Below are 72,089 nucleotides of genomic sequence, written 5' to 3' on the forward strand. Positions count from 1 at the left end.
TCTAATGAACTCAATTGGATCGAGTTTAACTATAGGCATTATCCAATGGTTGGTAGATAGGTCAAAATCACGTTTATATTAACTCTTGGGCGTATTAGCCAAAGCTAACTCGAGTTTTAATATAAATGCGGATTTTGATCCTATAAACAAGAGTTGCATAGAGATGTAATTGGTAATCGTTACCTACCGATCATACTAAGTCTTGGGCGTATTAGCCAAAGCTAACTCAAGGGTTAGTATGATGTGGATCTTGTCCCACATGAATTATAGAATTCAGTGGGAGCATCATTTAGTTAAAGGCCTAATTAAATGATTAAGAATATGATACTTATTTCTGCATTTATTTCTGTTGTAGATTACCATGACGTCGAATACGAACACCTTCTCCCTGCGATCTGTCCTCGAGAAGGACAAGCTCAACGGAGCAAACTTCCTGGACTGGTACAAGAACCTGAGAATAGTTCTCACCCAAAAACGTAAACTGTACGTTCTGGAGCAGCCCATTCTGGAGGCTCCTCCTGCCACTGCCCCGCGAGCTGACCGAGATGCTTTCAAGAAGCATCAAGATGACGCATTAGATGTGTCTGTTGGATCGTGAAACGTCGATAGAGGGGGGGTGAATATCGATTCGAAAAACCAGCGTTAATAAGAGTTAAGTGCAGCGGAATAATAAAGACTGAGACAAACTGAACACGGTGTTTTTTACTTCGTTCGGAGTCTGTGACGACTCCTACTCGAAGGCCCGTACTCCGTGAGTACTTTCGTTGGGCAATCACTAGCAGTTCGAAAATGATTACAATTTAATAGTACAAAAATGCTAGAAAAATAAAGACAAGTATCGACAAGAATAAACGAAAAGGAAAGGAGCGTATTGTCGGATCTTTGTTAGCGTCGTTGGAGCGCAGAGCAGTAGAGCAAGCAGTAGAAGACTTTCTTTCTGATGATGTTCTGAAGCTCCCCTCTGACCCTCCTTTTATATGAGGCTCGGGGCGCCCTGGATCCCTTCCGGGCACCCTGGTGGGACGTGGCAGGTCCAACCAGCAAGCTCCACGTGGCGACGCGCGAGTTTGGATAAAACTTACCTCCGGGCACTCGGATCCCTTCCGGGCGTCCGGACCTCCTATTTCCAGGAACTCCTTCTCCTGCAAAATAAAGTTAGTCCGAGGCAAATATATATCCTGTAAAACAGATTGTTAGCACAATTAAAGTTCAACAAAGTAATAGCAAAGAGTATGACTTAGATTCCGTCTTTCCGAGACCGGAATCTAGTCACGATCTCGACTTAGATATCCGAAATGGATCTAAGCCGGATCGACGCCTAATGTCCCCTTCCCGGGAACGCATCCTCGCAGTCACTCCTCTCCAGTGACTTACCTCACTTACCTGCCAGACGTCCGGTCAGTCCGTCGACCCGTCTGGACTTCGTGCCAGCTATCCGGTCAGCCCGTCGACCTAGCTGGACTTCTTGCCTAAGCGTCCGGTCAGCCCGTCGACTCACTTGGACTTCGTCCCAGCTATCCGGTCAGCCCGTCGACCTAGCTGGGCTTCTCCTGTACACTCGACCAGAGTGTTAGACAACAACATACTAACTTAACTTGATTTGTCATTCATCAAAACCTACGTTAAATCGTTAGTGCTAACCGCACCAACAATCTCCCCCATTTTGATGGAATGGCAACCTGGTTAAGTTAGTGAAAACATATGCAAGTAGCAACATGCATTTATGTGGTTTTTAACGTTTAGTTTATATTTTCAAATGGGTTTAGCTAACTTAACCACCTAACCCTCCCCCTTTGGCATTCATCAAAAATAAGCATTGATTAAGCATAGATTTTTGAAATGTCAAGATAAGCAGATAAAGAAAAAGAATGTCAAGATAATCTGGGGGAGTTTAAACTTTTGAAAAACTTGTTTAAAGCATTTAGCTTTTATATTTTAGAAAAATAGCTAAGTCTAAATAGACAAAATCTCAAACACAAGTGTATAAGTTCTAAATTTCAAGACCAAATTTTAAATTTTCAAAACTAGTTTCAATTTTGAAATGCTTTTCAAATAAGTTTTTGAAACTCAATTTGTAAACTTAATTTGAAATGCTAAGAAATTTATTTTTCAACACTAAGTTTGTAAAAGATTCAATTAAGAAAATTGATTTTGAGAAACTTAGGTTTTGAAAAACTCTAATATCCACAATTTTCAAAGCAATTTTGAAAACTAAAATTTAACTTTCAAATTGTCAAAATTAAGTAAAATCAAATTTTGAGAACTAGATTTTTGACTTTAATTTTTAAAACTAAGTTAAATCTAATATTCAAAATCAATTTTCAATAAAAAGTGAAACCCAAAATAATTTGATTGTATAAGAGTTAGTTTGCAAACATAGTTTTAAAATATACAAAGTAGACAAAGGAGTTTTCAAAATAACTTTGTAAAATTATTTTTCAGAATAAACTTTTAAAAAAAATTTGCACATTTTTAATCAAGTTGAGTCAAAAATAATTTTAAAGTTTAATTTGAAAAACTGAAGTAGTTTTATTTCTCCTCCTGAACCTGACATTAAATCAAATGTCTAACCAGTTTGTTACTGACTGACTTATCAGAAAATAACAGCTTTCACTTGGTTAGTCAAGTTAAATTCAACCTTAACTTGATTAATATATATTTTGTATTTAATGCCCAGACTTATGTCGATGCACTGAAATAAGCATCTTAAGTCTTAGGCAAGTGGCCTATGCATCTCACCCCTTTCTATGTTCGTCAAACACAGGCAAGGTAAGCCTAGGGTTTTGGTGAGATGCTCAAAACTAGTCCTATGGGTACATGTTCTCTAAGGATTTTGAACTAGTCTAAGGCTAAAAATATTTTGAGCAAAAAGGCTAAAAAATAGGAAGGTTTTAAAAATGACACATGTTTGAACCTATTAGTTGAAAACAATCATTTTTGAAAATATTTTTGAAATTCGAAACTCCTAGTCTATTAGACGCATTCCTAGTTTTCTACGTAAATGGCTAAATTCATTTTCAGGGAGTGGTTTAGTGAATATGTCAGCTAAGTTTGACTTGGACTCAACGTATTTGAGCTCAATGTCACCCTTAGTAACATGATCCCTGATAAAGTGGTGCCTGATTTCAATGTGTTTGGTTCTTGAATGATGCACTGGATTTTTTGTTAAATTTATTGAGCTAATATTGTCAATTAAAACTTTTACATTTGTGATTTTTAAATTGAAATCTTTTAAGGTGTGCATCATCCATAATAATTGGGCTACACATTCTCCTATGGTTATGTATTCTGACTCAGTTGTAGATAGTGCAACACAATGTTGCTTTCTACTAAACCAGCTAACAAGTGATGGGCCTAGTAGTTGACATCCACCACTTGTGCTTTTGCGGTCTAATTTGCATCCAGCATAATCTGAATCAGAATATCCTATTAATTCAAAGTCACTGGTCCTAGGATACTAAATTCCTACGTTTGTTGTTCCCTTAAGATATCTAAAAATCCTTTTGACTTGAGTCAAATGAGATTCTTTAGCACAGGTTTGGTATCTAGCACACATACTAACTGCAAATAAGATATCAGGTCGGCTTACAGTTAAGTAGAGTAGACTGCCTATTGCACTTCTATAATACTTTAGATCTACTGGTTTTCCATTTGGGTCATTGTCTAAGATTGTGTTTACTGTCATGGATGTTTTTATTTCTTTTGTATTTTCCATTCCGAATTTTTTAAGTAATTCTTTAGTGTATTTATGTTGATAAATGTAATTTCCTTCATTTGTTTGTTTAATTTGTAATCCTAGAAAATATGTCAATTTTCCTACTAAACTCATTTCAAATTCTTGTTCCATTAGGTTGATAAATTATTCTAAAAAGTCTGAGTTAGTTGAACCAAATATTATATCATCTACATATATTTGTGCTATAAATATGTCATTTTTTAGTAATTTAACAAACAAGGTTGGGTCAATTTGACCTTGATTGAATCCTTTGGATGTTAAGTAAGATGTTAGCCTTTCATACCATGCCCTAGGTGCTTGTTTAAGTCCATATAATGCTTTCTTTAACTTAAAAACATAATCAAGATGTTCTAGATTTTCAAATCCAAGAGGCTGACCTACATAAACTTCTTCTTTTATCAGTCCATTGAGAAAGGCTGACTTAACATCCATTTGATATAGTTTGAATCCCTTATGGGCTGCATAACTTAGTAACATTCTAATGGATTCTAATCTGGCTACTGGGGCATAGGTTTCATCATAGTCAAGTCCTTCAACTTGACTGAACCCTTTGGCAACTAGTCTAGCCTTATTCCTAGTAATTTCTCCAGTTTCACTTAATTTGTTTCTAAATACCCATTTTGTTTCTATTATTTTCTTATCTTTAGGTGGTGGTACTAGATCCCAAACTTCATTACGTTCAAATTGACCTAGTTCCTCTTGCATAGCGATGATCCAATATGGATCAAGTGTTGGGTTGCAAGGTTGCAAACATAGTCCCATATTGGAAACACATGGGAAAGATCATGGGTTTATAAGATAAAATATATCTCCATTGGCATGAGGCCTTTTGGGGAGAGCCCAAGAGCAAAACCATGAGGGCTTAGGACCAAAGTGGACAATATCATGCTATTGTGGAGATATCTAAATTCTTTTCGATCCAACAATTGGTATCAGAGCCCGGACTGCCAGAAGGTTTAACCGCCGACTGTGCACAAGAGCTATGGTCTGATTGAACCATGTGAGTGCAATATTGACCTCGAATAAAGAAAGTGGGGGCTCCTATGTTCGGATCAAGAGGACCAGACACTAGGCAGGAAGTCCTAGTAGGTCGGGTGGACCGAGGGGCAGGAAGTCCTAGTTGCGGCTAGGCAAGGAAGTCCTAGTAGGTCAGGTAGACCGAGGGGCAGGAAGTCCTAGTAGGTCGGGTAGACCGAGGGGCAGGAAGTCCTAGTAGGTCGAGTAGACCGAGGGGCAGGAAGACCTGGTGGGTTGAGGATCGGACGTGGGAAGCCCATGGTCCTTTGTTTGAGGGGGGGATTGTTGGGGTTGCAAGGTTGCAAACATAGTCCCATATTGAAAACACATGGAAAAGATCATGGGTTTATAAGAAAAAGATATCTCTATTGGCATGAGGCCTTTTGGGTAGAGCCCAAGAGCAAAACCATGAGGGCTTAGGCCCAAAGTGGACAATATCATGTCATTGTGGAGATATCTAAATTCTTTTCGATCCTACAATTGGTATCAGAGCCCGGACTGCCAGAAGGTTTAACCGCCGACTGTGCACAAGAGCTATGGTCTGATTGAACCATGTGAGTGCAATATTGACCTCGAATAAAGAAAGTGGGGGCTCCTATGTTCGGATCAAGAGGACCAGACACTAGGCAGGAAGTCCTAGTAGGTCGGGTGGACCGAGGGGCAGGAAGTCCTAGTTGCGGCTAGGCAAGGAAGTCCTAGTAGGTCGGGTAGACCGAGGGGCAGGAAGTCCTAGTAGGTCGGGTAGACCGAGGGGCAGGAAGTCCTAGTAGGTCGAGTAGACCGAAGGGCAGGAAGACCTGGTGGGTTGAGGATTGGACGTGGGAAGCCCATGGTCCTTTGTTTGAGGGGGGGATTGTTGGGGTTGCAAGGTTGCAAACATAGTCCCATATTGAAAACACATGGAAAAGATCATAGGTTTATAAGAAAAAGATATCTCTATTGGCATGAGGCCTTTTGGGTAGAGCCCAAGAGCAAAACCATGAGGGCTTAAGGCCCAAAGTGGACAATATCATGTCATTGTGGAGATATCTAAATTCTTTTCGATCCTACATCAAGTAGGGATTCAGCTACAGTTTTGGGTTCAATTTTTGAAATCAGGGAAATTTGACTTAGGTTCCTAAAGGATGATCTGGTCTGAACCCTTAGGTCTGGGTCACCAATTATTTGATCAGTTGGATGGTTAGGGTTGATTCTTATAGTTCTAGGAGGTTGATTTGCTTGAGTGTGTTCATCTTCTTCATGATCTATGGATTGATTGGTTTCTTCAGAATTATTATTTTCAACGGGTTGAAGTTGAGTTTGTTCTTGGGTTTCTTCAAATTTTACATTTGTGGTTTCCTCGATTTTTAGCGTAATTTTATTATATATTCTGTAACCCCTACTGTTTAGAGAATATCTTACAAAAATTTCATTTTCTACTTTGGAGGTAAATTTTCCTAAGTGTTCTCTAGTAGTTAAGATGTAGGTTGGACACCCAAATACTTTAAAATATTTTATGTTGGGTTGTTTGTTATAAAATATTTCAAAGAAAGTTTTATTATATCTTTTATTTAATGTTGTTCTATTTTGCACATAACAGGCTGTACTTATAGCTTCTGCCCAAAAATATTTAGGTAAGTTATATTCATTTAACATAGTTCTAGAGGCTTCTAGTAAAGTTCTATATTTTCTTTCTACAATTCTATTTTGTTGGGGGGTTTTAGGACACAAAAATTCGTGATGGTAGCCATTCTCAAGACAGAACTTGTTGAAATTATGATTTTTAAATTCTCCCCTGTTGTCACTCCTAATTCTTTTAATTTTAATATCTTTTTCGTTTTCAATTTGTTTGCAAAAGTTTGCAAAGATTTCAAAAGTTTCGTCTTTATGTTTTAAGAATTTAACCCAAGTAAACCTAGAATAGTCATCTATTATTACTAAGCAGTATAAGTTTCCATTTATGGATTTGACCCCATGGGAGTCAAAAGGGTCTAAATGTAGAAGTTCTAATATTGAGTTGGTTTGTGGTTGATTGGTTGGTTTGTGAGTGGATTTTGTTTGTTTACCTTGTTGACAAGCATTACATATGATTGAATCTAGGTTAGGTAATTTCGGTAAGCCTCTCACTAGTCCATTTAATTTGCTTATATTTCTAAAGTTGGTGTGAGACATTCTCCTATGTCATAACCAAGTCTCTTCTTTTTGTGTTAAATAACACTTAATTGAAGAGGTGGTTAAGTTGATAGCATAGATGTTGTCTTTTCTAAAACCTTTTAGGCTTATAGTAGGATTATCTAGATGTTTGATTAAACACTTTGTGGATAGAAATTTAACCTTATACCTAGTATCACACAATTGACTTATACTCAGGAGATTGTATTTAAAATTCTCGACAAGTAGAACATTTGTAATTATGAAATCTATTTTTAGTTCAATATTACCTATTCCGATCACCTTGAGTTTGTCGTTGTTTCCAAAGGCAACTGTTCCTAAGCTTTTGTAGGTGAGTTGAGTGAACTTGGTGTGATCTCCAGTCATGTGTTTGGAGCAACCATTGTCCAAAATCCACTTGGTTTCCTACAATGAGTAGGATTTAAGGTTAGTCTTAAAACTATTTTAAAAGTTATTTTAAATTTTTAATTTAAAATAATTTTAAAAATTATTTTTAAGGTTAATTTAAAATAATTTTTTAAAATAGTTTTTAAAGTTAATTTAAAATAATTTTTAAGATAGTTTTTAAGGTTAATTTAAAATAATTTTTAAAATAGTTTTTTTTTAAAGTTAGTTTAATTTTAAGATTAAAAAAAATTTAATCGTAATTCATTTTAGTTATTTAATTCAAAATTTGATTAGTTCAAAATTTAACTTAACTAATTCAATTCGAAATTTAATTTGATTAATTTAATTTAATTAACTTAATTTGAAAATTAATTTATTTAATTTGAAATTTAATTTAATTTGAATTTTAATTTAATTCGAAATTTAGTTTTGATCCTTAGTCATCTCACCCGATCTAAGTTTTCAATCAGGGAATCCTATAATTTTGTGAGATGGGTTGGATTTTAATTGTGGAGTTTGGTTTAACTTGTGTTAGATTCAGGTTTAGCTTTGGTCTCTACAAATAGGCATTCTTCGGATAAACTTCTAAGCTTGGTGAGTCACATGGATGTCATTAGAAGTAACCAACCTTTCGAGGTTTTCCGAATAGTCCTATCCACGGAGCTTAGTACTAAACCTTGGTCTAACTAGTTAGGATTCATTTAAGGGTAGCTTCGGTCAGTTCCACTTGGCCAAATGCACCAGATCGAAACCATATCTTTCTAGACATGCGATGCCCAAGCTTCCCTAACGTACTATCATCCAAAAACTTCACCAGTACCATGATTCAAGTTAAACTTGGTCTCTTTTTAACTAATCCTAATTACCCTGCCGGGTTAGTTTGTTTAGGTTACCCTGTCGGGTAAGTTAGTTTTGGAGGTGCCAGCTATTCTGGAGCCTCCCCCTGAATTATTGGCCTTTAATTTAAATTTTCGTTTTAGGTTTGTGTTGATTCCTTTTATAGTTATAATTAACTTGGTGATAATTTATATTTTGTTGAGTTTTAATATTTTTAAATTTTGATTTCTTTGATTTGTGTTTTGGTTTTTGATTTAGTTTATTCGAGTTTATATAATATATTTTTTCTTTAGGTATGTAATATTGATTAATTCCTACTTGCGTGGTCAAACACGCTTTCGGAACCCAAGCTTGATTAGTTGATTTGTATTGGGCTATTAATGACTTAAAGGTTTTATATAAGTTCGACTTGTATCCAAGTCCGGTTTTATTATAACATGCTTTTTGATTGTTCAGGATTAAGTCTAGATTTTTTTGATCTTGTAGTGAATTTCTCTAGTATTTCTTTTAAGTTATTAATTTCTGATTTTAATGATGAATTCTCTTCAAGTATTAGATCTTGAGTTGGATTTAAATTTTTTATTTGTTCCTTGAGGTCTTGATTTTCCTCAAGGAGTGATTTGTTTTCATTTTCTATTTTAATTAACTTACTATTTAAGCAGGAAATAATTTTAAAAAACTTTTTGTTTAAATTAAAATGTATCTCATCCGGGCCTTCGGAAACGAGTCCGGACTCGTGGCTTGATTCGGGTTCAGACCCGTCTTCATCTTCCGACTCGTCTTCCGTTTCAGCAGATGGCTCTGGTGTTTCTGCTCTTCTGCCTCCGATTCGTCCGAGGAGTCGTCCCACGTTGCTTTGAGGGCCTTCTTTTTGGTTGGCTTCGGTTTGTCGAACTTCAGTCTTGGGCATTCGTTCTTGTAGTGCTCCTTTTTATTGCATCCGAAGCACGTTACGTTCTTTTGTTCCGAGGGAGAACTGATCTTTTGAAGGTCCTTCTTGCTGAAGCTTCTTTTTCTCCTGGTGAACATTTTTCTTACCAGGTTCACCAGGTGTTCTTCGTCTTCGGTATCTTGATCAGAATTTTCTTCAGATTCAGGCTTGTTCTTCTTTTCTTTGGATGAGCCTGCAAATAACTCGGCTCCAGCATTAGTTTGTTCATGTAATTCTAACTCACATAAAAGCTCGTCTAATTTTAACTTAGATAAATTTTTTGAAATTTTGTAGGCATCTACGATTGATGCCCACAAGCTATTACGAGGAAAGGCATTTAGTGCGTACCTTATTAAATCTCTGTTTTTCATCTGGTGGCCTATCGCGTGGAGTCCGTTGAGGACGCCCTTGATTCTTGCATGCAGTTGACTTGCCGTTTCCCCTTCCTGCAATTTTATATTAAATATTTTATTTAAAAGTAGGTCTCTTTTTGTTACCTTCGCGTCACTTGTTCCTTCGTGCAACTCGATCAGTTTGTCCCACAATTCTTTAGCATTCTGATGTGGTCCGACGCGATTCAGCTCTTCTCGTGTTAGGCCGCAATGTAGCGTGTTGATTGCCTTGTTTTCTGTTGATGCTTTTTTTCTCATGTTCGGAGTCCACTGTTCCGGGTCTAGTGGATTTCTGGAGTTGTCGACTGGAGTTCGGTACGCCTTTATATCGCTGAACCATTGATCGTAGTCTGTCTTTAGGTACACCTCCATTCTTTTCTTCCAGTACGAGAAGTCATCCCCGTTGAATAGGGGAGGACGTACTGTGCTAAAGCCTTCTAGTTGAGACATCCTGCACACAAGTAAACAAGGAAAAAATATTCCAAGGCTTGGTCTTGGATTAATAGTGCGGGAAAAAATAATAGTTGTATCTAAATTGGTGTTGCACCAATTTAGACTTAATTGCAACGAGAAAAAAAAAATCTAAATTAATAATAATATCAACTTAGAATTAAGCGTAAAGCACAAAAGGAAAAAAAATTTTCACCCTCTGTCTGATTGGTGGTTGCACCAAATCAGAGCGTAACCTCGCTCTGATACCACTTGTTGGATCGTGAAACGTCAATAGAGGGGGGGGTGAATATCAATTCGAAAAACCAACGTTAATAAGAGTTAAGTGCAGCGGAATAATAAAGACTGAGATAAACTGAACATGGTGTTTTTTACTTCGTTCGAAGCCTGTGACGACTCCTACTCGAAGGCCCGTACTCCGTGAGTACTTTCGTTGGGCAATCACTAGCAGTTCGAAAATGATTACAATTTAATAGTACAGAAATGCTAGAAAAATAAAGACAAGTACCGACAAGAATAAACGAAAAGGAAAGGAGCGTATTGTCGGATCTTTATTAGCGTCGTTGGAGCGCAGAGTAGTAGAGCAAGCAGTAGAAGACTTTCTTTCTGATGATGTTCTGAAGCTCCCCTCTGATCCTCCTTTTATATGAGGCTCGGGGCGCCCTGGATCCCTTCCGGGCACCCTGGTGGGACGTGGCAGGTCCAACCAGCAAGCTCCACGTGGCGACGCGCGAGTTTGGATAAAACTTACCTCCTGGCGCCTGGACCTCCGGGCGCCTGGATGCCTTCCGGGTGCCCGGACCTCCTATTTCCAGGAACTCCTTCTCTTGCAAAATAGAGTTAGTAGAGGCAAATATATATCCTGTAAAATAGATTGTTAGCACAATTAAAGTTCAACAAAGTAATAGCAAAGAGTATGACTTAGATTCTGTCTTTCCGAGACCGGAATCTAGTCACGATCTCGACTTAGATATCCGAAATGGATCTAAGCCGGATCGACGCCTAATGTTCTCTTCCCGAGAACGCGTCCTCGCAGTCACTCCCCTCTAGTGACTTACCTCACTTACCTGCTAGACGTCCGGTCAGCCCGTCGACCCGTCTGGACTTCGTGCCAGCTATCCGGTCAGCCCGTCGACCCGCTTGGACTTCGTGCCAGCTATCCGGTCAGCCCGTCGACCTAGCTGGGCTTCTCTTGTACACTCGACCAGAGTGTTAGACAACAACAAACTAACTTAACCTGATTTGTCATTCATCAAAACTTAGGTTAAATCGTTAGTGTTAACCGCACCAACAGTGTCTTGTCTAATGCTCGCGACCATGAACTCTGAGCTTCAGAAGCAACACGAGTTAATGGGCGCTTTAGTTGAACATCTTCGTCAACTGTATCAAGGTCAAACGAGGCATGAGAGATTTGAGATCTCAAGGGCACTGTTTCAGTGCAAGATGTCAAACGGGGCACCTGTAGGCCCATATGTACTCAAAATGATTGGGTACATAGAGAACCTACAAAGGTTGGGGTTCCCACTTGGCCAAGAGCTGGCCACTTGTAACATCCCAAAATTTCACTATTTGAAGTTCTAAAAGTCCTTATAAAAATATGGAAATGCTTTTAAAATATTCTAGAGTTGAACATCTTCGTCAACTGTATCAAGGTCAAACGAGGCATGAGAGATTTGAGATCTCAAGGGCACTATTTCAGTGCAAGATGTCAAACGGGGCACCTGTAGGCCCATATGTACTCAAAATGATTGGGTACATAGAGAACCTACAAAGGTTGGGGTTCCCACTTGGCCAAGAGCTGGCCACTTGTAACATCCCAAAATTTCACTATTTGAAGTTCTAAAAGTCCTTATAAAAATCTGGAAATGCTTTTAAAATATTCTAGAGATTTTTAGGAATTTTTAGAGTATTTTTATGCAATTTTTGGAGTTCGTTTGGCATTTACCCAGAGGAAGAAGTTTTAAAAATAAAATAAAAAGAAAAGAAAAAAAATAAAGTTTGTAGAAGCTGGGGTTCGAACCCAGCTCCTCGGCCCAAGCAGAAATCGGCCCAACCAGCTGAGCTACACGATTTTTGTTAACCTTATATGGAGCGAAATATATATAAGCAGTATTTAGGAATGTTTAAATAAATTGAAAATAAAAGTGCGCGGATGAGGAATCGAAGCTGCGACCTGGGATTTTGGTTAAAACTGGGTTAACCAATTGTGCTAGCAGTCATTTGTTATTATAGAAGGAGAAAAATTCTATTTAAGCAGTAGTTAGGAAACAGAGAATAATAGGAAATAAAATGGTTGCAGCTGGGATTCGAACACGCGAGTCGCGCCCGAAGCAGAATGCAGCCAACCAAAAGACCAGCCGCGGGTTTGTTAATAAAACCCGAATCAAGTTGTATTTAAGCAATAGTTAGTTAACAGAATATTAAAGTTATAAGAAGAGAACTTAGGTTTTCCCCGTGACAAAATCTTCTCCTCTCCTCCTCTCGTGACGGCGTTTTTTCCTCTCGGGCGAAAACAGAGACGAAGCTAGGGCTTCGTCTCCGGCGGCCGGCGAGCACCCTTCTCCGCGAGTTCTTCATACCTTTGTGATCCTCTCGTCGAGGAGAGCAAGAAGATACCAAGAGATCGTCGAGGAAGCATATATCCGAAGCCCTAGAAGCCTCCTTCTTCTCGGTTGTAAGTCCAAGAACAGCGAGGTGAGTTGCTTCTCACCTGCAGTAGGAGTTGTTTCGAGCTTTGATTCGTTTTCATGGCTTTCGGATTCTTGTTTTCTTTTGGATTTCGAAGCAAGTTTGAGGGGTTTTGTTTTTGATGCTTACTGCCATGAACCCTAAAGAAAGAAGATTGGGAATTCATGTTTTCTGCCATGTACCTCATTCCAGTTGGTTAGATTGGGGAAAAAGAATGATGGGTTTAATTTGGATGATACTTGTCATGTTTCTTCTCTTGTTTTTGGTAGATAAGGACATTACCAGTGGATTAATCTGTGAGGAACTTGTTATATCTTCTTTTAGGATTTTCTAGAAATTTACTGGTAGTCATCAGTAGATTAGGATTAAATGACAGATGATTATGTTTCCTCATGTTAGCTTTTAGGTTCACAGATAGCTATCTGGTAGGGCAAAAATGGGATTAATCTGAGAATTAGTGATGCTGTTAAGGAATCAAAGGCTTCTAACGTTTTAGATGGAAAGGAATGAATTTGGATTGTTTCATTAAGTATTTGGTTTAGGTATATTTGACTTCCCTATAGGCTTAAAAATGCTGAAAAAGGTAGCAGAGATTTGATTACAGTTCTATAATTAAAGAGGTATGTTTGAAGTTTTAATAGGCACGAAATTTCAAGAGGTATATGAACAGTTGGCTTCACATAAGGTGTGAAATAAGCTTTAGAGCAATTCTCACGACAAGAACAGCCACAAGGTGCATGAACAAGTTTATAGTGCAGTTTTAGTTTTAGTTTAAGCTTGTACGCAGAACTTCAATCATAGAGCAGATTTTGTAAGCTTATAGTGTAGTTTTATTAAGTATTAGTGTGCAGGTCTGATTAAGGATTAGTGCAGATTTCATTGTGTTATTAGCTGGACATAAGCAGTTTCCTTTGCAGAATTTAAAGTGCAGATTTCATTGTGATGTTAGCTGGACATAAGCAGTTTCCTTTGCAGAATATTAAGTGTAGATTTAGTTTAGTTCTTTAGCAAATGCAGATTTCATTTATGCTATTAGTAGAGCACGAGCAGTATTTCTCATTGGCTATTGGAATGACATGAGCAGTCCTATTTTTATAGCATGCAGATTTTTATAAGTATGTAGATTTTTGATAGGCTTAATATGCAGATTTTTGTTAAGCTTTGCATGCAGATTTAGGTTGAGCTTTGTATACAGATTTTCAGTACGCAGGGTGTGTTCTAGTGCACACCAACTGCTTGATAAAATGCTTAGCTCAATATAATGCTACAGTAGGCATTTTAATAGCTCAGTTAATGCAGTAGAAGCATTTAAAATAACTTATTTAGTCTTGCTTCAGCTTATATGGGACTATGGTCCAATGGGTGGGCTCCCACAGTCGCCTCTAGGTTCAGATAACCTAGTTCTAGGTTCAGATAACCTAGTTAAAGCAAGGTAAGAAAATTAGCTATGAAATCAGTATTTTATTTTCAGCAGTGGCACTGTACTAGATTAGATATCCATTGGGTTGGACTCCCACAGTCGTCCCTAGGTTTAGATAACCTAGTAAACCCTACTAGACTCGGAACTTGCAATCCCGGGTTTAGTTAGGGATGCGCGCACAGCAAGTACAGTTGCCGGGCCCATCAGCAGCATGATTATTATTTTAATCTATTATGTAAATAGTTTTCAAAACTTCACAAATTAGTTATGTGAATACAAGTTAGACTCAGTTTAGCATTAATTAGTTTAGCTTAGGTATCAATTCAGTTTCTTATTGATACACATGATAGTTCTATGATTAGTTTTACATGTTTAGTATTTCAGTTAGTTAGATTTCTTTGCTATTTATGAGCATGATTAGCTATACATGTTTAGTATTTCAGTTAGTATGATTCCTTTATTGGTTTATGAGCATGATTTGCTATACATGTTTAGTATTTCAGTTAGTTAGATTCCTTTGCTATTTATGAGCATGATTAGCTTTACATGTTAGCTTTTCAGTTAGTTCCTTTGCTATTTATGAGCATGAGTAGCTTTACATGTTAACATTCAGTTTTAGCATATTTTTATTCATATACATGCATATCGAGTTTTTGTGAGTAGATAGCGCTCACTAAGCTTTATGCTTATAGACTGCATTTCCTCCTACTGCAGATAAAGGAAAAGCTAAAGTATGAAAGGAAGGCGACAAGGAGATGCTGTGACGGTGTGTGATGCCAGGACTATGGAGAGATCATGAGTTTGCTAAGGAAACTGTAAAGACTCCTTTTGAGTTTTCTTTCAGTTATTAAGTTGATAGAGATTGTATTAGTTGTTTCCTTTGTCTATGTTGATTAATTGAGTCTATTCCGCATTGTTAGTTGAGTTATTTCCTATTGTTGGAGCTATATAGTTTCCTATTGCTAGAATAGTTTCTTTTTAGTGTCGTGTTATTATTTCTGCGTGGTTGTGAAAAATATGTTCCAGCCGCCTGTGGCTGTGTATATAGTGTTTGTATCCCAGTTTGGGGTCACCGGTACAGGGGAGACTTTGCCGAAATTTTTCGGTAGGGATTTCTCGAAGTTAAGTAGCGTACATGTTAAGTAGAGTTAGTAGTCAAGTAACGGTCACCTTTAGAGAGTAGTAGTAGTGTAGAAAGGTGGGTCGTTACACCACTGACCTGATCTTGCAATCCTTGCCGGATAGCTATAGTCAGTTCGTTCTAAGCTACAATATGAACGAGATTGACAAGCCACTGCCCGAGCTGCTTAGTATGTTGCGAACTGCTGAGCTGAACCTTAAGAAGGCTAAGCCCAACACTGTTCTGATGGTTCAGAAACATAAGGGCAAGGGCAAGCCTAAAGGCAAGGGAAAGTCCCAAGCCAAAGGCAAAGGCAAGACAATGAAGCCTAAAGGAGGGGTCGCCAAGGATGCTACCTGCTTCCACTGCGGTCAGACCAGGCACTGGAAGAGGAACTGCAAGGTATACTTGGAGGATCTTAAGAAGAAGCGAAGTAAGACTTCCACTTCAGGTATATATGTTATAGAAGTCAATCTATCTATTTCTACATCATAGGTATTAGATACTGGATGTGCTTCTCACATTTGTACTGATGTGCAGGCGCTGAGAAATAGCAGGGCATTGACAAAGGGCGAGGTGAACCTACGAGTAGGCAATGGAGCACGGGTTCATTCTTGTAGGGACTTACTTTCTATCTCGCCTGGGCTTGTACTAGAGTTAGTCGATTGTTGTTATGTGCCGCATTAACTAAGAACATTATATCGGTTTCTTGTTTGGACAAGAAAGTTCTCGTTACAATAAAGAACAAATGTTGTTCCGCCTATTTAAACGATATGTTATTGTAGTGCACCTCGATAAACGGACTCTATATTCTAGACCTTGAGAGCCCTATCTATAACATAAATACCAAGAGGTTCAAGTCAAATGACATGAACCAAACCTACCTGCATTGCCGCTAGGTCATATAAATGACAAGTGTTTATCCTACTCCATAAGGATAGTTTACTGGACTCATTTGATTTTGAATCATATGAGATATGCGAGTCATGCCTACGAGGCAAGATGACCAAGACTCCCTTTAGTGGGCATGGCGAAAGAGCGATGTTAGGACTCATACATAGTGATGTATGTGGCCCTTTTAATGTCATGCTAGAGGCGGTTATAGATACTTCATCACATTTACTCTTCAGGATATGGTTATGTGTACTTGATGACACTAAGTCCGAATCCTTTGAAAAGTTCAAAGAATTCAAGAATAGAACCACTTGCAAGAGTATTAAGATACTTCGATCCGATCGAGGTGGAGAATACCTTAGCCATGAGTTCCGTGACTATCTAGCTGAGTGTGGGATTCTATCCCAACTCACTCCTCCTGGAACACCACAGTGGAATGGTGTATCCGAAAGGAGGAATCGTACCTTATTAGATATGGTACAATCTATGATGAGTCACACAGATATTCCGACATACCTTTGGGGTTATGCTCTAGACACGGTAGCTTTTATACTCAACCGAGTTCCATCCAAGGCCGTGATAAAGACACCATATAGGATATGGACTGGGAGAGTTGCCCAGGTGTCTTTCATGAGGATTTGGGGTTGTGAGGCTTACGTTCGATGTCAAGTCTCAGACAAGTTAGGACCCAAATCCGACAAGTGCTACTTTATTGGATATCCCAAGGAAACTAAGGGATATTACTTCTACATTCCCAGTCAGCACAAGGTAGTTGTGGCAAAGACTGGGATCTTTCTAAAAAGGGACTTTGTTTCTAGAAAGACTAGTGGGAGCGCGTTCAATCTTGAAGAAGTTCAAGATGCGAACAATAGCACTGAAGCATCGATGGAAGTTGAACTGGAACCACAAAATATTATGGATGATGTTGTTCCACAAAGAGTTGAGGAACAACAACCAGTTCAAGTAGACATACCTCTTCGCAGGTCTGATAGGGTACTCATTTCTCTTGTCTGACCATGATGACGTTGTGCTCATAGAGGATGAGCCTATCACCTATCAGGAAGCTGTGATGAGACCAGATTCCGAGAAATGGCTAGAAGCCATGAGATCCGAGATGGAATCCATGTACACCAACCAAGTATGGACTTTGGTTAATCCATCTGAAAGGGTAAAACCCATTAGGTGTAAGTGGGTCTTTAAGAGAAAGACTGACATGGATGGACTTATTTATAAGGGTCGCTTGGTATCTAAAGGTTTCAAGCAGATTCATGGTATTGACTATGATGAAACCTTTTCTCCAGTAGCGATGTTTAAGTTCATTCGGATCATGCTTGCTATTGCAGCCTACCATGACTATGAGATATGACAGATGGATGTCAAAACCGTGTTTCTGAATGGAAACCTACTCGAGGATGTGTACATGACACAACCTGAGGGTTTTGTAGATCCACAACATACTAGCAGAGTATGCAAGCTGCATAGGTCCATTTATGGACTAAAGCAAGCTTCTCGGAGCTGGAATCTTCGATTCGATGATGCAATCAAATAGTTTGGTTTCATCAAGAACGAAGATGAGCCTTGTGTCTACAAGAAGGTTGTAGGGGATATAGTTGTCTTCCTCATATTGTATGTGGATGACATACTACTCATTGGGAAGGACATCCCTATGCTTCATCAAGACCGGCTAGGGAGTTGCTTCTCAATGAAGGACTTAGGTGAGGCATCCGCATTCTAGGGATACGGATCTATAGAGATAGATCTAAGAGATTGCTGGCCTAAGTCAGAGTACATTGACAAGGTACTCTACGGTTTGCCATACAGAACTCCAAGAAGAGATTTATGCCGATGTCGTGAGTCTTTCAAGACTCAAGATCCCTCTTATAGAGAGGAGAGACCACATGGATCGGATCCCTTACGCCTCAGCCATAGGATCGATCATATACGCCATACTATGTACTCGACCCGATGTCTCGTATGCTTTGAGCATGACGAGCAGATACCAGTCATCCATGTGAAAGTCAATGGATAGTGGTCAAGAATATTCTTAAGTACATAAGAAGGAATAAAGAATATTTCTTGATATATGGAGGCGATGATGAGCTAGGCGTAAAGGGTTCTGATGATGCTAGCTTCGAATCCACCGTGATGACTATAGATCGCAATCGTGGTTAGATTTTGCATTAATGGTGGTGTCGGGAAGAGTTCAAGCAGGACATGAGTCGATTCTACAATGAGGTCGAGTATATTCGCATCGAGGCGAAAGGAGGCGATTTGTGATCCCAAGTTCATCGAACTTGGGGTGGTTCCTAGCATTCCTGACCCTATTGAGCTCTATGGAGCTATAGCACAGGCGAAGGAACCTCGCTCACACCAGCGGACCAAACACATACTACGGCGCTTCCATCTCATTCGAGAGATCATCGAGAGATCATCGAGAGAGGAGATGTGAAGATTTGCAGAGTACCTACAGAGACTAACATCGCAGATCCCTTGACCAAGGCTTTGGCACAGAGGAAGCATGATGGTCACACTAGGTCATTGGGGCTTAGAGCCTACACTGATTGGCACTAGTGCTAGTGGGAGATTGTTAGCTAGAGCTCTAGAGCCAATCATTTGATGATTATATTTTGGACTTGTTGTATCATATTCTATATAAATAAAGGCATTTAGTTTTTGGTTATTATACTTACTTGTATTGGTGTCAAATAAACTAAGTATAATAACGTCCTTGAGTAGAAGGTTCTTACCTATATCAATCGATTGGTTGAATCGATAGTGAGATGATATAGGGAACACTACTCTTAATCATTCCTAGTCGAGTATTAACATTCAGGGGCAATGTTAATGCAATAAGACTAGCATGTAGGTCAACTCGATGACTTGGTCTCACAAGTCATGGATATAGAGATATCAAGTTGACACATGGGTATGCATTAGAGAATGTATACTGAATGACCCGCCATGAGAAAGTATCATGGATCGTTATATGAGTGTCATATACTTTCTCATGTGACTATTAGTATGACTACTAGTCCTTAGACCTGAAGTCACCATGGATCCCTACATAAGGAGTTATGTACTTTGGTTTCGTCAAACGTCACCCGTAACTGGGTGGACTATAAAGGCGATTACTGGGTATGTAACGAATTATGCAGAGGGATGTGAGTGATGTAGATGGGATCTATCTCTCCTATATGACGGGAGTGACATCGATATTCTTGATAGAGTGAGACCACGAAGTGCATGACCATGCCCAAATGAGTCAATATGAGATATTGATCTCATTTGATTGAGTGAGTCTATTTGGAGTTCAAGATTTAGATTGGTCAGAGGATGACACGGTCTATGCCTCACATTGATCAATCTAGATGTCTAGGATAGAAGGACACTTGTCATATATTGTGAGGAGTCACAATTAGTAGTCACAAGGTGATGTTGAATCTCAACATTCTTGTAACTTGGGTAGTAATGATGTGTTGCTAGATACCGCTCATTACTTATGCTCCTAAATGGGTTTAGGGGCATTGCCAACGTTACAAGAACCTATAGGGTCATACACTAAGGACAATTAGATGGAGATTAGGTTCATATGATGAACCAAGAGGATTAGATTCATTTGATGAATCAAATTGGATTAAGAGTAATCCTAATTGGGCTAATTGAGTTAGACTCAAGTTGATTCATGTGTTTAATGAGTCTAATTTGGATTATGACTCATTGAATCAATTTAATTAAATGAATTAGATTCATTATATTAAATTGGCTTGAATTAAATAGTTGGATTAGATCAACCATGAGAGAGATTAAGTCAAGTTTGACTTGACTTGAGAGGAAGATGAAGAGTCAAGTTTGACTTGACTTTATGCCACCTCATTGGTGAGTTGGCATTGAGTGGGCCAATGATGATGCTCCACATCATCATGGTTGCTTAAGTGGGATGCCACCTCATGGGAGTTATCAAGAGTTGTGACTCTTGGCATTCCATGGGAGTTACTCACCCTCTTAATGTGGGCGACCACATGAATGGAATGATGAGTTTTCATTTTGTGAATTACTCTCATTCACTTCATCTTCTTCCTGTCAAGCTCTCCCTCTTCTCCTCTCTTGTCGTCACCTATCAAGGTGCTAGCACACCTTCATTTAGGTCTTTCTCCACCTAATTAGTTCGTGTGAATACTTCTAGAGGAGTATCAATTTTGATACTCTTGAGATCCGACACCGTTTGGACGAGCGGGAACGCGAAGGGCTTCGCTTCAAAGGTATAACCCTTTTTTATGTAGATCTAGGAGTAGATCTCGGTAGAAACTCGTATTCGTAGTTTTCGAAATTTTTCTTTGTACGGATCCGTTGGCTTTGGGGCTTTCGGGGTTTTCGCAACGCGAAAACGCGGTCTTCGTGGCCCGAAAAACCCAACACGAAGAAGGTGTTGGATGGTCAACCAGAGGCTGACTGCTTCGGGCGCCCGAACAAGATGGTCTAGGCGCCCGGACCACCAAGACACATTCATAGGTGCCTCATCGTAGTATTGTTGCTGTGGATCACCTTTGGGTCCACATCAGCAATGGTCTGGGCGCCCAGACAGGGTCCACATCAACAACGGTCTGGGTGATTGAGTTAATGAACCATATTTTACGTGCTTATATTGAGAACTTTGTTGTAGTAGATTTTGATAACATCTTGATTTATAATAAAAATTTAGATGAGCATCTCAATCATTTACAAAAAGTTCTACTTATTTTGAGAAATGAAAAATTGTATGCTAACCTTCAAAAATATTCTTTTTGCACTAGTCAGATAGAGTTTCTTGGTTATATTATTAGTGCTAAGGGAATAGCAGTTGATGACGAAAAGGTTAAGGCAATTCGTGAGTTGCCAACACCAAAAATGATAACTGAGGTACATAGCTTTCACGGGTTGACAAGTTTCTATAGGAGGTTTGTTAAAAATTTTAGTTCTATAGCTGCACCCATGACTGAAGTTGTTAAAAAGAATGTTGGGTTTCATTGGGATAGTGGATAAGTTTTAGCTTTCAACTTACTTAAGGAGAAGCTAAGTTCTGCATCATTACTTGCATTACCTAACGTTGCTAAAACTTTTAAAATTGAGTGTGATGCATCAAATATAGGTATTGGAGCTGTGCTAATACAAGAAGGTTAATCCCTGGATTATTTTAGTGAGAAACTCAGTGGAGCAGTTTTGAACTATCCAACTTATGACAATGAGATATATGCATTGGTGATGACTTTAAAGACTTAGTAGCATTACTTGTGGCCCAAAGAGTTTGTCATTCACATTGATCATGAATTGTTGAAGCATTTAAAAAGCTAAAGTAAGTTGAATAGATGTTATGTAAAATGGGTGGAGTTCATTGAACCATTCCCTTATGTGATCAAGTATAAACAAGGTATGGAAAACATTGTTGCAGATGCTTTGTCTTGAAAGTATACCTTGATCTCTACTTTGAACACTAAATTGTTAGGATTTGAATACATTTAAGATTTATATTCCAATGATCCTGACTTTGGAAATATATTTGAAGTTTGTAAACATGTAGCATTTGGGAAATTTTATATGAATGAGGGATTTCCTTTTAAAGTGAATAGGTTGTTGTTGGGTTTTTCGGGCCGCGAAAACCACTTTTTCGAGTCGCGGAAACCCTGAAACCCCCTAGCCATTGGATCCGTGCGAAGAAAAATTTCGGAAAATATGAATACGAGTTTCAAACGACGATCTACAGTAGATCTACAAAGGAAAAACATTTTATACCTTTGAAGCGTGCCCTTCGCAAATCCCGCTCGTCCAAGGTACGCCGGATCTCGTGATTGTCAACGTAGACAATCCTCTAGAAGTATCCACACGAACAAGATGTGTTCTCTAACACACAAGGATGGAGAAGAGAGCACCACAAGTGTGCTAGCACTCTCTAGGGCTCTCGGGTAGGATTGGAAGAAGAAGAAAGGAAAAGAAGAGAACACACTCCTCTAAAATCTCTATGTGACTTTCACTAACCTTTCTTCTTGGATTAGATTCACTCTCCTTTCTTCTCCCTTTCTTGAAACCCACGACCAAGAGTAGAGAAGGAGCAAGAAGAGAGCTTAGGAGGAGGAAGATCACTTGAATGAGAGTTACACTTGCAAAAATGAAACTCTTTTCATCTAATTAAGTGGTTTGTAACCTCCATGGGATACCAAGAGTCACAACTCTTGGTAACTCCCATGAGGTGGCACTTCACTTAAGTAACCATGATGATGTGGAGCATCATCATTGGTCCACTTAATGCTAACTCACCAATGAGGTGGCATAAAGTCAAGTCAAACTTGACTCTTCATCTTCCTCTCAAGTCAAGTCAAACTTGACTTAATCTCTCTCATGGTTGATCTAATCCAACCATTTAATTCAAGCCAATTTAATATAATGAATCTAATTCATTTAATTAAATTGATTCAATGAGTCATAATATAAATTAGACACATTGGACACATGAATCAACTTGAGTCCAACTCAATTAGCCCAATTAGGATTACTCTTAATCCAATTTGATTCATCAAATGAATCTAATCCTCTTGGTTCATCATATAAACTTAATCTCCATCCACTTGTTCATTGTGTGTGACCCAATAGGTTCTTGTAACGTTGGCAATGCCCCTAAACTCATTTAGAAACATAAGTAATGAGCGGTATCTAGCAATACATCATTACTACCCAAGTTACAAGAATGTTGAGATCCAACATCACCTTGTGACTACTAATTGTGACTCCTCACAATATATGACAAGTGTCCTTCTATCTTAGACATCTAGATTGATCAATGTGAGGTATAGACCGTTTCATCCTCTAATCAATCTAAATCTTGAACTCTAAGTAGACTCACTCAATCAAATGAGCTCAATATCTCATATTGACTCATTTGGGCATGGCCATGCACTTCGTGGTCTCACTCTATCAAGAATACCGATGTCTCTCCCGTCATATAGGAGGGATAGATCCCATCTACATCACTCACATCCCTCCGCATAATTTGTTACATACCCAGTAATCACCTTTATAGTCCACCCAATTACGGGTGACGTTTGACGAAACCAAAGTACATAACTCCTTATGTAGGGAACCATGGTGACTTCAGGTCTAAGGACTAATAGTAATACTAATAGTCACATGAGAAAATATATGACACTCATATAACGATCCATGATACTTTCTCATGGCGGGTCATTCAGTATACATTCTCCAATGCATACCAATGTGTCAACTTGATATCTCCATATCCATGACTTGTGAGATTAAGTCATCGAGTTGACCTACATGCTAGTCTTATTGTATTAACATTGTCCCTGAATGCTAATACTCGACTAGGAATGATTTAGAGTAGTGTTCTCTATATCATCTCACTATCAATTCAACCTATCGATTGATATAGGTAAGAACCTTCTACTCAAGGACGTTATTATACTTAGTTTATTTGGCACCAATACAAGTAAGTATAATAACCAAACAAATGCCTTTATTAATATAAGAATATGATACAATAAGTCCATAATACAATCATCAAATGATTGGCTCTAGGGCTCTAGCTAACAGTTGTGTGTGCCTAATTGTTTATTGAGAGAATATTAATCCAATAAGCTCATGGTGGGGGACTAATGGGACAATTTGGAGTAAGAAAAACTCTAGAAGTTTTGGTAGAACATTTCTTTTATCCACACATGAAATGAGATGTAGTCAAGTTTTGTGAGAAGTGTATTACATGTAGGTAAGCAAAATCTAGATCTTTACCTCATTGATTGTATATATCTTTACCAATTTCTAGTGGACCTTGGGTTAATATTTCTATGGACTGTGTTGTAGGACTATCAAGGTCAAAATGAGGTATGGATTCTATTTTTGTGGTTGTGGACAAATTTTCTAAAATGACTCATTTTATTCCTTGTGGGAAAATAGATGATGCTAACCATATTGCTGATCTATTTTTTAGGAAGATTGTATGGCTTCATGGAGTACCGAGGAGTATAGTTTTAGTTTGTGATGTAAAATTCTTAAGCTACTTTTGGAAGATATTATGGGGAAAGTTGGGAACAAAACTTTTGTTTTCTATAACTTGTCATCCATAAACAGATGGACAAGTTGAGGTAGTAAATCGAACTTTATCTACTTTATTGAGAGCTATCATTCAAAAGAATTTAAAAGATTGGGAAAATTATTTACCACATGTCGAATTTTCTTATAATAGATCTGTGCATTCTGCTACTAATTTTTTACCTTTTGAAGTGGTATATGAGTTCAACCCTCTAACTCCTTTAGATTTGTCACCTTTACCTATCTTTGAGCATGACAATTTAGATGACGCTAGAAAAGTTGAGTTTGTGAGGCAACTGCATGAGAAAGTTCGATTGCAAATTGAAAAGAGGACTGAACAATATGCTACGCAAGCTAACAAGGGACGAAAGAAAGTGATCTTTAAACCCAGAGATTGGGTTTGGGTTCATATGAGGAAGGAAAGATTTCCTACTAAATGTTGTACTAAGTTGTATCCACGAGAAGATGGTCTATTTCAAGTCATTGCTCGAATCAATGATAATGCATACAAGCTTTATTTACCAGGTGAGTATAATGTGAGTGCTACATTTAATATTTTTGACCTTTCTCCCTTTTATGTAGGTGAACAAGATTCGAGGATGAATCCTTTTGGGAAGAGGGGGAATGATGGAATCAAAGAAAGAGAACAACAAGTTGCCCAATAAGCTCATGATATGGTGCATGCTCAACCCACTCTAGATATTAATGATGATCCATTATGCAACAATGGAGACCTAATTATAATGGCTAAGGCTAAAAAGATGAAGGAAACACTTAATGTGCTAATTGAAGATGTGAAGGCCAAAGCTATCATTGAAGAAGGTTTGACCAAGAGCAAGTCATCCAGTTTAGTCAACTTAATTCAAGTCTTAGATGAGCTTAATCAACACTTAAGTCTCATGTCTATGTAGTAGAGATATGTCGGCTCAATTTAGATTCAATTTCTACCTTTATTTGGGTTGTAATAATGTCATAAGCTTAAAATGACTAAGTAGTCTACATAGACCTTTACTAAATGAGTTTTCTTTTGGCCTTTTAGGATTTTTTGGTCACCCTATAGCTATAAATAAAGGGGGTGACGACCACACATGTATCTTTTGACATATTTTCAATCTAAAGCATAGTGAGACTCTCACTTGTTGGTTCTTCATTAGACTAGAACTTATCAAGGCATTCTCTTGTGGCGCTCGAAGACTTATCAACCACCATCCCAAGGTTGTGGCATCTTCCATCTTCTATACCAAGGTTCGTGCTTTCTTAAGCATTGGGTCGAGGTTCTTTTCATCAATTGTATCGATTTAGACCTTTCTTTCTTTCTTCTTCAATTCGTTGTGGGTCTTGAGATATCTTTCTTATTGGGTTCATATTATTAATACCTAGTCTTAAAAGTAGTTTTCCATTCATCTCCCTCATGCATGTGAATTTGATGATAGCCAGACTTTAAATCAATTTTAGAGAAAATATAAGAACTATGTAGTTCATCTAGCATATCATCTAATCTAGGAATAGGATGATGATATTTTATCATAATCTTATTGATAGCCCTGCAAACAACACACATTCTTTAGGTTCCATCCTTCTTAGGCACAAGCAAAACAGGAACTACACAAGGACTCAAACTTTCTCGGACATGCTTTTTCTCATCAACTCTTTAACTTGCTTTTGAAGCTCCTTCATCTCTATAGGATTACTCCTATAGGCTGGTCGATTAGAAATGGCTGCTCCTAGGATGAAGTCAATCTGGTGCTCTATTCTCCTAAGTGGTGTCAATCCATCAGGAACTTCTTCAGGAAAGACATTATCAAATTTCTACAAAAGAGATTTAACAATACTAGGGTTAAGATTGTTAGTGTTGAAATAAGCCTCCTTATACAAAAGTACAATCATAAGCTATTGAGAATAAAAAACTCTCTTAACCTCTCTTTCTTTTGCATAAAAGCTCCCTTTTTACTCTCATGCTCTAGATTTTTTTTTCTTTTTCATTCTTTTTTTCACTCCTCTCATCCTCACTTTTTCTTTTCTCACAGTTCTTTTCTTTTTCATTTTGTTTCTCGCACAATCTTTTCTTTTTCACCCTCATTTTTAATCCTCAATTGATCTTCATATACTTGCTTAGGAGTTAAGGGTACAAGAATTACAAGTTTACCATGCATCTTAAAATAATATTTATTTATGAATCCATCGTGCATGACCCTCCTATCAAATTTCCATGATCTACCTAGAAGCAAATGACTTGCATTCATTGGTACTACATCACACAGAACATCATCATGATACCTACCAATGGATAATGAAACCAACACTTGCTTAGTGACCTTAACTTTCCCACAATCATTCAACTATTGTAGTTTATAAGGTCTAGGATGTTTAGTGGTAGGTAAGCATAATTTCTCAATCAAGATAGTACTAGCTACATTAGTGCAATTTCTCCATCTATAATCATACTATATACCTTGTCTCTGATGTGTCAACGGGTATAAAATATGTTATCTCATTATTCTTCATCTTCTTCCTTCACTTGTAAATTTAGAGAATGCCTAGTGACAAGGGTTTCACCTTGAATGGGATATTCTTCTACATCACTTTCCATCAATGGTGGCAAGACACTATCATCTCTAGATTCACTCTCAGTTTCAATATCACCATTTTTTTCAAAAGCATAATTCTTTTGTTTGGACATTGTGAAGCAATATGTCCTCTTCCCAAATACTTAAAGCATTTAATATCTTTATTTCTTGAAGATTGGACAGGTTCTTTACCTTTGACCAATGGAAAATCATCATTTTTATTCTTCAAAAACTTGGTCTTACTCTTTGATGCAAATTTATCATCTCTTTTATTCCAACTAGATTTCTAAGTGGATCAATTAGAACTTTGTCCATGCTTGATTGAACACTTCCTTTTGAGTTGCCTTTCAACTTTCATGGACATATGCATCATATCTTCCAGCTCCACATAATGTTGCAACTTCACTACATTTGTAATTTCTGAATTCAAACCTTGTAAAAATCTTGCCATGGTTGCGTCTCGGTCCTCCTCTATTGTAACGACCTGGCCCTTTGGCCTCTTGGGCGACCCTTGTGGCGGCCCAACTGGCGGCCCTTATGTCGTCGGCCCATTTGGCGACCTCTCATGTCGTCGACCGACGACCCTTTGACCGTGCCGTTACTCACTAGGACTTTCCACCCCTGGCAGTGGATTTTTGCCTCCCCCGGGATTCGAACTCTAGACCTCCAGGCTTAAGTACTAGAGTTTATGAATCCTGGAAACCAAGTGAGATCAGTGGAAAGTCCTAGTGAGTAACGGCACGGCCAAAGGGTCATCGGTCGACGACATGAGAGGTCGCCAAATGGGCCGACGACATAAGGGCCGCCAGTTGGGCCGCCACAAGGGCCGCCCAAGAGGCCAAAGGGTCGGGTCGTTACAATAAAAATGCGCCTTTTTATTGTAACGACCCGGCCCTCTTGGCCCATTTGGCGGCCTCTCATGTCGTCGACCGTCAGCCCTTATGTCGTCGGCCCATTTGGCGACCTCTAATGTCGTCGACCGACGACCCTTGGTCGTGCCGTTACTCACTAGGACTTTCCACCCCTGGCTAGTGGATTTTTGCCTCCCCCAGGATTCGAACTCTAAACCTCCAGGCTTAAGTATTAGAGTTTATGAATCCTGGTAACCAAGTGCGCCTTTTTATTGTAACGACCCGGCCCTCTTGGCCCATTTGGCGACCTCTCATTGTTAAGACCTTCGGATAGCGGCTAGAGAGGGGGGGTGTGAATAGCCGACCCCAAATTATCGTTTCTTCCTACAAATTAGGTTAGCGCAGCGGAAATACAATGTAAAAATGAAAGTAGAGAAGATCAAACCTCAAACACGATGATGTAACGAGGTTCGGAGATGATACTCCTACTCCTCGGCGTGTCCGTAAGGTGGACGAAGCCTATCAATCCGTCGGTGGATGAGACCCCGGATAACCGGCTAATGTGAACTCCTTCTGGGTGGAGAAACCTAGCCACAATCTCTCTTGCAATAGCAAGAATGGAGTACAACCAGTAGAGAAAGAAAACAAGAACAATATAAATGTAAAAACACTTTGCTTGCCTTCTCGTCGACTGGAGTTCGATGAAGCAGCAACTTCACGATGTCAACAGCAGTTGATCACCCAGTCGATGGAAGCTCACACGAAGCTTCAATAATAGGGAGCTCAGCAAAGCTCAAATCGCAGTAGTGATGAAGAAGCAGCAGCACTGTAGCAGCTCGAAGTGATTTATATCTGCACCTGCGAAGAAGACAAAGAAGACACAGAGAGAAATCTAGCCGTTGTGTCTCAACGGCTAGACCTGGACCGACCAAGCCATAGCCTGATCGGTCTAGGACATCACTGATCGGTCTGTGGACCGATCAGGCCCTAGTCTGATCGGTCCCCAGACCGATCCCACCTCTTCTGGGAAGGGTTGCCGATCCCTGATCGGTCTGTGGACCGATCAGGCCCTAGGCTGATCGGTCCCCAGACCGGTCAGCCACATCTCTCTGTGAGGCTTTAAAGCCTGATCGGTCTGTGGACCGATCAGGCAACGATCAGTAGCTTACTGATCGTTTTCTGATCGATCTGTGGACCGATCAGATAACCTACAGCGAATCACTGTTTGGTTACTGATCGGTCACCAGACCGATCAGATAAACCTGAGTATCACTGGATCGGTCAGACCGATCCAATGCCCATGTGGATTTAGAGCTTCTCATCCCTAAATCCTAAGGCCTTCCTGGTCTTGAGAACGAGCTACCGAGCCCTCTCTGACCTAGTCTGGAGAACGAGCTACCGAGCCCTCTCCAACTTCCACGTCCGGTCCAGAGAACGAGCTACCGAGCCCTCTCTGACCTAGTCCGGAGAACGAGCTACCGAGCCCTCTCCGACTTCGTCCGGTCCAGAGAACGAGCTACTGAGCCCTCTCTGACCTAGTCTGGAGAACGAGCTACCGAGCCCTCTCCGACTTCCACATCCAGTCCAGAGAACGAGCTCCCGAGCCCTCTCTGACCTAGTCCGGAGAACGAGCTGCCGAGCCCTCTCCGACTTCCCATGCCAAGCTTCCATACTTGGACTTCTCCCGTGCCAAGTCTCCATACTTGGACTTTTCCCGTGCCAAGCTCCCTGCTTGGACTTTTCCGTGCCAAGTCTCCATACTTGGACTTTTCACCAGATGTCTGGTCAACCTTGACCTATCTGGATTTCCCTTGCCTGGCTTCACTCACCAGGACTTTCCAACTGCCTGGCTTCACTCACCAGGACTTTCCAACTGCCTGGCTTCACTCCCAGGACTTTCCCTTGCCTGGCTTCACTCACCAGGACTTTCCGAATCAGGTCGACTCACCTCGGGTCAACCAGGTCAACCTTGACCAAAGATTACACCCACAATCTCCCAAGTTTGTATTCTATCAAACATCAGAATACAACTTTTCTACTCTCGTCAAACATCAGAATAGAGCTTTTCTATTCTCGTCAAACATCAAAATACAACTCGAGTCAGGTCAACTCGAGTCAGGTCAACCAGGTCAACCTTGACCTAAGGTTGCACCAACACTCATGTCGTCGACCGTCAGCCCTTATGTCGTCGGCTCATTTGGCGACCTCTCATGTCGTCGACCGACGACCCTTTGGCCGTGCCGTTACTCACTAGGACTTTCCACCCCTGGCAGTGGATTTTTGTCTTCTCCAGGATTCGAACTCTAGACCTCCAGGCTAAGTAGTAGAGTTTATGAATCCTGGTAACCAAGTGAGATGATCTCACTTGGTTACCAGGATTCATAAACTCTAATACTTAAGCCTGGAGGTTTAGAGTTCGAATCCTGGGGGAGGCAAAAATCCACTGACCAGGCCAAGGGTCGTCGGTCGACGACATTAGAGGTCGCCAAATGGGCCGACGACATAAGGGCCGATGGTCGATGACATGAGAGGTCGCCAAATGGGCCACCAAATGGGCCAAGAGGGTCGGGTCGTAACGACACAATTTTCCCTATTTCGAGTTCCAAATGTCCATAAAAATATTTGGAAATGTTTTTAAAATATTCTAGAGATTTTTAGAAATTTTTAGAGTATTTTTATGCAATTTTTGGAGGTCGTTTAGTATGTTTACAAAAAGAAAGAAATTTTGACAAAAACTATTGAAGACAGGTTCGAACCTACGACCTCGGGTCGGACTGACCCAAGCAAAACCGGCCCAACCAGTTGAGCTACAAGATTTTGGTTAACCTTATAAGGAGAGAATTAAGTTTATAGCATGATTTTGATTAAACCTGAATATAAGAAAGGGAATTAGGTTTTGATTTTCCAAAAACCAAAACATTTTCTCCCGAAATTTTCTTCTCCTTCTCCCTCGCGACGACGCCTTCTCTCTCGGCGGAAACCAAGAGGAAGCTAGGTTTTGGGTCTCCGGCGCCGGCGAAGCCTTATTCCAGCCATCCTTCACCGTGGGTGGTCATCCCGACGGAGAAGAACTTGCGGGCACAAGAGGAAGCCGAAGATTTTGCAAGACCTGAGCCCTCCGAAAACCCTAAGGCCTTTCCCTTCCTTCTTCTCGGTTGTAAGTGCAAGAACAAGGGGTAAGTACTACTCACCTGTGGTAGGAGTAGCTTCAACCTTGTTTTCTTCTTGAATCTGAACCATGCTATGAAGATTTTGGTTTTTGGGTGTTCTGCCGTGGGCTTCACAGAGATTCCAAGAACTAGTTTTTGTTTGATTGAGCATGTAGTATTGTTTGTGCCGAATCTAAGCTTGCAGGAGATCAAGTTTTTGTTTCTCCTTGTTCTTGTTGAACCTGTCGTGGCCTTTAGGAAGGAAAAAGGGTGTAGTGGATTTAACCTTGATTAATGATGCCTTTGTTTCCTACCATTGGGTTTGTAACTGGATCGTGTAGCTTGACAGTATGTCGAATTTGCATCAGATGGATTTTCATTGGGTTTCATTTTAGTTTCCAACCATCTATGCTAGTTCCTAGATTAGTTCTTGCAAGCATTAGTATACAGTCTGAGCTCTATATTCTGTTATAGTTTCCTTCCTTGCTTTCAGGTCATGTTGTACAGAATCAAAGTTGATTAGGGATTTAGTTTTTGGACAGCATGTTTAAGAAGCTTAAAGTTGTATTCTTTTGCTCTATTTACAACATGTTTAGAAAGCTTAAAGTCGCATTCTTTTGCTTTTATCACAGCATGTTTAGGAAATCTAAATAAGCTCTCTTTTGGTTTATTTTACAACATGTTTAGTAAGTCCAAGTTAGCTTTCTTTTGCTCTATTTTACAGCATGTGTAGAAAGTCCAAATTAGCTCTCTTTTGCTCTATTTTACAGCATGTGTAGAAAGTCCAAATTAGCTCTCTTTTGCTCTATTTTATAGCATGGTTAGCAAGTTTGGATTAGCTTACTTTTGCTCTATTTTATATAATGATTAGTAAGATTAGATTAGCTTTCTTTGCTCTTATCACAGCATGTTTTAAAATTTCAAACTAGCTCTCTTTTGCTCTATTCTAGAGCATGATTAGTAAGTTCAGATGTGCTTCTTTTCCTTTGTTTTACAGCATGTTTAGAAAGTTCAGATTTGTTTTTCTGTTGCTTTGTTTATAACATGCTTAGAGAGAGAGTTTAGATTTGTTTCCCTTGTATTATTTTTATATAGCATGCTTAGTTAATTGTAATCCTACACTTGTTGGGTATATCTAAAGGATTCCAATAAACTCTAATTAAGGATTATGAGAAAACTGAGTAAAAAGAAAAAGATCAAGGTCTAGTTAAAAAGAGATAACAAGTAAACTAAAGTAAGAGGCTAGTACCCGACTTCCAAGGTTGTCGTTAAATAAATCCAGGTGACCAATTCCAAGGTCTTGGCCCTGGTAAGACCAAGGTCTTTACCTCATAGGACTAGAGGCTCGCTACCTCAGTCACTATTAGAGAGCGCGCAAAATAAAGATGGTACTAAGCCTAGGCCCAAAGAAGAAAAATAAGAAGAAAAGTAAGAAGAAAAAAAAAAGAAAAGAAGAATAAGAAGAAGGAAGTGAAAGAGAAATTAAAAGATTAATTTCTAGTATAAGAAAAGTAGGAAGAACAAGAAGAAGAAAGTGAAAGAGAAATTAAAAGATTAATTTCTAGTATAAGGATATAAGAAAATGAAATAAGTTTATGCTTGAATCAATAAAAGTTTAGTTTCTTTAATTCTAAGCTTACAATAGTTGTTTCATTACTTTCCTGTCAGTTAGTGAGCATGTTTAGTATTCAGTTTTATTTCTGTATACCATGAGTACATGCAGCTTTGCTTTAGCATTTCAGTTTCAGTATTATTGCATTTCTTTTATGCACTTCGAGTTTTTGTGAGATAGATTAGTACTTACTAAGCGTTTTCGCTTATAATTTTGTTTTCTTTCCTCCTACTGCAGATAAAGGAAAAGCTAAGATATGAAAGGGAGGCGACAGGATGGTGGTGGTGATGAAGGTGTGTGATGTCTAGACTGTGGAGAGATCCAGAAGTAGCTGGCAAAATTGTCAAGACTTTCTTTTAGTTCTCTGTTAATGTTATATTAAATTTGGGATTGTAGTTGAGTTTATTTCCGCATGTCTAGCTAGTCTCTTTTATTATTTGTGGAGTGCTGTAGTCATTGCTATTGCTAGAGTAGTTTCTTTGTTTTTATTGTGATTTTTATTATTGCGTGGTTGTGGAGAATATGTTCCAGCCGTCTGTGGCTGCGTATACTATGTTTGTATTATAGATTTGGTCACCGGTACAGGGGAGATTCTGCCAAAATTTTTCGGTAGAGTTTCCATGTGATATTTAATCATACCGGTTAAGTAGAGTTAGTAGTTAAGTAACGGTCATCCTTAGAGAGTAGTAGTAGTAAGAAGGGTGGTCGTTACATCTATATTGACTCGAATTATAGCAATCTCCATGTCCTTGTGATATTCCTCCATAATCTTGGATCATTGGAATAGACTTTATAGTCGTTGGTACAAATCTCGATATTAATGTGATGGAACGAACCTCTTTCTCATAATAGATTTCATCTCTTCCCAAGTGCCAATGAGTCTCTCATTATTTCTTCTCCTATTTAAAATAATTTGATCCCACCAAATAATAGCATAATCAATAATCTCAAGAGCAGCAAGTTTTACTTTCTTCTCTTTAGAGTAGTGGTGATAATCAAACACTAATTCCATTTTCTTTTTCTACTCTAAATATACGTCTAGATTACTTTTACCTTAAAATGAAGGAATCTTCATCTTGATATTTTCCAAGTGTCTATCAGCATAATAATTCATCCTTCCTCTTCTACCACCAATTCTAGCATGACCAGATCTGTCACTAGAAACTCTATCATCCTCAGAAATGTCATCATCATCATTATTGTCATCACAGTTATATTGCCTTGAACTTTGTGTAGGAACTCTACTAGCTTGGCTATTTTACAATATAAAAATTATAGCATCTTGTCTCTCTAATCTATCGAGGATTTGATTGAATCTAATTTTCATGCGTTCCAAGTGTTGTCTCAAGGCACGTTGTTGAAGTGTTTCTCTAGGTCTTGCTTCCTCTCCACTTCTTGCCATTAATGCAATCTGTTGTCACTCAACTCACTAATGTTAGCTCTTTAAAGAACTTAGAATTGTGACAATTCCTTATAAGCGTTCGTTGACTAATTGAAAATCCCAAGGGTATTAGGATAAAAGATAGGGATTGATAGAAGAATGCAAATTGTAGAATTGAAAACTTAGATTAAGGGTTGAAAAAAAATTTACTAGAATTAAATCTTGGTAAATACTTAAAAGGAAATGCGGAATTAAAAAAAATAAAGTATACTAGGTAAAACTTTAAAGGAAATGAGGAGTATACTATGCAAGACTTTAAAGGAAATGCGGAATTAGAAAATGCAAGTATTTTAGGGGGTGTATTCAATGTTAGACTTTTAATTACTTTGAATGACTTTTATAGATTTTAAAAGTCTAGATGTATTCAATCTAGACTTTTATAAACTTTATAGAAATCTAGTGGTATCCAAATTAGATTTTTATAGAGTTTTAAAAAGTTATGTGGTATTCAAACTTGACTTTTTAAAACTCTATGAAAAACTTTTGGTATCCAAAGTTTTAATAGATTTTTATGGATTCTTTTAGAAATCCTTAAATATAAATTTTAACTAATAAAAGCTCTCCAAAACACTTGTACAATTTTAAAAATAAAATAAAAAGTCTTCTCCTCATTATTGAGATTTCTATAGACTTCAAATCACTTTAATTTTTTACAAATAAGTCATTTCTCTTCTCACTCTTTGATTTTGATTATTTCTTTGATCTTAAAGGTCATGCCCTTGTTCAACCTCTTAGCGGCTTGCATCAGCCTCTCAACATGCATTTTATGCGAAGCTGAGAGTCCTCTGAAATGTCGTTCTCCAACATTATAACGACAAAAGAATGGATCGAAACGGCTGGAACAGAACAGCTGTCGCTTGCAGCCTTTTCTCTGGCGGTGGCTCACGGGTAGGTGGAGATTTTTTTCTTTTGTTGCTTGTGATGGGAAACAATGAGTGTCATCTAGTGAAGCGGTACACCGGAAAGGAGGAAAACAAACAGAAAAATTGTTTGAGGCGGTCGGTGATGCTTCCGTTGGCTACTTGCGAGCAGGTCAAAATCGATTTGAATGGCGGCGCTGTGCATAGAGGGAAGAAAAACTTGAGACATTAGGTTTTAATATAAAATATATATTAATAAATCAAATTAATTCTCAACTTAATTAATAGATAATTTAATAAAGTCTAATGAAATTCAACCTAAAAATATTCTATAAAATTTATTAAATTTTAAAAATTCCTAAATAAAATTTATATATTTATATTTATTTATTTTAATAATATTATTACTAATCAAATTAATAATAATAATATTAATTTTATTACTAATCAAATTTATCAATTCATCATTTTATTAAAAATTTGACCAAATTAAGGGTTGACCAACATTTTATATTAATTTGGATCAAAATTATAAATAAAAATATTTAAAATTATTATAATATTGTTGGATTTAAAATTATATTATTAAAGTTTTTTTTAAAAGTGAGACATTATCTTCTCTTTGTTTTTAGCCAAAATAAGATAAAAATATAAAAAGTTGAAAAAGTTTTTTATGGATAAGTACGCTATTTATTATTTTATTAAAAAATAAATTTAATTAGATATTTTAGGTTTTGTTTGAAAATAAATATCACGAGACCATGACCACCTACGCTTTTCGAAGATTGAATACACCCCTTAAATACATAAGTTTCTATGAAGTTTACAAATATATGTAAAAGTCTTACAAAAAAGTCTATAGAACTCCATGAAATTCTTTTAATAATTATATGAGTTTCTATAAAAGTCAATAAAAATCTATCAACTCCACAAAAGTCTATCATTAAAAAAAGTCAATGAAAATCATTCAATCTCTTGAATACACCCATTAGGTAAGACTTTAAAGGAAATGCGGAATTGAAAAATGCAAGTATACTAGGCAAGATTTTAAAAGAAATACGAAGTATACTAAACAAGACTTTAAAGGAAATATGAAATTGGAAAATGCAAGAATTCTAGGCAAGACTTTAAAGAAAATGCGAAATTGGAAACTATAAGAATACTAGGCAAAACTTTTAAAGGAAATGCGGAATTGAAAAATGCAAATATAGAAATAACAATTCTATACACCCCTTTTTTATTATTTTTTTTTCAAATTTTAACCTTTCTTTTGGTGAAAATAATTTCTTTTTATTTCGGCCTTCTTTTTTTTTTTGCCAAAAATATATTTTTTTAAATTTCAACCTATTTTTTTTTGCTTATTTTTTTTATAGCAACAAGACAACTAGAACTCACTAAGATTGAGATGATAACCATAAGTAGATAATGTTGAACAAAATAAATAAAGATTCAAGCACAAAAGAAAAAGGATAACCAAATCGATTTAGAAAAAAATCCAAAGCTCTGATACCAAATGATGTGAACCCAATGAGAAAGATATCTCAAGAACCCACAATGAATTGAAGAAGAAATAAAGAAAGGTCTAAATCGATAAGATTGATGAAAATAACCTTGACCCAATGCTTAAGAAAGCACGAACTTTGGTATAGAAGATGGAAGACGCCACAACCTTGGGATGATGGTTAATAAGTCTTCGAACGCCACAAGGGAATGCCTTGATAAGTTCTAGTCCAATGAAGAACCAACAAGTGAGAGTCTCACCATGCTTTAGATTGAAAATATGTCAAAAGATACATGTGTGGTCGTCACCCCCTTTATTTATAGCTATAGGGTGACCAAAAAATCCTAAAAGGCCAAAAGAAAACTCATTTAGTAAAGGTCTATATAGACTACTTAGCCATTTTAAGCTTATGACATTATTACACCCCAAAAAAGTAGAAATTAAGTTTAAATTGAGTGGACATATATCTACTACATAGACATAAGACTTAAGTGCTAATTAAACTCATCTAATGCTTGAATTAGGTTGACTAAGCTAGATAACTTACTCTTGATCAAACCTTTTTCAATGATAGCTTTGGCCTTCACATCTTCAATTAGCACATTAAATGCTTCCTTCATCTTTTTAGCCTTAGCCAGGGTCGTCTCAACCCTTTTTGAAGCCCTAGGCAGAAAAAAAATAAGGTTTTAATATTTTTTAAAAAATAAATATTATTAGAGATGTTTAATTTTATTAGTTATAGTAAAAAGTAGAAGTTGTTAGCCTAGCAGCTTAACACAGTCAATCTTATAATCATCTATGAGGAGATAAATTAGGAAGTTGTGGTTGACTACTAACTGTGGGAAGAGCATTTTTCTCGACTTTACCGAGATTCAACTCATTGGTCATTGTGCATTAGCCAACTCAACCATGTGGGGGGGGGGGGGGGGGACATTTAATTTTATTATTAAAATTTAAAAGAATAGTTTCATATATTACCAATAATAATTTATACAATTGGAAGTAGTGACAGACTATGCCACATATCAATAATTTTATCTTGTGTCAAACTTCACTTCTTTATTAGTAAAATTTAAAAAATAAAAAATATTTATGTTAACTAATTTGGAAACGAGTAATAAATTATTATAATATTATTAATATACATTTTAATTGTTATTTAAAAAAATATCAATCAATTTTAAAGTTGAGGAAAGAAAGTCTTGACACAACAATAAAATTATTGTATGTAACCTAAAGAAATAAGTTCAAGTACTAGATATAGTTATTACTTAAAATAGATTCTTTCTTGAAATCTTGTAGGGAGGGAGCTTTATAAATCAAATTATCTTTTTATCAATTTTAATTTTGATAAATTATTAAGAAAAATTATTTAACCAAAAATAGTTAACTAATAAACATTAATGGTGAATTATTAAAAAATTGAAAGAAAAATAAAATTTTTAAAAAATGATAACGAAGGAGTAGATATAAAAAAAATAAAATTTAGAAAAAAATACTCATAAATATTTTTAATTTATTAACAAAACTTAATTTTGATTAGTAAATTAAAATTTTACTAGTAAAAAGTTAAAAATTACTAATTAAACTAGTGTGATCGTGCACACGCGTTGCGTGTGTAATATAATAATATATAAATTATTTGGGTATTTGAAAATCCGAATTGTTTAAATTTTTTAGTGTCACCCTTATAAACCCAGCAACAAACTACTGTAACGGGCTTCCCTATGCAAAAAAAATATTTTATTTTAATATTATACTTGTTTTAGTAAAAAAAACTAAGAAAAGTATATTTTTTAACATCGTCAGCCAAAAATATTTATAGAAGCTTCTTTCATCATAGTATTGTCAATTCTAAGATGTGAGACTAAATAGAACTATATTTTTTTATATAAAACAACCAGAGAAAAATTCATAATAATATGTCGCAGCCGAGTCTTGAACTCTAGATCACATGTTTCGCTTGTGAAATTACTAATAAAGCTTGGAATTATTTTTAGTGTAAATAGAAAAAAGGACATTAACGTAAATGCATTTTAGGCCTCACCAAAGTTAGTTAGTAAAGGGGGAGATTTTTAATAAAATAGTAAGATTTTAATAAAAAAATAAAAATAAATTATTAACAAATCTAATTTTAATTGTAAAAAAATAAAATTATCAATTAAATTTAACAAGAGTAAAAAAATAAAAATGATCTAGACTTTAATCTATTAAAAATTATTAATTAAATTAAAAAATTAAAAATTACTGACTAAATATAATTTGACTAATAAAAAATTTAAATTATCAATGAAAATAAATCTCGACTAATTTTATTTTAATCATAATTTTAAATATTTAATATACAACTTTATATATATTTTTTAAATTAATATATATATATATATATATAGTGGGCCCCAATATAATAGGGGCCCTAGGCATAGGCCTTAATGGCCTATTCCTTGGCCCGACCCTGGCCTTAGCCCTTGTAGTTGGGTCTCCATTGATGCATAATGATCATCATTAATATCTAGAATGGGTTGAGCATGATCCACATCGTTAGCTTGTTGGGCAACTTGTTGTTCTTTTCTTTGACTTCATAAGTGCGTAAAATTATATAGCCTCGCATATGCATAGCGTACATGTACCTGTAAATGGAGACCCCCTTTTATAGTATTATTGTTTGTTTGCACATAAATCTCAAAGTATTTCTAAAAAAATAGACCATAAAATGCTTTGACATTTTTTCGATCGACTGTAGCTTGCAAGAGCAATCAGGTTGAATTTGAGGAATGTTGTTGGAGATTCATCCTTCGCTCAGCCGCTCCAGTCGAACCAAGTGTCTAGTTTGTCCGGTCGGATGATAGGTCTGATCAACAAATTACTTGGACGAAATAGTTAATCGTGTTATATATCCCCGAGTGATGAAGAGGACCTGGTGGCTCTAGATGGTACTAACTCAGCTTGAAAGTTTTATCAATACTAAGGGACTCGGTGTCCAATCAGTACAAGGATCCGATCGAATAACCTCTTGGATGAGACACTCGACTGCACTGATCCAAGTATTGACCACTTCTTAACTCTGACAGTCATATCAGTCGATCTTCTGAATTTTAACCTGATTTAAGGACCCATCTTATTCACTATATCATATATATTATAACTATTACAATTTTTCATTACAATATTATATTGATCCGTATAAAAATTATAATATATATATCAATATAATATTATAATGAAAAATTATAATAGTTATAATATATATATATATATATATATAAAAGGAAATCAATCTCTATTGTTTTCATTTAACAATTACTTTGAATGACAAATTGAACTTGTGATTTTTGTTCCATTTTCCATTTACTTAATGATTTTTTACTTCGTATCTCTTCTCCTAAACACTGGTCGAAGTCGACGATCGCATTCCAAATTAATCTATTAGAAGAATTGGATACATGGGTTAGTAAAAAAAAATAATAATCCTAACACACATGAAAATCCACATGAGCAACTCTAATAAATGCATGCATTAGACCTTCATAATTCTGAAACATCAAAACCTTTGTGATAATTGCACCACATTTATGACCTTTCACGTGCATGCATTCAATGCCTTCCCCTCATTTAAATTCCCCTCCTCCAACCCTAAAGACCACGCCATTGCCTGAAACTTCTCTGTAGCAAAACCCTCGTAGTTCCAACTGATCAAGAGAAGGAGACGATGAGAGGCTGGCAAGAGCTTGGCGTGGTGGACACCATCTACGAAGAAGACGAAGACGAAGACGACGAGAGCTTCAATTCCCTCTCCTTCACGCCTTGTGCAAGTTTGAGTCTCACGCCTTCACCTGATCCATCCCTAGAGAGGAGTGTGAAAGAATGGTATGCAGATCTTCTGTTGTTTGTTTCTCCAAGTTTATTTCCATCTCGATTACGATTTATTTAGAATTTTTCACCTTGATTTTTTAAGGACTCAGGCGACCGGAGTGAAGCCCGATGTTGTCGTCCAAGTTAACGGCGACTTGTTCCATCTTCACAGGGTACGTTATCAAAGTCGATCGATGAGGATTTTTCAGGTCAAAAGAGGAAAATATTGATTGCACGCGTTCTGTATTTGCTGCCACGATGCAATTACTTTTTTCGTTATATTCGGTGCATTTGTTTTTGGCAAAGATCTTTCTTATTGGTCGAGATTTTGGCAAGGATTTAATGGCTGCGTTGATCGTAATTAGTATTATCTTTTTCCGGATCCGTTCCATTACAGGAGCCGTTAGTATCGCACAGCGGTTACTTTGAGCGGCACTTGGCGGCGAGCAGCGCGGTCGCCGTCTCCCCGCCGTCCAGCATGACCGCGGAGACGTTCGCCGGAGTGGCCGGCTTCTGCTACGGCGGCCGCGTGGCGCTGTCGCCGACCAACCTAGCGGCTGTCTGGGTCGCGGCGGAGTGGCTGCAGATGGGAGGCAACGACGCGGGGCTCGTCGCGCAGGCGGAGAGCTACTTCCACCGGGAGGTGGTCACTTCCGGCGAGGATCCTGCTGCGACGGTGCTCCGCTCCTGCGCGGCGTTCCAGCTGTCGCCGGAGGCGGAGGCAGCGGCGGCTGCGGAGGTCGCCGCTTCGTGCGTTGAGGTGCTGGCGGCGTCGGGCGGCCGCGGCGACGGGAGATGGACGGAGGATTTGGCGGCGCTGTCGGTCGAGCAGTTCAGGCGGCTCGCGGCTGCGATACGGGTGCGGCATATGCTCGACCACGATTTGCTCTACCGTATAGTTAACCATTATCTCATTGTAAGTTATTTTTTTTAAATTTTTAATCCAAGTATTTAAGTTGATTAATTTTAGAGGTGATCATAAAAATTTGTCATCCACCACTAAAATAAATCCAAGAAAATATATCTAAAAAAGAGGCCTGGCATCGTTCTCTTACCATATAACAATTGTTATTCATCCTTTTTAATTTTCATTATCAATTTCGATTCGAAAGTAAACTCTTTAAACAGAAGAGATACTGATGCTCATTTAACTCTTTGTTGGGCCACATTCCATACAGTATTAATGAGGGTGAGAAACAGTACAGTGAAGTGGAGATTGAAATTTGAATTCAGAAGGAAAAAAAAAATAGAAGAGGCAGATGTAAATTTCATATCTAATTGATGGAGTTTCCTCAACAAGATCATCTATGGAGTTTACTTTCAGCATTGTGCCATGTGCTGATCCTTCAAAAAATTTATGAACTCACCTAAAATCACACGTGTATCTGATCCCAACTTTACTCTGTTCGCTGGATCTACGGTGCAGGGTCATGATGGCGAGCTGACGGAGGAGGAGAAGGTCCGGATCTGCTCCAATATCAATTGCATGAATCTTTCGCCGGGCGTGCTTGTCCATTTGGTCCAGAACCCGTGCCTCCCCGTCCGCTTCGTCGTCCAGGCCATGCTCGTGGAGCAACTCCACACCCGGCGCCTCAGCCTCGACCGCGCTGCCGTGGCTTGCCGCGGGGACCGCGGCGCCGGTGAGGACGACGACATAGGAGACGCGGTGGAGCGTGTGCAGCCGCCGCCCACGCTGGGGGCGATCCTGCAGCGGGACGCGGCGCGCCGGTACGCGTCGCAAATCCGCGCAGCGGCGGAGGCCACTAGCCTCCGCATCGAGAGCCTGGAGCGCGACCTCAACGGCCTCAGGCAGAGGCTGCGGTGGTCGGAGGAGAAGCGAGCGGATATGGAGTCCGTCCGGTCGTCCAGCTTCCGCATCGTTCGCGGCGCTGAGGCGGACGAGGAACTGGCGTTGACGGCGGGCAAGGGGAGCGCCCCGAGGAGCGGCGGGCTTGGGCGAAGGTTGATGCGGGGGCTAAGGCAGCTGTTCCAGAAGACGCCGGAAGCGGGCGGCCAGGAGTCAAGCGCCAGAAGCGCAGGCCGTGACGTGGAGGTGGCGGGCAAGGTGCGGCGCGGCCACCGGAGAAATAACTCCTTTAGTTGATTTTCTTGCGCTGTTTGGTTGCGTTGTTTTTCTCTTGCGTGATAACAATATTTTCAAAATTTTAAAAGGAAAGGCATAACAATATTTTCGGGGTTAATGTCAAAATGTATCACAACTAGGTTTGGATGGGTGTTAACTTGAAAAAATAAAAAAATATTATAGCTTAGCCTCGGACAATGGCACAGCGGCACGTGTCTTCTTAATTTTTTCAAAGTTTCAACTTAGTCGAATTAACAAATAATTTTTTTTAAAAAGGCAGGATAGATGAATAGTACCAACTAAAATAAAAAATATATTATACTATAATTTTTCTGATTTATTTTGATAAATGAAAAACTTTCATAATATTATATTATAATTTTTATCCCGATTTATCTTGATGTCAAAAATAATAATAATAAAATATTATAATTTTTGTCCTAACTAAGTTGGTATTTAAATAGTAAACTTATATCATGGCTAAGAATTTAAATCATGACTGTGATAAATAATCCTTCCATTTAAAACCGCTTAATACTTGATTTATCAATCTTCATCTCATCACGAGCTAGACAATGCACTAAGCATCAATTAAAATATTATATTTTTTCCCATGGGCATAGTTATGTAGTAAAGCAGCGGGGGCTCTTTTTCAAAACCTAGTGATATTTTCACGAGAGTTCGAATTTTACCTTGGATATTTTTGAATGCCCTTGAATCGTCGAATAATTAGTGATATTGGATCTTCTCTATTATTCTTCTGCGCTTTTCAAATTTATTTGGCGGACGGTTCATGGAATCGGATCGTTTTATTTTTAAAATTAATTGGATGGCAAGTGAGAGTTGGATATCTTGTTAAAAAAAATAATATAAATATTATATGTTTTAATAAATCTAAAAATAATAAATCTATCAGTATTTGATGTGCCATGTTACAGTTTGTTTTTTTACCCAATTTTAAAGATTTTTTTTAATTTTGGTTTTTGACCTTTTTAGCAGAGAGTTTAAAGGGCTGAGGGTGTTTTTGAAAAAGAGAGCCACGTTTGAACATAACATAGGTCGCGTTTGATTCGGGATGATCCTTGATAGTCTTGATTATCTATCCAAGATTATCAACAAAATCTTTATTTGGTTTAGGTAATCAACGATTCCGAAGTTATAATGCATACCTGACACGTCAGCAATTTGGGCATCCAACCCGAAATCGAAAAACCTCAAAAAAATAAGAGTACGTTCGATTTGTTCGTTTTTCATTTTCATTTTTTGAAAAATGCGCGTTTCTAAAAAATGATATTTGATTTGTATTTTTCATGTCTATTTTCTAAAAAATTAGATAGTGTTTTCTAGAAAAATAAAGAATAACAAAAAGTCATTTTCTATTTTCTAGAAAACGCATGTTTTTCAGAAAATAAAAATGAAAAACGTGTAAACCAAACGCACTATAAGATTTTTCTTGATTCCAGGATTAACAGTTTTTATAGATAAAATTAACCTCGATTGTGACAAAAATAACCTTATAAATTTATCAAATATCAATTTGCCACCGACGCTGGAAAACCCAAACGAAAACCCACCCCGTGTTCGCGTGTTCCCTGCCTCACAGAAACCTTAGCGCGGCGTCGATCCTCCTTGCGGCGAACCTCCGTGCGGCGATCCTCCTTGCGGCGATCTAGCAGCGTTCTTCCCTGTCGCGAAGGCATCCCCACTCGCGAACTCTTTCCCCCTTCGCAAAGAGCCCTAGCAGCTTCCCCCTCTGAAGGCGTCCCACTAGCAAACATTCCCCACTCCTCTTCTTGAAAAGGTATGATCTTCAACCTCCGTTTGCATGGAGAGACATCTTAAAGTAGGTTTGCTAGCTTCATGGTACTTCATCCAAGGAAAATGCAAAACTCAGATCATTGTGCTTCCTTAGTTGATCAACAATAGGTGAACAAAGATCATTCACAATTTCACAAGGTTTGATTTGTCAAAAAATGTCATCTGATTTTTTTTCGATTTTGATGTATGGATCCATGGCAGCAAGGTTTGTCCAACTTGTTTCATAGGAAAATCCTAAGGAACAGAGCCTAACCTGATTTAACTCACCAATTTTCACAACCTGACCAAATTTAACTGATTTTTTTGTCAATCTTATCAATAGTAACATACAATAATGACGAAATTAAAATATAATTGTAAAATTAGCTACATGAAATTAACATGATTTCACTAAACCAGTTTTGCTAGATTGACATATGAAGCATATTTTAATTTGACATATTGTCTTGGTTAATGCAAGTTTTCTTTGGTACAGATTTGATGGGTTGGGTAATGTACAATGTTAAATGATAAATTGTTATGAGTTGTCAAAAGTTGCCATTATTATTGAGATTAAATGGTCAAAACATTTGTATTTGTCGTAGTAGGATTGTTTGATCAACAAAGTCAAAATGGTATGAATTGAAGAGTAAATGATAGAGTTAGAAGACAAATTAGAAGAGTAAATGAATTGAAAGTTGAATGTGCACAGGTAAAGCAAGCTTGTGATAGAATCAGCATGTACCAGTAAGCATCCAATGACTTACAAGAAATTGAAGAAACTATAATGCCTAGGAAAGAGCAAATAAACAGAATGCTAAACAAATTAACATGAATTTATTGAATCTAATCAATTACAAGAATTACAGAAGATCAAATATGAATCTCAGAGTCCAAAAATATCTGAAACACAACATAGAATGGCAGCTCAATAGGCTATTACATTATACAAGCACTGAATAGGAAGGTAAAACTTTATGCAACTTAGTAATTGAGTTTGAATTGACTTCTCACTGGGGCATTTGAGCATGAATAACTAGAAAAAACTTAGAAGCGTAGAAGAGAGGATAGGGAACCTGAAAATGTGGGTATGAAGAGTGAAAGAGAGACTTCAGTGGAAGGAGGATGCAGGAAAGATGTAGCCAGAGTTACATATGGCAGTGATGAGGAACATAAATGGGGATCACATTGCTGCAGGGTGCAGTGGATAAGAATGGTTGGAGGGGTGTACTATTTTTAGGTTTTGTATTTAAAAATTATTACATCTAGATCAGTTTGATTAATCTAGGTTTTAACTAACCATAGCATAGTCATAAAAAATCAAACTGGAAACAAACTAGAAGAGCTAGGTCATTGGTTCATTGTTTAAACCAGTTGATCAATTGGTTAAATTTTAGATAGATCCAATAATTAACCTGGAAGAGTTAACTGGTCAGACCAACCCAGATTAACTGATTGAATTGTTTTTCATAACCATCCTAAATTTCATAATGAAAAATCATCATTATACATTACTGTCACAGTACCAAATAGGATTCAATTATAACTAGTATAAAATAAACCAATTTACAAAGATCGAGGGAATAAATATTGATAAAAAACTAGCCAGACAAACACAAGGATAACCAATTCAGCAAAGTCAAATGCTAACATATCGTTTGCAAAATCAAAATGACACTGACGTCTTCAATTTTCTGACCCAAACAATCAAGTATAATGGCACCTAAAATTAAAGTTGCATAATTGTACCTACACAGTTAACCAACAGATTATCAATCTATACCTGCTGGTACTTAAAAACTTCAAAAGTTAAAATTTACTGCCAAGTGAGGAGGAGGAACTCAAAACTTTAAATCATAGTGACAAGCTTACCATTCATTCCTTACCAGATTGCAACTTAAAATCCGAATTTAAAGACAATAAAACAGAAAACCACTTACCAATGCTTGATATCTGAGCAGGCAACCTTGTGCCGAGTCCGGTAGTCTCTGTTCTCACTTCGGCACTTGTTCGAAATAGGGGAAGTCAAACTGCGACAGGCAACAGCAACCGATGGACCAATCTAATCAACAGTTGGACTCATGTCCGTAATAGGGCAAAGGCGAGAAGGAAAAGAGATCAAATGAGGATATAAAAGAAGATTTGGACCAGAAGAAGGTATCGTTCACTGTTCCGGCAGCCGGATCATGTGTTGGCGGAAAAGGTTTTGCGGGTTTAGCGAGAAGGGGGAGGAAAGATCGAGTCGTCTCGTGAGACCGAGAGGTGCAACAACGGCTAGGGCTTGCTAGATTTGGCATGCATCAATCTTAAAGGCGTACGCGGAACGCGGAATAGAAGCGGGATCGGACTGCCCAGAGGCGGCGGCGGAGGAGGAGGAAGACGAGGAGGGGTCTTCTAATAAATTATCTGGATATTTTACTAATAAACTATTATTTCTGGATTAATTTGGTTAATAGATTGCCATTTAGGTAATTATTCTTAAACTTAATTTGGTTATTAGAAGACCCCTCCTCGTCTTCCTCCTCCTCCGCCGCCGCCTCTGGGCAGTCCGATCCCGCTTCTATTCCGCGTTGTTGCACCTCTCGGTCTCACGAGACGACTCGATCTTGCCTCCCCCTTCTCGCTAAACCCGCAAAACCTTTTCCGCCAACACATGATCCGGCTGCCGGAACAGTGAACGATACCTTCTTCTGGTCCAAATCTTCTTTTATATCCTCATTTGATCTCTTTTCCTTTTCTCCTTTGCCCTATTACGGACATGAGTCCAACTGTTGATTAGATTGGTCCATCGGTTGGCGTTGTCTGTCGCAGTTTGACTTCCCCTATTTCGAACAAGTGCCGAAGTGAGAACAGAGACTACCGGACTTGGCACAAGGTTGCCTGCTCAGATATCAAGCACTGGTAAGTGGTTTTCTGTTTTATTGTCTTTAAATTCAGATTTTAAGTTGCAATCTGGTAAGGAATGAATGGTAAGCTTGTCACTATGATTTGAAGTTTTGAGTTCCTCCTCCTCACTTGGCAGTAAATTTTAACTTTTGAAATTGTTAAGTACCAGCAAGTATAGATTGATAATCTGTTGGTTAACTGTGTAGGTACAATTGTGCAACTTTAATTTTAGGTGCCATTATACTTGATTGTTTGGGTCAGAAAAATTGAAGACGTCAGTGTCATTTTGATTTTGCAAACGATATGTTAGCATTTGACTTTGCTGAATTGGTTATCCTTGTGTTTGTCTGGCGAGTTTTTTTATCAATATTTATTCCCTCGGTCTTTGTAAATTGGTTTATTTTATACTAGTTATAATTGAATCCTATTTGGTACTGTGACAGTTGCTATTGCTGTTATGGTTACTATATACAATGTATAATGATGATTTTTCATTATGAAATTTTAGGATGGTTGTGAAAGATAAACAATTCAATCGGTTAATCTGGGTTGGTCTGACCAGTTAACTCTTCCAGGTTAATTATTGGATCTATCTAAAATTTAACCAATTGATCAACTGGTTTAATCAATGAACCAATGACCTAGCTCTTCTAGTTTGTTTCCAGTTTGATTTTTTATAACTATGCTATGGTTAGTTAAAACCTAGATTGGTGATCTATTAATCAAACTGATCTAGATGTAATAATTTTTGAATACAAAACCTAAAAATAGTACACCTCTCCAACCATTCTCATCCACTGCCCCCTGCAACAATGTGATCCCCATTTATGTTCCTCATCACTGCCATATGTAACTCTGGCTACATCTTTCCTGCATCCTCCTTCCATTGAAGTCTCTCTTTCACTCTTCATACCCACATTTTCAGGTTCCCTATCCTCTCTTCTACGCTTCTAAGTTTTTTTCTAGTTATTCATGCTCAAATGCCCCAGTGAGAAGTCAATTCAAGCTCAATTACTAAGTTGAATAAAGTTTTTCCTTCCTATTCAGTGCTTGTATAATGTAATAGTCTATTGAGCTGCCATTCTATGTTGTGTTTCAGATATTTTTGGACTCTGAGATTCATATTTGATCTTCTGATAATTCTTGTAATTGATTAGATTCAATAAATTCATGTTAATTTGTTTAGCATTCTGTTTATTTGCTCTTTCCTAGGCATTATAGTTTCTTCAATTTCTTGTAAGTCATTGGATGCTTACTGGTACATGCTGATTCTATCACAAGCTTGCTTTACCTGTGCACATTCAACTTTCAATTCATTTACTCTTCTAATTTGTCTTCTAACTCTATCATTGGGTGTAGATGGGATTATATAGTGAATTTTTTTATTACCTTAGTTCTGTCTTGCAGATTTTAGCAAACTTATAATTTACGACAGTATAATTTAACTTCCTTTACATTGAAAGGTTCATAGATCATTCATGTGTAATAGTATACTATTATCTTTATGAAATACCTAGAATTTTATTTTATTTATAAAAGAATTTGCAATTTTTATATATTTGTTTTGGAGAAATGAGTATAAGAATTAAGACACTGCCTTTGTGGCCTATGGTCAAACATGGACTGATATATGTGTTTCCAAATTTCTATTTCATTCTCCTCATACCTCACGGCTGTTTTTGCGGCATCAACAGCCAAGGCAAGATGGGAAAGAAGCAACACAGTAAAGATCGGATGTATATAACAAAAACTGAGTGGGCAACTGAGTGGGGTGGTGCCAAATCTAAAGATAACTCTTTACCCTTCAAACAATTACCCTTTTACTGCTGCTCGTATGCTCCAACTCCAAAGATTTCAATTTTATTTTTATGTTTACCTCCTCAAATTTTTAGTATATTTATGCTCGTTTACAGGCTTACTTTCTTACCATTTGAAGACCCAGTTTGTACTTCCGACGGCAGTGTGTTTGATCTGATGTGAGCCATCTTGTAAAATAATGTTAGTTTTGTGTATCTTCTATTAGATTTACAATGAAAGAATTTTTTTTTTTTTTAACATTGGATACAGGAGTATAGTCCCTTATATCAAGAAATATGGTAAGCATCCTATTTCTGGAGCTGCTTTCAGAGAAGAAGATCTAATTCCTCTTACTTTCCACAAGAATCCTGATGGTAAACTCATGATGATTTTAATCCTTTTATATAGTTTTTTTCAATTTCTTTCTTCTTCATTACAACATTTTGGGTTTAGTAACAGGATATTCTCCATGACACACCAAAATACAAGTAAAATATGATCATATAATGAGTTCCTATATTATATTATTCATTTAAAGGCAGGATCATTTCAGGGAACTATCTGAACGCATATTACTGCTAATAGATGAAGAAAAAGTTAGTGCTGATTTTCATAATAATAATATTAATACTACATGGCATGCAGTAGTGGATAAGATTAGGAATGTTCCAAAATCAATTGTTTAGATGGTGCATTAGTAGAAAGTAACTTCATGAGAGAGTTGGCGGTGATGTGGTTTAAAGTGCTGGCATAAAAAGCATGCTAAAATATATGAGCAAATTGTAAAATGAAGAAATTGAGTAATTGTAAAGTAGTTAATATTGGATTTCAAGAAATTGTTATTTCAATAAAGTTCAGAATTTTGGATAGCATTTTTAATAAGTTAGTAACTAAATACAGGAAAGAAAGGTATTGTCAGGGAAAGGAAATGTAAAACCATTGGTGATTTTGAATGAGTAAAAAGTAAAAAAAAAAAAAAAAATCAAAAGTTCGTGTTGATGATAAAGAAATTATGGTAAGATAGAAAAATATTTCTGCATAATATTTAATAAACTTACAAAAGAATAGATTTTGATAGTAAAGCTTGTGATAATCATAATTGTGTTCATAAGTGAAACCAAACAAAGTAGAGCAGCTTATAAAGAAAATAAAACTAGCTAAGAACATTTTTTCTGATAGCTCCCTGTTGAATTTTGAAAGAATTTAGAACTGTCACGCATAGGAATTGAATGTTGGAATTGTGAAGATTGATTGCTAGGTTTGTGGCGGTGATTAATAGATTGTGCTGAATGATTTTCATCTATCACAGTACTTGGTCTTCCGTTTCTCGAGAAAATCTCTTTGAAATTCCAAAAGATGGAGACCACATTTGCTGTAGTCTTCATCTAGCAATCCACTTCCATATGGTTCTTTAGTTGACTCTCTTATTCTACATAACAGTATAAGAACAGTGTACGTTGATATTTAGACTACAGAATCGGTTAAGCTATTATACGAGGAAAAGAAGAATACATAAACACAAGTAATTCATGTCAGCACTTATATCCTAATATCAACAATTAGCTTTATCTCTTGTTTTAGTTACAAGAATTTTCCAAAAAAACATTTTTTTTACCTTTCACAGGTTAGAGAGCATATTGCTTTTATACTGTACCTATTGCAAAAGTCAAGGTTGGGCATTGTGAAACTACATGTTTGACTTCCTCAATTATGCTATCCTTAGTTTTCTCTTTTCAGTTGTTTTTGGCTGTATTTTCAAGTCTTCTGTATTCGGAGCTTGTGTCTTTTTTAAGGTTTCTACTATAAACCATTAACAGATTGGTTACTTTCTTAATACAGGGGAGTACCAGTGCCCAGTTCTTAACAAAGTTTTTACAGAATTTACACATATAATCGCTGTTAAAACTACAGGAAATGTTTTCTGTTATGAGGTATGTTGGTACAGATGTCTCACTCCTCTGACATTTCCCCATTTTTTTTTATTACGTGTTTAATTCCTCATTTTGGTTTGTTCATGTAGGCGATTAAAGAATTAAACCTCAAAACAAAAAACTGGAAAGAGTTGCTTACAGATGAGCCGTTTACTAAGGATGATTTAATAACAATCCAGGTATGCCGTTCAAAAGAATGCTTCTGCATTTTTGGGTCTTCTGTTAGATAAACTGATGTAGTTTTGTGATGCTATTGCAGAATCCCAATGCACTCGATAGCAAGGTTCTGTCTGATTTTGATCATGTTAGAAATAATCTGGCAGTTGATAATGAAGGTAAATATGTTAGTTTCTAGATAATGTAACTCTTGATAGATGGGAATTAAGTGGTTCCGTTATTCTTGTTTTCATAGATTTGAAGAAAATGAGTGAAGATCCAACCTACAACATTAATATATCTGGTGATATTAAGCAAATGCTTCAAGAACTAGGAACTGAAAAGGGGAAGTTGGTTGCACTGCATGGCGGAGGTGGAGAAAAAGCAAAAAAAGAACGAGCTGCTGCACTATCTGCTATTCTAGAATCAAGATCGCGTGTGAAAGAAGATTCACAATCTGGTGCAAATGGAGACTCCAAACCTGTTCAGTCCTTTAGCATTGTAGATGTTGCATCTGCTTCTGTTCATGGGAGAAGTGCAGCTGCAGCAAAATCAGCTTCTAGTGATAAGACAACTGCTCGAATTGCTTTGCACATGGCAGGTGAACGGGTGCCTGTAAATGCTAAGCTTGTATGCCCACTTTTCTATGGTTAATTTATTTTTATTTTTTTTACAATATTTATCTGCACATGTACCATTGACTTCTGGCATGTTTCTGGCTTCATTTGTAATGTGGATAGGTCCTTGTTCGTGTATTATTTTAACACCTAATGGGAGATGTTGACAATTTCAGGTTAAAAGCCGTTTTACCACTGGTGCTGCCTCGCGCTCATTCACCTCTACTGCTTATGATCCAGTTACACAAAACGAATTCGAATATGTCAAAGTTGAAAAGAATCCAAAGAAGAAAGGATATATTCAGTTGCACACAACCCATGGAGACTTAAATCTAGAGCTACATTGTGACATAACTCCCAGAGCATGTGAAAACTTTATTACACATTGTGAAAACAGTTATTATAATGGTGTAGCTTTCCACCGCAGCATTAGGTGAGTGTCTTTGATGCAACACATTCTCTGCTTCTATTTCCTAAATGAATTCAGAAAATTTACAAATCCTGTTCTGTAGGAATTTCATGATTCAAGGAGGTGATCCCACAGGTACTGGAAGGGGAGGACAGTCCATCTGGGGTAAGCCTTTCAAAGATGAGTTGAATTCAAAATTACTACACTCAGGAAGGGGTATTCTCAGCATGGCCAACAGTGGACCCCATACCAATGGTTCCCAGTTCTTCATTCTTTACAAGTCAGCCAGCCATTTGAATTTTAAGCACACAGTGTTTGGTTCTGTTGTTGGTGGTTTGAACACGCTTACTGCAATGGAAAAGGTTCCTGTTGATGATGATGATAGGCCTATGGTGAGCAATCATTTTTCCTGGTTTTTTATTTTAGTTTGTGTGATGCTTTACTAAATCAACTTTTCCCAGTTGATCATCCTTAGTTTAGTTTTGAAGTACATGTTTAATCTTGTTCTATTTGGCTAGTATCTGATCTGTTCTTCAAGCTTTTTTGTTTTATTGCTTGATGGCAAAGAAGTTTATATGACAAAATTTTTAGATTTTTTTGTCTTAAATGTTTATAGTTGATTGAATTCTTTTGTATGATACATCCTCCATAAATTTGTTTCGTGAAGACCATAAAATCTGTATCACTTCAATCTACAACCTATCTTCATAGTGTTTTGTTACTGAGAATATAGAATACAACCTGAACCCATGTCTCACATCTTTGTGTTTTGATATCATGGATAACTTTAAAATCATTGCTTTATAAAAGGGTTTATCATGGTTTAAAGTGCCGTGTTGAGACGGGCGAAGCATCTTGTTCCGCCCAGTGACCGACACCGACATGACCCCGACACCCGACTCACGACAGTTGTGACGTGTTGCGCGGCCCCGTGGTCGCAACGGAGGGGTCGCTCAACCTCACAACAACAGCCAAGGGGTTGCATAACCCTTCCGTTGCCGTCGTGGAGGTGTCGCGCGACCCTTCCGCCGCTACAGAGGGGTCGCACGACTATCGAGGTTGTGCTGGAGGAGTCACATGATCCCCACGGCCATGACTGAGGGGTCGTGCAACTCAGCGGCAGCGCCGAAGTTATGCAAACTCCCGAGTGGTGTCGGATTTCAGATTTTTTTTAATTAAACTTAGGTTAATTATTTTAATCAACTCCTAACTATGATGGAGATAATTAAAGAGGTTTTATTAAATCCTAATAAACTTATCTAATTAATTTTATATTTCATTTATTTTAATTTAAAAATTATAATAACTTTTTTATTTATTTATTTATTTATCTATTTTCATATTTTTTCCTTTTTTTAAGAATATTATTTATTTTATTTATTTTTTAATTAATATATTTTATATTTAAAAAATACCGAAACTATATCGGCATGACATGATACGGTACCGAAACTTATCGTTCCGGTCCAAGACCGAAACCTCAGCACGGGTCGAAATTTTAAACCTTAGGGTCTATTGCTAAAAGTGGAATGTTTGTAATGGGATATCTGTAGATTTTGTACTTGTCTTGGTATGCAATCACTTAGGCCTCTCAATTCCTGTTACTTATTATTCACGCTTATCCTGTCATCACTTGATCTTATCCTTTAACACTGTTTTTGGCCTAAAAAAATTGTTCTTTTCCATTCTATTATGTCCAGTGTGAAAAAACAATTCTTTGTAGATATGATTTGGAGATTTACAACTCCAGAAAGCCTTTTAAGAATCAGCTCATCCAGCAGTGACTGGGCTTAATTTTCTTTTCATATCTGCTATAAGGAGTCATTGTAATTTAGTTTGTTATATATTTATGTTTCTCTGGTGTAAATATTGGTAAGGTGGATTTGGAAGTCACACCCATTGCCACTTAGGCATTGATTGACACCCATGGGCTCATCTTGAAATGGCAATTGACAGCAAACCAATGAAGTCCAATAAGAGAGCCATCCAAAAGTATTCCAAGAATCATGAATACTATATTAGCACACATTTGTTATCATCCACTAGGGTTGTTCTGAATCATGTTTCTCCAGAAAGCTGGCAACAAGTAGAGTGAGGAAGTCTGCCATGTTTAACTTGGGAAAGTTAAAGATTCCTATAATTCTTATATCTATATTTGAGGCAAATCTACTTACTGTCCCTTGATTCTGTTCCACCTTACAAGTATATTCTCCAGTATCCTATGTTTAAGAGTATATTGAACCCAAAAGGTCCTCAGTCTTACAATCACTCACCAAATACCCAAGATTTATATATACACAAAGTAAAATTTTGTTTTGTGCCACTTGAAATAGGCACCGTGTATATTTCCAGCGAAGAGTCTAGACACGAAACACCATCAAGATAACAACTCCAGCTCGGAGTTCTACTTGAAAGCTGAAGTCCATTGAAGGGTAATCAGCTTCTGCATTAGGGCCATTTCTTCATGGTTTCAACAATGGAACCGTTCATTGTAGTACTTAAACCCTGAAATACATTGAAGGTTGTTCAATTTTGGCATGAAGTTTACAAGATTTCAATGATGAAATCCTACTTGGTACTTTTATTTATAACCCTGAAGTAGATTGAAGGGTGATTGACTTCAGCGTAAAGATCACTTCTTGATGATTTCAACTGTGTAGCCTTACTTTGCTTCCACAATTGCATTATTCTAGCTTAGTCACTAATTCCCGACAGCTAAATAACATTTTAAATCTTGTTTGTCAGTTCTTACTTTTATAAAAATTAGTTTCAAGTTTGAACTTGCAAATGCTGTTCTCAGCTTCCTAGAGAGCTATTGACTTCATTTTGCAACAGTAGGAATTGACAATGCATCTATGCTTGGTTTGGACTATTATGACATCAAATCTTAAGGGAAACCTTACGTCCCAGCCAACTCCAGAATGAACTTCTGTGGTTGCAGATACTGGTGATGCTGTTGGTTGACATTATAATTGAACCACAAAATTACATTTTCTACATTTTCAGCAGCCATCATTAATTTTCATGCACAGTTCACTCACAATGCCATGACGTCTTTTCTCAACTTCTTTTTCTTCATTGTGTAAAGTCTGTTCTACATAATCACAGTAACATTAAGATTCAGACCATATCTATTATTTAATTAATGTAATTCAGCAACTTTCTGAAGGAACTGGACAGTAGATGTCTTCTCCTGTAAAAGTGAAACATGTAATCCCTTCTGCACATCTTCAGCAACTTTCTGAAGGAACTGGACAGTAGATGTCTTCTCCTGTAAAAGTGAAACATGTTTATGGCAATAACTTGCTAAATATTGTTAACCAAATCTTTAAATATCTGTTTGTTTTTTTAGCTGTTTTGTGTTAAAGCATGATGATTCTTCCTTTTCCCTCTCCATATGATATCTGATCTTTCAACCTATAATAGTTGGCGCTGCAAAGGATCTTCATTTCATTTCTTAGATTTTGACAATAATTATTCCTTTATCTCTTATGCGGTTCCTTCTTTATCAGGAGGAGATAAAGATAACAAGTGTCACCATTTTTGTAAATCCTTATACTGAGATAGACGAAGAGGAAGTGAAGGCTGAAGAGGAAAAACACGATCAAGAAAAAGTAAAAATTTCTATTATTTACTGTCATTGTATATTGACATATTTTTCCTTTTTGCACAATTTTGCAAATCTACAAGACAGTATTATTGTCCCCTACTTTTCTGAAAATTTCCAGGATAAGGTAGGTTCATGGTACAGTAAGCCAAGCGTTGGAGTGGCTGGTTCTATGGGTGTCCCTGGCGGTATCGGCAAGTACCTCAAAACAAAGACCTCCACATCCACTGATTCTTCAGTTGCCAATGTTGCAAGATCAGATGACTCAACCAAGAAGAGAAAAGTAGAGGCCTCAAATGTAGAGTTCAAGAACTTCTCTAACTGGTAAAGGTATTCATGTACCATATTGACGACTAGCCTTATGCTGAACTTGCATAGTATTATTCCTGGATTGATTTTTCATGTTGACATGAGAGTTTCACTTAGCATGTATCAGTAGTTATATGTTTGTATGACAAATGAAATTTCCCCTTAGTTCTGATCACCTGTATTCCATCAAATATTTCATCAAGGCTATCCTGACCATGATCTCAAGATTGATTTCAGCATCCCTTCCTGTGAACAGAAGCTTTCCAAAGAAACTTAGCTGTGAAGTACAGGATTTCAATGGTAACTGCTATTAGCTTTATCAGCCAATGATCGCTGTCAGACGTCTGATTTCTATTTAGCTCGGTGGACGGTTTGACGATTATGGTTCCTGGTTTGAAATGCCAGTTGGTTATGGTTCAGTTTACGGTTCCTGAAAGTACAAAATTATTATTATTTTTATTTTAAAAATATTTAAATATTTATATTTTTTTAAAAAATATATATAAAGTTTTATTTTTTTTAAAAAAATATTTAAATATTTATAAATTTTAATAATATAAAAAAATTGTATTAATATAAGTTGTCTATCTATTCTTTTAAAGTATAGAGGAATCACAGCTTAGCCTTTAGAAGGTGATATTATTCACTTTTATTTTTTGTTTTCATAGTGTTAATTCTTCAATATAAACTCTTTTACCTCCCATTTGAAAACTGCGGTCCTTGTTTTTTTTCGCTGCAGTTCTCGTCGGATCTTCAGATAATGTTTGTGTTTTCAAAGAGTTAGGAGCAAGTAGATTATCTTTCATATAATATGTTACCTCTGGAATTAAATATTTATTCTACACAGTTGACACTGGATAAATAATAATTTTCTTTGTTATTACGTAGAATAGGAAATTTGTCTGCCGCGGCCATCATCATGGAATATCTAAACCCAAGTTGTTAAATGTTTCACAAAAATAAAAAAAGTTAAAATAATTCTAACGTTTATATTTGGAATTTTAGAATACTCATGGTGTTTCCAGGGGTGGATTCAGTGGGATCGGCGGTGTCCCCTTTTATGGATGGTAGAATCCATAGTATTATGAAGCTTCATCGATAGAGATGAAAGATATCGTTCTCTATTTCATGTAAAAATCGCCATCGGATGTTTCCATTCTCTTAAAAAAAATTATATTTTGAGTTTAAATTATTGCTATTAATATTTTATGTTTCAGACACATTAGCATATAATTAGTCATACATTTAAATTGACCTATCAGTAGATCCATCTCGTTAAACAATTTGAAGAAATTAGATTGAGATTTTATCAATCGATTTTAAGATAGATTTAGGTGGATCGATATAGTTAAATGCTTCATAGTAAGTCAATTAAATATTTATTTTAATAATTGACTTATAAACTATGGTGAAACACTATGCTATTTTGGTTATTGGAATAATAACTACTTTTTAGACAAAGTCTTTTAAAAAAATTAAATATTTAATTTTCTTTCTGAAAGCCCTAAGTCCAAAAAAATAGTTAACCTAAATATGATTTTGGAACCCAGTACAGGTTCCTACCTACTAAATTTATTAAAAATTTGAGAGGTACGTAACTTCTGGAGACTTTTCTAATTTATCCTTAGTATTTTCTAATATATCAGTTTTACCTACCATACTTTCTAAATTTTAGATTTTGAAAGTTATTCAGTTTCAAACATGCATGTTCATTTTTCAAACTTTCTATTTGTATTTTCAATTTATCATTATCTAATTTTAAATTATCAAACAATTATAAGGGGCATGTATTAGCTAATTGTCTTTTCAAGTATATATATATATATATATTAATTTTACTAAATTCTTGGAAAGAATTTTAATAAATTTAAATGACTTTTTAGGAGATAAGGCACATACCTGACTTACCTCGTTATTCTCATGCTCCCCCTTCATCATAGCTTTCCATTGATGATCTTCCCCCATCATCGATGCATATCTATGAGCTGCTATCGTCTTCTTTTTTATGGTCTGTCATTAGGGTTAGTCTGGCGTAGTCTTCGATTTCTGATTCGGATGATGTGTCGTCCCACGTCACCTTTAGATTATGCTTCAATTTCATTGATCTTTTGTCCTTTTCCTTTTCCTTTTTCTTTAGTTCTGGGTAGTTGTCTTTGATGTGCCCTTCACCTTGGCAGTTGTAACACCGGACCTTCCTTTTGCTCCGAGTTTGTTTCTTTGCTCGCGACTTATTAAATTTATTAGATTTAATAAATTTATTAAATTTTCTTACTATTAAGGTTGCTTCGTCTTCATCAATTGATGCTTCAGAGTCATCATATTATTCTTGGCTTTCAAGGTAAGATTGTTGTTTGACTTTTTGATTTCTTTAGGATTTGCACATCGAGTTTCATGAAGTTCAAAAGTAGAAAACAAATTCTCTAGTGTACTTACCTCAAAGTCCTTAGAGATGTAGTATGCATCTACTAAGGATGACCATTCTGGAATTCTTGGGAAAGCGTTGAGCGCGTACCAGATTGAATCTCGGTTCGTTACTGATTCTCTGAGATTGTTGAGCTGAGTGATGAGTTCTTTGATCCATGCTTGAAGTTGCGCTACTTTTTCTCCATTGTTCATCCACAGGTTTGTTAGTTGGGTTCGGAGGATGTCTTGCCTTGCTAACTTTGCTTCTGAAGTACCTTTGTGGAGTCCCATGAAGTCAACTTGTTCTTTCTTCGTCCATAAACACTCTTTCTTTCCAGCTCCATGTTGGCCCTTGGGGACTACAAAACCATATTTCATAATTAACAGAATCTCAAAATTCATTTTAAAAACTACCCTCCATCCGACGTTTCCATTACGTGAAATCTCCCTCAAACTTTGGTGGATGAATGCTTGCACCGACCATCATCTCATTGCTTCAGTCGGTGGTTAGTCCTTTTGAGGCGTCCTAGCTCTAATACCAATTATAGGATCCTTGGCGGCCGACTAGAGGGGGGTGAATAACTCTGCAAAGAAAAATGAACCTTTATCGAACTTTTACAACTTAATTAAACTTAACACTTGCGTAAAATAAAAATAAAAAACTAGAAATAAGAGGTACAATGGATTTACTTGGTTACAACTGGGGAGGTTGTTAATCTAAGGAAGATGAAAACACACTAAACTCTCCTTTAGGCGAAGAAGCCTATTTACAAGAGTTGAAGCACTCAGTTACAGAACTAGATTGAAAAGAAATAAATTACAAGTGTTATTCAGTGTCCTTCTATGTTGTCTTAAACCTCTGGGATCAGGACTGTATTTATAGCCCTAGTCAGGGTGCCTGGAAGGGTTCCAGGCGCCTGGGAGGGGATAAACTTTTATCCCCATTGCAATGGAACGTGCCACGTTGTGTTCCTGATAATTTCATGCTCCAGGCGCCCAGACCAGGTTCAGATGTCTCATACCAGCTCGGGGTGCCCCGGACTAGCTTGGGGTGCTCTCGACCGAAAAAAAAATCAGCTTTTGTTGGTTTTTCGGTCCCGGTCTTCTGTTTCATTTTCACTTGCTTGGGTTCGGGTCTTCCGCTCAGGCTCCGCTCGCTTGGGTGATCTAGGCTATTTGGAATAGGCCTCACCCGAACCCAACTTCCGCCCTTCAAGCAAACTTTCGCTCCGGCTTCTCATCCCTCGGAAACGCTACGCGCCTCCTTCTCATCCACCAATGTACTCTTCCGTAACACCTCATACCTCAGACGTACCAAGCCCATCAGCTCTCTTCCGTGCCGTCCTTCTCACTAGCTGTGTCTTTCGCTCGACTTTCTGTGCTCCTAAGTTCCTGCACACTTAGACACAGAGGTTAAATACCAACAGGACCTAACCTGACTTGTTTGATCACATCAAAACTACCTTGGGGTACAAATAATTTTCCTTAAGGAGGAGTTTAGAGTTTTCCTCAATTTTTGTTAATTTTTTATTTAAGCAAGAAATTATTTTGAAAAATTTTGTAGTATAATTAAAATTCACCCTTGTAAGTTCATCTGAACTAGATGCAGATACGTTGCTCGACTCATATTTAGACTCTTCTTCTTGATCCGATTCGCTTCCAATTGCCATCAACGCGAGGTAACTTACTTGCTTTGGTTTGTTTGCTTCTGATCTGTCCGAGGAAGACTCGTTCCAAGTCACCTTGAGTGTCTTCTTTTGCTTTGTCTTCCTCGTCTTATCTTCGCTAGGGTATTCGTGTTTGAAGTGCCCTTTCTTGTTGCATCCATAGTATGTGATGTTCGCCTTTGAGTTGTTGGATGTGGACTTGGTCATCTTCTTCATATTGCATTTGGAGAAGTTTCTCTTGCGTCTAGTGAAAATTTTCCTTACCATGTTCACTAGCTGCTCTTCTTCATCTGATTCAGACTCAATTTCTGCCTCAGTTTTGGCTTAGGTTCGTACTTTGGTTTCCTTCAAAGTACCTGCAAGAAATGTAATTCTTTTCTCGACCTTTGTGGAGTAAGTTTATTCATGTAGCTCTAATTCATAAAACAACTCATCTAATTTCAACTTTGAAAGGTTCCTTGAAACCTTATAGGCATCTACGATCGATACCCACAGTGCGATTCGAGGAAACGAGTTCATAGCATACCTGATAATGTCACGATTCTCGAGTTGATGTCCAATCGTATGCAGGCCATTGAGGATATCTTTGATTCTCATGTGTAGTTGGCTTGCGGTTTCTTCATCCTATATTTTGATATTAAATAAAGAATTTAGAAGCATGTCTCATTTAGGTACCTTAGCATCATTGGTTCCTTCGTATAATTTGATGAGCCTATCCCATAGCTCCTCTGCGTTCTCATGTAGGCCAACTTGATTGAGTTCTTCTTTTGTGAGTCCACACTGGATCGTGTTCAATGACTTCGAGTCGATCTAGGCCTTCTTTTTATCTTCTATATTCCATCATTATGGGTCGAGGGATACTTTAGTTGCTTCATCTATAGGCACCCTGTACCCTCATCTGATGGTGAACCATTGCTCGATATTCGTTTCGTCTTCAAGTAGACATCCATTCTTTTCTTCCAATATAGAAAATTATTTTCGTTGAAGAGAGGAGGATGAGAGGTGTTGTATCCTTCGAGTCGGGCCATTTAAATTATCTTGCAAAAAAAATAGAAGAGAAGAAATGTCCCAAGACTATGTCTTGGATTAGCATAGTTTGAGGTAAAAAGAAATATCGAAGAGTCGAGTGGTGTTACACCAAATTTAAGTTAAAATCGAATGAGAAATAATTATCTGAAGAGGTAAACTTTACCAATTCAAATAAAATACGAAAAATTGAAATCTAAAAAGAAATAAAACAGTTTCCCTGACTTGATTGGTGGTTGCACCAATTTAAAATAGAATTTGGATATGATATCACTTGTTGGATCGAGATGCATGTAAGAGGAGGTAGGGGTGGATCACGTGGTTTTTTAAAATTTTTCTTTTTCTTTTTAAAACTAAGTACGAATGCAGTGGAATAACAAGAAAATAAGAAAAAGAAAACACACGTTAGGTTTTTTACTTAGTTTAGAGCCTTCAACAACTCCTACTCTAAGATGTAGGTCTCGTAAATCTATCAATGGGTAATCTACTAATAATCTCTTCCAGAACTATCGAAAGAGGGGATCAAGTACAAAGAAAAGTCAGGATAAGTGTAACATGCTACACTTTCCTTTATGTATAAATTAAGTACAATATGAAATGTTCGTTACCCAACACCTTTGACGATGATCGGATCAGGCTCAGTGTTGGATGACTCCTTAGAAGTAGTTAGGTGCAACAACGTTGTAGTAAAGCAGCAGTAGAAAGCAGGAGCAGTCGACACACCAAACGGACGCGTAGAAGCTTATAGAAGAGTTGTTGTCAAAAAGCCTTGATCGAATGCCTCTTATATAAGAGATTGAAGGCGCCTTCAACATCACTGAAGGCACCTTCAACCACAAAACCTATCCCTTAAAAATCGACTCTTATCATCGCCGAAGTCTTTTGTGTTATTCGACTGTAGGTACTTTCCAAGCTCCCGAAGGCACCTTCCATGAATAGTACTCAAGGTGCCTTCCGTCACCTGGAAGGCGCCTTGAGTACTGTTCACCCGAGGTAACTTGTGCTCCTTTTACCCTGTAAGTTCATGTTAACCAAAAAAAATAACAACCTACAAAATAGAGTTAGCACAATAAAAATAGTATTAATTAGTAATTAGATCCTGTCTCCCTGAGACTAGGATCTAGTTAGAGTCTCAATTTAAGTTTCTAAAATGGACCAAAATTGGACAGACACCTACTGCCCCTTTAACCCGGATGCGTTCTCACTGAGTCACTCTCATCCAGTGACTTACCTTCACTTACCAAGTGTCAAGTTATCTCCTTGACGTTCAATCTGACCCACTAGGTCTGCTTGTCGGAATCGCACATCCAGATTTTGCCAATCGAGAATCGAACATCCCAACTTCTTACCAGATTCGCACATTCGGACTTCAACCTATAGGGATTAGAATATCCCAACCTCCTTCCAAAATTCCACATCTGGACTTCTTGCCTGGTGTCTAGTCCTCTTAACCCGTCATGTTAGTCAACCCTGTGCACTCGGTAACAAGGTTAGATCGACAATATATCTAACTTTAATCCACTTATCATGTATCAAAACTCAGATTTGATCATTGATACCAACTACACTAACATTTACAAATTGCATGAATAATGTCAACTTATCCTATGACCAGCCTGGTTGGCAGAACTATTTCACGTGTTAGTGGCAAAGACGACAAAGTCGTACATCTAGTGCAATCCGACTTTCACCATGAGTCCCATTTTTTATATCACCTACTCTATCAGCGGTAGTTGTTAACAATCTGACTGTAGCTATTAGGAATGGTTGTAGATTTAGTTCAGAGGGATCTAGTTCCACGAGGATATTTCCGGTCAGAGATTGATGCTGAGAGAACTAGAAGCACCATGCATGTGGCATGTATAGGATTTAGTCAATGTGAATCTTGGTCAAGCCAAGTCAAGTTGGAAATTGATTCAACTCGGTTTAACTTAGGCAAGCCTGGATTAGGTTGGACTAACCCTCCTGAGTTCATTTCCAAGTGAAGTTTAGTTTGATTACAAGATAAAGGAGGCATTGGTTATTGAAAAGTCATCGATAGCAGATTAGTGTTGCCATTAATAAAAGGAGACGTCGGTTGCAAAGATATAATGGTGTCGAATAAAGAAGGAGGCACATCAGTTACAAAGGTATGCTCATTAGAACCTTAGGTTGTGTGTTTTCTCCTTCCCTATATAACGTAATAGTGTCATTATGGAAGGGTATGTGATGCTAGATTATATATATTTATTTGTTTATAGCTTTTAGGGTAATTTGATCTTTTTCCCTTTTATATTTAGAGTTTAGGGTTTCTTTACTAAACTATATAAAGACCTTATACTTTGTATTTTTGATCATCAATTTTAGATTCAATAATATGTTTAGTTTTTTCTTTTTCTTAATTTCTACATAGTATCAGAGCAAGATTCTCTTTTTCTGAGTTAATTTTTTCTGTCACCCCTGTTATTGCTTATTATTGCCGCTGTCGTCTCCTTCTGCTGCTACCGATTTTGGCGCCGACGCCCTGCCTTGCCGATTTTGATGGCGACGATCTGCCCTGCCGATTTCGGCATCGATGTTCTTTTCTATCGATTTTGATGCCAACGCTCTTTTCTATCGATTTTGATGCCGACGCTCTTTTCTGTCGATTTTGGTGTTGACGTCCTATGCTATTGATTTCGGCACCGACGTCCTATACTGTTGATTTCAGTGCCGACACTCTTTTCTATCATTTTTGATGTCGACATCCTGTGTTACCTATTTTGGTATTGACATCCTTTTTTATTGATTTCAACACCGACGTTCTATGTTGCTGATTTCTATGTTTGACATCCTTTTTTACCTCAAATTCTCTGTGAGACTATGGGTCGTCCTGACACCAATTTTTACGGATAGTACAGATGTGTATCCTTACATTTTAGTTATTTTGAGCATTATTCGTTCTGTCATCATACCTGATCGTGCAGATGCTTCATGGAAATATGATCCGTATATGTTGGAGCAATTTCAACAGTTCCTTGCTTTACAACCCTCTGCTATGTAAGCTTCCTCTCATATAGGTTTGTCATCATCTGGTATTTCAGGTATATATTAATTCTTATGGATTTTGGCCTCTTGTGCCCCCCACCATATGTCATCTAATTTATCATCTTTTGTTTCTTTTTCTCTCCGTTCATCTATATCTATTGTAACTGCTAATAGTACTCCTATGTCATTAGTAGGTATCGGTTCAATTGTTATATCTTGCTTATCTCTTACTAATGTTTATTATATTCCGAGTCTTATTTTAAATCTTGTTTCTATTAATCAATTATGTCAGTCTGAATACCTAGTTTCTTTTTCTTCATCCAATTGTTATGTTTAAAACCCACAATCTTAGATGCTGATTGGGACAAGTTGTGGGCAAGGAGGACTCTATATTTTAGATCAACTCAAAGTACCAAAAGTTATAGCTTCAAGTGTGGATTTATCATCTTTTCATCTGAATAGTTCATCTTCTAATTTTTATTTGTGACACTCTCGTTTAGGTTATGTTTCAGCATCTCGTTTGCAGTTTTTAGCTTCTACAGGAGTATTAGGACCTTTAAAAAGTTCTGATATTTTTGATTGTAGTGGTTGTAAACTGGCCAAATTTTCTGCCTTATCATTTTCTAAAAGTATTTCTTTTTCTTTTGCTCCATTTGATCTTATCCATTCTGATATGTGGGGGTTCTCTCCTATTCCTACAAAAGGGGGGGGGGTCAAGGTATTATGTTTCGTTTATTGATGATTGCACTCGTTACACTTGAGTTTATCTCATGAAATACATGTCTGATTATCTTACCATTTTCAACAACTTTAGAGTTCTTGTGAAAACTCAACATTCTAGTATCATAAAGTGTTTTCGTCGTGATTTGGGGGGGGGGGGGGGGGGGGAATACACTTCGAATCATTTTTCACAATTACATGCTTCTGATGGTACTATTCATCAAACCTCTTGTACAGATACTGCTGAAACAGAATAGTGCGGCTGAACGAAAACAAAGACATCTTGTTGAAACCCCAAGGTTATTTTGGTGTGATCAACAAGTTAAGTTAGGTCCTATGTATTTTTAACCCTGTGTCTAAGTGTGCAGGAGCTTAGGAGCACAAGTAGTCGAGCGAAAGACGCAGCTAGCGAGAAGGACGGCATGCGGTGCGTTCGAGGGATGAGGTGCTGCAGAAGAGTACGCCAGCGGACGAGAAGGAAGCGTGCGATGGTTCCGAGGGACTAGAAACCGGAGCGGAAGACTGCTCGAGGAGCAAGAGACGCAGCTAGCGAGAAGGTCGGCACGGGGTGCGACCGAGGGACGAAGACTGCGGATGAGTACGTTGGCGGACGAGAAGGAAGCACACGGTGATTATGAGGGACAAGAAGCCGGAGCGAAAGCCTGCTCGAGAAGACCGGAAGTTGGGTTCGGGTGAGCAATATTCCGGATGGTAGAGATCACCCAAGCGAGCGGAAGACTCGGTCTGAGGCGAACGGAGCCGGGGCGCCAGAACCCCTCCGGGGTGCCCGGAATCCTTCCGGGCGCCCGGAGTTGAATTTTTGACCAAATCACGTCAATCGCGATCTGAACGTTGGGGGATAAAGTTTTATCCCCCCAGGGCGCTTGGAACCCCTTCGGGGTGCCCCGACCAAGGCTATAAATACAACCTTGGTCCAGAAGCTTTTAAACAACTCAAGCAATTCATTCTTTTTACACTTGTACGCTTTATCGATAGTTAAGCTTCTGTTTTCTCCCCTTCATAGTTGTAAGAGGCTTCTCCGCCTGAAGGACACTACAAAAATGCCTATAATTAACGACGGGAGTACCGATGAAATTTATATTCCATCGGCGATTGCCGACTGAATTTAATTCTGTCGGCCTTCGCCGACTGAACTTATTTTCGTCGGTAATTACTGACGGAATTAGTTTTCCGTCGGTGGTTACCGACTGATTTAAATAATCAGTCGGAAATTTCTGACAGAATTGCATTCAGTCGGAAAGCCGCGCGACCAACCAACGGATTTACAAGATCCGGGTTAGCGGGCTTCATACATTACCGACGGAATTAAGTTCCCGCCGGGAAACACCGATGGAAGTAGGTTTCTGTCGGTTGGATTCCGCCTGCACCCGCTGGTGATTTTCCAGCGGCGATCTCTCCAGCAAACTCGTACCCTCTCCTTCCGTTCACCGCGATCTGCAACCAGCGACTCAGGTATGCACCTCTCCTCTCTCTCTGTTCGTTTTCACACGGCCGGCGGTCGCCGCGGCCTGCTCGCAGCCAGCGGGCCACCGCTGGCGGCTTCTCGTGGCAGGCCAGTCGCCACAGGGGGGTCCTCGTGGCAACCAGCTGTGACAACCCAGCCGCTGCATTCCCTTATCTGCGGCATGCCGGCCGCCCATGCAGGCATGCCGGCCGCCCATGCAGGCATGCCGGCCGCCCATGCAGGCAAGCCGCAGCAGGTTGTCCATGCAGGTGCTTGCTCGCTGCTTAATCACGGCCAGCCGCGGGGCCTGCTCGCGGCCAGCTGCGGGGGCCTGCATATCGTGGCCATTGTTTGCTGCATGTTCATTATTGCATATATTAGATTTGTTTTACTTTCATATATGTATGGTTATTTCATTTGATGATGCTCTAAGGAATAACATGTGTATATTAGTTTCATTTATTTGCTTTAGTGTAGAGGAGATTTTTGGTAATATGGTACGATGATCGTGAGATGAAATTGTGCACATAATTCCTTCTTTAAGCTTATTTCAAGTGATACAAGTTTAATAATATTTTAAATTATATTCTCTTTAGGTTATAACAATGTATATGAACAAAGATTGGATGTACAATCGATTATACAATGATTTATCAGAGATGATTTTATTGCTGAAGTTGAACAGTTTGTGAACTTTGCTAAAAGTCATCCAAAATGTATGAATGGTGCTGAGTTACGGTGCCCCTACAATCATAAAAAAATGTCAAAATAGAGCATTTCGTGATAAGGATACTGTAAAAATGCACATATGTAGAAATGGTTTTGTGCCAAATTACTACAATTGGTACTGTCACGGAGAGCCTTATTTATATGAACCAATTGAGCCTTCTTGTGGTTCGTCTTCTGGGACTACTGTTACCGCTCCTGAAGCATCAAATAATATTGATATTTCAATGCAATCAATGGTTCAAGATGTGATGAATGCAGTTGATTATTCAAATATAGATGAAATATCAACCCCTGAATATCAGCAACTATATGAAATGTTAAAGGCTAGTGAAAGAGAAGTGTGGGAAGACATTCCTTCTGGTCATTCTCAACTATCAGCTACTGCAAGGTTATTGAATATGAAAGCAAAACATCATTTCTCAGAAAGATATTATGATGACATTTGTCAATTGATGTCAGAGTTGCTCCCTGCTGATAACATAATGACTGATAGCTTCTATGAAACAAAGAAATTGATCAGAGGTTTAGGTTTACCTGTAGGGAAGATTGATTGTTGTATAAACAACTGCATGATATTTTGGAATGAAGACAGTGATTTGAATGAATGTAAAATCTGTACTCACCCTCTTTTTAAGCATTGTACTCGCATACCAGGGAAGAAAAGGAAAAATATTGCTTGAAAAGTGTTGTATTATCTTCCGTTAACTGCTAGACTTCAACACTTGTATGCATCTGCAGTTACAGCTGGCCACAAGTTGCGGCATCATGAACATGAGCACGAGCACGAAGGAGGTATAATGTGTCATCCTTGTGATTCTCCTGCATGGAAACATCTTGATACTGCGTTTCCCTCTTTTACAATGGAACCATGTAATGTGAGATTAAGACTTTCTGCAAATGGATTTCAACCATTTGGCCAGTCGGGACAACAATATTCATCTTGGGCAGTTATATTAACACCGTACAACTTACTGCCATGGATGTGCATGAAAGATGAATTTATGTTCCTTACCGTGCTTATTCCTGGTCCAACCAATCCAAAAGATAAGATAGATATTTTCTTGCAACCTCTAATTGCCGAGCTGAATGAATATTTAATGTAGGGTCGGCAATATTGCAAGTAAAACTAATTTTACATTGCATGCTGCCTTATTATGGACGATCAGTGATTTTCCACATACTCAATGTTGTCGGGATGGAGCACGACTGGTAAATTAGCATGCCCACATTGCATGACAGAGTCCGATGCATTTTCATTACCTTGCAGTGGGAAGGTATCTTGGTTTGATAATCATCGTAAATTTCTATCACTGGATCACCCTTTTAGGCGAAATAAGAAAAATTTTCTAAAGAATGTTGTAGTCAGAAAACCTCCCCCAGCATCCATGCTTCAGGTGAAGAAATCATTGAACAAATAGATAGTTATGGATTTCTCCCAGTATCTCAGCCTAATTCTGATGAGATAAATAATATCTTGTTAGGATGTGCAAGTGTGGTTGGAAGAAAAGGAGCATATTCTGGGAGCTGCCTTATTGGAAGTATCTACTCATTCGACACAATATAGATGTAATGCATGTTGAGAAAAATTTCTTTGATAATATCTTCAACACTATGATGAATGTACCTGGAAGAACTAAGGACACTGCAAAATCATGTGAGGAATTAAAAGAACTAGTCAACAGATCAAAGTTGCATCAGAATGAAACAACCAATAAGTTTCCAAAAGCTTGTTATACTTTGGACAAAGATGGTAAATAAGCTTTATGTAGTTGGTTAAAAGACATCAAATTCCCAAATGGATATGCTTCAAATATGGCTCGATGCGTTAACATGAACAAATTAAAATTGTTTGGAATGAAGAGTCATGACTTCCATGTGTTCATGCAAAGACTTATTCCAATAGCTTTTCATAATTTACTTCCCAATAATGTTTGGCAAGCACTTACAGAGTTGAGTCTTTTTTTCAAAGATTTGACAGCGAGGTGTATTATGACGGTCGATATGGTTCAACTAGAGACTAACATTCCTCTCATACTTTTTAAGTTGAAGCGTATATTTCCACCTAGTTTTTTGATTCAATGGAACATCTACCGGTACATTTACCATATGAGGCACGAATAGCTGGTCCTGTGCAGTACAGATAGATGTATCCATTTGAAAGGTTTTTGAGAAAATTAAAAAATCATGTTCGTAATAAAACAAGAGTTGAAGGGTCAATATGTAATGGTTATCTGGTTGAGGAAGCATCTTTTTTCTGCTTTTATTATTTTGATGATAATGTTAAAACCAGAAATCGTAAATGTCTTAGAAATTCCGATGATACTCAGAATATATACCCATCGATGCTTTCTATTTTCAAATTTTCTGGTAAACTAATGGGTGCATCTATTTCTAGATGGTTAACTCAACAAGAATACTATGCTGCAAGAACATACATACTCTTAAACTGTGATAAGGTCAAACCATACATAAAGTAAGTTAACTTCTCTAATCAAGCTTTTATTTCGTTGTACTTATTTGCTTGATATCCTAATTTTCTAATAATTACCTTCTTGCAAATCTTGTATGAACAATAATTATATCTTCAAAATCCATCAATGACTGCAAGTGAGGTTGCTAAAAAGTTAGAGACTGAATTTGCATTATGATTTCAAATATATGTGAGTTAGAGAAATTTTCATAATTCTTTATTAAATTAAGTTCGGTCCTAATTTTTCTCAAAACGATTTTGATAGGTGAAAGACCACAGAATATCTAATGTACAAGATGATCGAATATTGAATCTTGCATCTGGACCCCTTCGCCAAATAATGGTCTACTCGGGTTACTATGTTAATGGTTTCAAATTCCATGTGACACAACGAGATTCGCAGAGATTAACTTTTAATTCTGGTGTTTGCGTTAAAGGATCTATCGACACCAATAACACTGAGTTTGATTACTATGATAGACTTGAGGAAATTATAGAGGTTGAATATCCTGCATTACCAATAAAAAGGTGTGTGTTGTTCAAATGTTCATGGTATGATCCGACCCCAAGAACATGTATCAGAATACATCCAAATTATAATTTAGTTGAGGTTAATGTAAATAGAATGTTCAATAAGTTTGAACCTTTCATTTTTGCAATACAAGCGGGTCAAGTTTTTTATCTTGAATATCCTGCAAAGAGAAGAAGAGCCAACGAATGGTTGTCTGTTTGTCGATTGAAGCCTCGTTTGACCATAGAAATGTCGAACACCATTACCACTCAAAACCATGATGCATTTCAGAATGACGAAGTAGAGAGACATTCAGTTGATTCACAACTCCAATCTACATCACAATTACTTATAGATGGTAATGCCACTGACGAGGAGATAGATGATGGAGAGAAATCCAGCAGTGAGGATTTTGCTAAACTAACAGAGTCTAGCGATGATGACTTATAAACTGTTAATGTTGAGTAGAAATGCGTCCAGAGTCTAGCATTGATTAAATTTTAGCATTATTATTCATCTAGTAAGTTATGCTTTAATCATGTTTTGTTGCTTATTTATCATGTTGTTAAATACTTATTATGATGTGCTGTAATATTTTTTTGTAGATATCTGGTATCATGGCAGATCTTCCAACACCACTCCGTGGATCCACCGTCCTTAGGGTTGTTGGAGATTCGTAAGTATTTTTTTATTATTAGTAATTCAAGTTCTTTATTTATAACATATATCTTATGTCTTAATATTGTTTATATGTAGATTTACTCCGACGGCCATCAAGTATCGACATATATCACACGAAAATTTAAGGAAAGAGTTTGCATATCTGGGACTACATGGAGATATGTAGATGCTGCAACTAAGGATTTTTATTATCAAGAATTTGTGGTAAGTAAATTGAATATGTACATTATATTTATCCTTTAATATAATAAAATTTTAATTTTTAATTGCAGAAAAAATATACGTGGGAGGATGGGCACGAGGTAGAATTTGCAGCAACTTGGAATATTTATTGTGCCAAGTTGTACAAAGACCAATTATATTATGTGAAAAATGATGGCACACGACCAGCTTATGTATCTGACGAGATCTGGAGTGCATGGACGACCACTTGGTCTGCAGAAAGATGGCAGACAAAGACTCTAAAAGTTCGAGCGAATAGGAATACAGAGTCAGGTGGCTCGAGTACCAGATTTGCTCGGCATACATCAGGATCTCGATCCATTGTTGAGCACGCTATGGATCTGATGATTTTAATTTAAAGTTATATTATTTAAAATTTTATTTATTAATAAACTTGTATAATTTTAGCCAAACTTATTTGTACATGCAGGAGCGTTCTTTAGAAAGACAACCCACTTGCCTTAAAATCTTTCTCAAAACTCACCAGAGAAAGAATGACACATATGTTGATGCTCGATCAAATAACATTGGGGTTTGAATTATTAACTTGCAATTTATATTTAATCTTTAATAATAATAAATTAGCTTTAATAATTGTGTATAAGATATAAATTATATATTTTTTCTATGTAAGAGGAAATGACAAGCAGGGTTGCTCAAACATCTCAGCTACCAGTAGAGGGAGGGGAGTCACAGGATCTATCCATCTAGGAAATAAACAAAATTTATTATGATGTTGTGGGTGGAAGGACAAAGAACTCCTCCCTCTAAGACCTTGGCTTCCAGGCCAAGGTGGTATTTGATCGCTTGAGGACTCCTAGGGGTCGTGCGAGTTCCTCTTCTTCTTCTTCTTCTGAGGTGGAGTCATTAAGAAAAGAAAACCAAGAATTGAAGACTCAGATGACTACCATAGATCAGAGGTGGGAGAAGAAGTGGCTGCTCAGGAGCAAGCATTGACCCAGATGCAAGCAATCATTGCTAGATGGGACCCATCACAGCAGCCCCAGTCACAGCAGCCCCAGTCAGAGGAGACCCCAGACCCATCAGACCCCGCTGATGATTAGATTTTTTTGAGGTATGTTTAACTATAACTTGATTTTTTTTTAAGAATTTCTTAGAAATTAATTAAGTCAAATATATTTATTCTATTGGGATATTATTAGATGCTTATCTTAAAGTGTTTTACATTTTTCAAGAGTTCATACTGATATATTCACCATCACCATTATTATTGGTTATCCAAAATATAATCCAGGTATTTTTTTTACAAGTAAAATTAGTTATATATTACAATGTTTGAGTTATATTACATTTGCATTAATTCATTCTAATCATAATCTCTTGTATTTGACTTTTACAGGATTATATTTGGATATATGTATAGGTGATGTATCATGGTATGTATTTTGGATATTTTGTATTTGTCGTTCACTTATATACTTTTAGATACTTATGATTTTGAGCACTTGATACTTGGAATTTATTATATTTTGGAGATTTTCTATTTGCCGTTCACTTATGTTTATGTATTTATTGTATGTTGTATTTTGGAGATTGTGAATTGATTTATATTGTGATCTTGTTGTTAAATGTTGTGAGTATATTGTGTGGATTGTGATATATGTATGAATTGTGTTTGTGATGCCGTCGCTAGTGATGACTTGTATT

The 72,089-nt window shown here is 37.5% G+C and overlaps 2 protein-coding genes across 2 annotated transcripts; both read left to right on the forward strand.

Moving 5' to 3' along the window:
- The first annotated feature begins 39,737 nt into the window (after positions 1-39,737).
- On the forward strand, positions 39,738-42,120 carry LOC121973804 (BTB/POZ domain-containing protein At3g49900-like). Its single transcript, XM_042525156.1, has 4 exons — positions 39,738-39,944; positions 40,033-40,102; positions 40,327-40,845; positions 41,356-42,120. The coding sequence occupies exons 1-4, from the start codon at positions 39,787-39,789 to the stop codon at positions 42,031-42,033; spliced, it is 1,425 nt and encodes a 474-aa protein (XP_042381090.1). The 5' UTR covers positions 39,738-39,786; the 3' UTR covers positions 42,034-42,120.
- A 1,440-nt stretch (positions 42,121-43,560) lies between these two features.
- LOC121971728 (peptidyl-prolyl cis-trans isomerase CYP65-like) lies at positions 43,561-55,723 on the forward strand. Its single transcript, XM_042523134.1, has 12 exons — positions 43,561-43,813; positions 48,390-48,527; positions 48,609-48,671; positions 48,763-48,866; positions 50,332-50,423; positions 50,513-50,602; positions 50,683-50,758; positions 50,836-51,209; positions 51,373-51,629; positions 51,709-51,997; positions 55,118-55,219; positions 55,334-55,723. The coding sequence occupies exons 2-12, from the start codon at positions 48,400-48,402 to the stop codon at positions 55,538-55,540; spliced, it is 1,782 nt and encodes a 593-aa protein (XP_042379068.1). The 5' UTR covers positions 43,561-43,813; positions 48,390-48,399; the 3' UTR covers positions 55,541-55,723.
- Positions 55,724-72,089: the final 16,366 nt, after the last annotated feature.

Source organism: Zingiber officinale, chromosome 4A (genome assembly GCF_018446385.1).
Source record: "Zingiber officinale cultivar Zhangliang chromosome 4A, Zo_v1.1, whole genome shotgun sequence".
NCBI lineage: Eukaryota > Viridiplantae > Streptophyta > Magnoliopsida > Zingiberales > Zingiberaceae > Zingiber > Zingiber officinale.

Bases quoted from the DNA above. Each gene is read 5' to 3' on its own strand.
- LOC121973804 (XM_042525156.1), top strand. From the start codon at position 39,787: ATGAGAGGCTGGCAAGAGCTTGGCGTGGTGGACACCATCTACGAAGAA. The intron at 40,103-40,326 runs GTACGTTATCAA...GTTCCATTACAG, and splicing joins ACTTGTTCCATCTTCACAGG to GAGCCGTTAGTATCGCACAG. The intron at 40,846-41,355 runs GTAAGTTATTTT...TCTACGGTGCAG, and splicing joins TAGTTAACCATTATCTCATT to GGTCATGATGGCGAGCTGAC.
- LOC121971728 (XM_042523134.1), top strand. From the start codon at position 48,400: ATGGGAAAGAAGCAACACAGTAAAGATCGGATGTATATAACAAAAACT. The intron at 50,424-50,512 runs GTATGTTGGTAC...TTGTTCATGTAG, and splicing joins GAAATGTTTTCTGTTATGAG to GCGATTAAAGAATTAAACCT. The intron at 50,603-50,682 runs GTATGCCGTTCA...ATGCTATTGCAG, and splicing joins ATGATTTAATAACAATCCAG to AATCCCAATGCACTCGATAG.